Consider the following 61,782-nt stretch of genomic DNA (forward strand, 5'->3'; position numbering starts at 1 on the left):
ATTTGAGAAAGATTTTGTGTTGCCGAAAACAATATAACACATTTTACAAGCAAAAACAGCAGCACTGTGTTCTAACAGGCTACGTCATTAGCGTATGTTTACGTCATTATCATATCTTTTTTTGTTTCAACAGGCTACGTCATCTATCGTATCCGTGTGCGCCGTGATGGTCGTGAACGCCCCGTACTAAAGGGAGCCACCTACGGCAAGCACGTTCACCACGGAGTCAAGTTCAGTCAACCAGATCATGTTCGCCCTGCAGCCTGCAGTCCACCGCTGAGGTGAGTCTGACCCTAACCTGGGATAGTGTACAGTAGTAGTGTGGACTAGGGCTGACCCAAAAAAATCGATTAATCAACGTTCAATCGATATTGTCCGCTGTATACGTTTTTGGTCCGCGAGACGGCCCCATTTGGTCCGCGAGCCATGCTTGCGCCTCGCAGCACCTCGCAACGCCTCCTCTTTCCCCGTGTTAACAACAAGGAAGTCAACTGAACAAGTGCAGCTGCAGTCCCAGGAGCCAGGAAAAATAAATCGAAAGTGTGGTTGCATTTTAAATAATTTGATTAAAGGTTGTAGGCTACACGAGTGAAAATGACCGCTGGGAAAATCCCTAATTGAGAGTGTAGGCAAGCGCACCACAGCTCAGTGGACATTAAATATAGGCTACCATGTTTGATAAGTCATATAAAAACATTACTTACACCCAAATGAAAATATAAACTCACAGATTATAGATCACTTGGAATTATAACAATCTGTTGAGTATTGCCTGAATAATGCCACTATAAAATCCCAACTTTTATCGATGCGCCATTGCGCTGAGAACCTTGTGGAGCCTGGCGGTGTACATTATACTTGTGCGCGCACCGGAAATTCAAAGATCTGCAATCTCATGCGCTGCGTTGTGCATATTGGCTGAGAGTATAATGGCACGAATGAAACTAGGCCTATATTTTTATTTTGGCGATGCGGAGAATTGATTTTGCCGTTGCCAGCGATATCTTTTTTTTTTCTTGTCTGAAGACTGACCTGTTCCATCACTGTGAACTCCCATGCAGCAGAGCAGCTCCTACAGACCCAGACCAAAACACCTTTTCTCTTTGGCATTTAATTGCACCTGATCGTATTATTGTAATTATGTAGCCTATACTATTTGCCTGTGTTTTTTTTTTTTATTATGTGTGCGCCGATGGTGATGCTCCACTTGTTTCAGCCTGTAGGCCTACAGCACTTTGGTCAGCTTTTATTGTTTTAAATGTGCTATATAAATAAAGTTCGATTTAGGCCTATATTGGAGCAGGTGCTGGCAAATAACTAATTACTGTAATGCCATGCAGTGAAGTTGCGCAAATGTCAACTCAATTAGCAAGCGGAGCTGCTCTCATGCAGCACAATGACTGCAGATCTCTTCTTAAAGTTTACTTATTATGGTTTACTTTCAACCATAAACCATAATATGATTGACAAACCTTGGATTATAATTCTTCATCGACCAACAGCTCATGCAGCATGACTATGAGGTAATTTAACTATGTGGGATTTCTCCATCGGCATCGCATGTCGATAAAAAATGGGATTTCACCAGTGGCATTATTCAGGCAATACTCAACAGATTGTTATAATTCCAAGTGATCTATAATCTGTGAAGTTTATATATTTTTCCCATACACACACTCACAGTCACGTTAACTTTATGATCAATCAAATCAACCGTGGTTGATTTTATTTCTGACAAGTGTCTTGAAGAGTTCATTCATGTTACCGTTCGTTTACAATTGACAGAGGAGTTTGGATTATATATATTTTTATTTGATGGAGAGGTAATGCCTGGTTCAGGCGCTGTTTAATTGTTAAATAAAAGACCAATCCAATATGCGCTCCTCTATCTTCTGCAGCTATATCGCCGTTTTATTTTAAGCCAAATTCATTGTGCGTCAGCGTCACTGCTCGTCTCGCGCCCCCACCCAGTTTATAAGATGCCCCACAACTTTTGTAAAAAGCCTCTTTATATTGAATCTTTCACTGATAGACATCTCAGGGGCAGGTACTGTAGACACAGTAATGATCATCATCTCAGATCCCAGTCCTTAAGTAACATGACATATTAAAGCTAATACAAAAGATTCTATTTTTGAGGGGCGCTGGCCCCTCCTATGTTTAATTTAATTAAGTTTGTCTTGTCTAGACAAACATTCAAAACGCCATTGACAATGGACAGAGTTTAATGTTTGTCTTGTCCATTGACAATGGACAGAGTTTAATGTTTGTTTTGTCACTAACACAAACATTTAATGCCATTAACACCCGAGCGGCAAGGACGGAGTTCTCCGTCCTATCAATTAGTAACACTCGTCGCCCAGGACTGAGATCAATAAAAGGACGGTGATGTATTGATATCAAAACCCATCGCATCGCTCCACAGGCTGGCGTGAATCTAAATCTAAATAATTCCGTCCAATTCTAAGCAAAGATTATGTGTTAGACGGCCCACCGCTAGTCGCGTTAGAATTAATCATACCTCCTGTTGTTGTCGATCTATAGTATGTCAGTGGTGCTCAACTTTCTTCATGTCAAGGACCTCCAGAATTATCTGTATTTGGCCGCGGGACCCCTATCTGTTCCAGAGACCCCCCAGAAGCAAAGATTGAAGTTAAAAACGTCCACAGGGAAAGAATATATATTCAAAGATTCACGCCACATTTTCACAATTTTTCTACAAGCTCGTAGCGCGGCACTTAGTGCCGCACTATGAGCTTGTAAATCTGCTATTTTTCAATAGCTAAAGCATAACATAATCCCAAAAGGGGTTCCCGTCCTTGAATGGGTTAATGTAATAAATACCCCCGGGCGTTTAACTTAACAATGAACAGTGTCTGTTTTGTCTGTCACTGAGCAAATCGACATATATATGTTATGTTATGATATCGTCATGATGTGAGATGATAAGGGTTGGTAAAAAGCCCCTCACTTCACACAGGAGTGATTTTCTTCAAACAATGCGATGCTGCCTCATCAGAGTTTGTGTATATATTGTCAGTTACTTGCATTAGAGGAGCTAACTTTCTGTTTCTATATCTCAGACACGAGGAGCTGCCATGTGGATGAAACAGCAGACGCAGGACATCGACTCTGCTTCGGACACAGAGAGCAAAGACCTGCAGCCGCCGTCTGCGTCTGTGAGCCATCACCAACACCACTGAGGGGAGGAGATTGTGTTTTCAGCCAGGTTGGCATTTAATGCTCCTCCCACCTCCGGTGAACTCTCACATTTCTGACATTGAGGCACAGGAACACTTTGGTCACTTTTTTTATTTTTTATATGAAGTATATTTAATGGTTTTTCACTTGGGTGACTTTGTGAGTGTGTGTTGGTGTTTCTCGCTTATCAAATCCAGAATTGATTGATTGATTGAAATATTTATTAACAGTTTGCATTACACTTGTTTACAACAGGGTCCACCATGTTCAATTCATCAAAACATTTAGAGACGTACAAATAGACACTTCTATATAGTTAAAGAACAGAACAGGAATTAATCATAAAGGAAGCAAAAATGGAAAAGAAACGTATACAGTGAGGGGAAAAATGGGGGAAGCAAATATGAGTTAAAAATGTTCCCTCTGAAAGAATATATATTCAAAGATTTGTGCCACATTTTCACGATTTTTCAAAAATATCAGACCTACAAGCTTGTAGTGTGGCACTCGGTGCTGCGCTATGAGCTTTAGATCTGCTATTTTTCAACAGCTAAAGCATGACAATGCTTAAAACACCAAAATGGGTTCCCGCCCAAAATGGGTTAAATATTGGCTGTGATGCGTGGTCCGGGTTGCACAGCTCACGGGACATACAATTTAATTTCAGCTATGAACATTTGTTATTTTAAATAATAAATGTTTTATGTATTTAAATTAAATACATATTTTATTGTTTGAATTAAAGAATATAACATTATTTGATACAACTATAATACATTTCAACATTTTATTGTTGAACTAAATGATAGAACATTATTTATATAAATAATGAGCATTTTTAAGCACAAGATAAATTGGGCTACAGTACCGTTCAGTGACGAGCACTTTGTTATTTTAGTTTGCTTTAAGCACAAGATAAATTGGGCTACAGTACCGTTCAGTGACGAGCACTTTGTTATTTTAGTTTGCTTTAAGCACAAGATAAATTGGGCTACAGTACCGTTCAGTGACGAGCACTTTGTTATTTTATTTTGCTTTCCATTCAGTCTTGTGTCGAAGCACTTCAATCTATATTTGCTTCATATTTAATATTGTAAGGCAGTGATTCGCCACCAGTGGTCCGGTTCCAGGTGGTCCCCATACAGCTAAATGATATCAGTTGGTAACCAAATGGACCCTTATTAGATCTTCAAGTCTTGAGAGTGTAAAATGAAGGCAATCGGCATCAAATGAAGCACAGCTTGACACTGACAAAAATGAACCGATCTACAAGCTCACAGCGTGCTGCAGAGTAAGGGCCGATTCATACTCCTATTTTTACCGCTGTTTCGGCGCTGTAGTGCCGAAATGATTTCGGCTCGTCAGAAATTTTCAGTAGCACCGAAGAGCCGACTTTAGGACGGTACCCGCCCCACCCCCCCCCCGAACCTCAAATGACGTCAAATTGTAGGCTCTACAGAGCCGAACCGACTTTTATTCGGCTCTAAAATAGGAGTATGAATCGGCCCTTATCCTATGTCCTAGGAGAGGTGGTGTAGAAAAACATTAGGCAACATTTGGAATAGAATGATCCGATCATACCGTTCTATAGTCTATGCTTTATTGTTGCTACACTGCCTGTCTTTGGGCATTGTTGCACATAGGAGTAAGAGACTCATCATTGCACTGAATTGTTATATTCCTGGAAATTGGGTTCTGTAAATTCATTGGTAAAAATGTGTGGGAATCCTGTGAAGCGATCATAGTGCCCTTAAATTATTTGATCTGTGTTTATTACTGCAGTCGAGTGCTGATGTTTTATCCAGTGTTTTATTGTCCACTAATTGTCTACCACATCAGTAGATTAGTGTAATGTTTTTTTTAACTTGTAGTCAGCTCAATGAATGAACTGGTTGGTGGTGACGTGTGATAAGTCTGTCAGGGACACCTATGGGTGTAGTGGTGAAATATTAAAGTTCCTCTCCACCTGTAAACAAGTCCAAATACACTATTTCCACAGCTATTGTTTGGTGAAAGCGCTCCTTGGCGTTGCTGAAATGGTGAATATTTTCAGCTCCATCCATAGTTTTAAAGAATTAAATGTTTCTTCTGTATTCTCTTTTTTTCATAGCTTGTTGTGCAGAGTCTGGTGTTCATAAGAAAATAATAACAACATGCTTCTTTCTCTGTTGGTGTCAACAAACACAAGAAACAAGCAGCCTAAATTGCAATGGGTTCAATATGAACTAACCTTCAGTAATTAAATATTGTAACTATAACTCATGGGTTAATTATTATCCATTTTAAGTTATTTCAAAGTACATTGTGTGGTCTGTTATATATTTATGTTATAGATATTTTTTTAACCCTATTTTCAAATATAACTTTACTCAACTCAACCCTACAAAAGGTAATTCATTTAAGGCAGCAGAGGAAACATACTGTGGTTCTAGGCCTGTTACTGATTTTGTCCACTTGAGGGCGACAGAGACCGTAGAATAAAAACGGATTCAGCTCTGTTGAGGCTGAGCTGCGGTGGGATCCATAATAACGCACGTGCATGTATTTAAGTCATCAGGTCGTGCGTGCCACCTCTTGCACACCACCACCACACACAGTCACTGACACGCCCAAACAAGCACGCTGCTAGTGTTTGTTACAAGACGTTTGTTTTAATATTAAACACCTCGGAATGTAACTTTCATTGACATGAACAGTGTTTTTTACCAGCTGGCGGAAAACTAAAACAAAGAAGCACTATATAGTCTTAGTCTTAGTCAAATACATTTTAGGTTTGAACATGCAATACAGACATATATTTAGTTTTAATATGAAAAATGTCTAATTTTATTTTTAGTAACAAAACAATGTACATCATGACCATGATCGTATCATGGTCTGCCCTACTCTCCCTGAAAAGTGCATGACTAACAGTGCATACTGCAGATATGACATTCATTCAATTACAATGTTCATGGAAACTAAAGGGATGGAGACTAGAGGAATGGAGTTAATCAATGATAATATTTTATTTGTGGATATAAATTATATATTTCCCCTCAAATATCTTAGTTTTACCAACATTGTTAATGTGAAATAGTTTCTATATGCTTATTTATTTAGATTGTGTAAATTGCTATAGCTATTGGAGCTCTGGTGGTCCCAGACAGACAGGGGACGTAAAGAGGAAATTATGCCCGGGTAGAAGGCTTCATGACTGGGGGAGACTGGGAGGAGTGACTGGTGTTGACATCGCGGATCGTCTGACTCTGCCAAAATGGAACAGTTGCCATTAAAAAAAACACATCCATTCAGTTTCATTGTAACAAAGATTTTCGATCATAATTCATATTTTTGGTGGTGTTACAGCGTGACAGACAGACAGACACACAGACAGACAGACATGTTCTGCTAGGTCTCATAGTTAGTGCTCACTGCGTTCGCAAAAAGAAAGACAAAGTGTAGTGTGCCTGCACACAACACCATGCGTTGATGCCATGTGTGCATATGTGCAGGCACCCAACACCACGTCCATGGCACCACTCAGTTCACACGGGTGTGATTTTTTTTTTTTTATAATTAATGAAAATATGTACATCTTTCATGCACAGGAAATACTCTCCTGTCAAACCAGCAACTTATCAATATTTATTTTGTCATAAGGTTTGCATTTTATAGCTTAATTTAGGCTACAGCTAATAATATTATCCATGTCATGTTGTGTTTGACCTCCTCCAGGAGGCGCTATGCCATTATATAATATTATCCATGTCATGTTGTGTTCCTCCTCCAGGAGGCGCTATGCCATTATGAGACAGAGTCTGATCCAGTTCCGTTCAACGGTCAACATGTATGTCAACCGCAAAAGATACTGCAAGGTACAGTACAGTACAGTACAGTACGCTATTTTGATCCTTTTATTAACTGGATATTTCACTTTCAAACATGCTCGGGGTCATTTGATCATATTAGGCCTACTCAGGCTTTTGAGAGCACGGCCACACCGTTTATACATTTCTTGTTTCAATTAGATATTTGATATTCCTTTTATCAGACTTTATCCCTTTCCTATTAAAGAAAAGCTTTATTAAAAATACATGAAAAAAGTAATTGAAAAAAACACTCATTAGAAGGCCTGTTTTCAATGAATCTAACATGGTTAAAATGGAGTTTGAAGTTACAATGGGTTTATAGAGGAATTTAATATCAAATGAATACTGAATGAAACAACTTAAAAACTGTCTTGGGTGCTCACAATGCCCAAATAGACTTTAAAATGTCCACAACACCAACGAGGTTTTTATTGATTGATTGAAATATGTATTAACAGTTTGTAGAATTACAGTACATTTCAAGCACAAACTCAATACAGAGACTGTTAACTGTGAGTGGACGACCCAATTAAGCATTACACTTGTTTACAACAGGGTCAACATTGTTCAATTCATCAAAACATATACAGACATACAAATAGACACTTCTATGTAGTTAAAGAACAGAACAGGAATTCATCATATATAAGCAAAAAAGGGAAAAGATCCCTTTTGAAGGAGATTTTAAAATGTTGCATATACAGTACCTCAACCCTCTTCCACCAATTCTCCCTTTTGACCATAAGAAACAACAGTAAACACGATGATTCAATGCCGGTTTTCAAAGCAACATACAGCCTAGCTTTCCTTACTTGTGCTTATCCAAGGGCCATTTTTTGGGGTTCACGATAGTTCTTCTACAGTGATGTTACAGTTATTTTAAATTGTTGTTTGCTGTTTACAGGTGCGTTGGGATGACCGCAGGCGAAGAGACAGGGTAAGGATCAAACCTTTGTGTCATCTGTGCATACTGTAAATACTGTACATACATACACAGACCAACAGATGGAAGCTAAACCCTAATACTTGTGTCATCTGTGCATACATACACAGACCAACACATGGAAGCTAAACTAAACCAAAAGACAAGATACATGTCGTCACTGCCGTACCTAACCCTATAGCCTGCCCTGTATGGAATCACGGCACTCCATCTTTAAATAGCTCTACCGTACCACCTAATCCCTACAGCCCATCATCACTGCTACTGGGGATGCATTTGAAATTGTTCTGTAATGCATTTGTGTATTCTATGTACAGTAATGATGTTTTTATTGTTCTATACTGACTGACAGTGTGCCAAAGCAGGTCATGATGGACACAGTGTTCTCAGGATTTTGCTGGAAATGGAAAATAACCTCCCTTTTTCTTACAAAAACAGGGACTCACACACTTTCAGGCACGCACACACACACACACACACACACACACACACACACACACACACACACACACACACACACACACACACACACACACACACACACACACACATTGATGTTCTCTCTCTCTCTCTTCCAGGAGCTGATGAAGAGAGAGGTGGTGAATGTCACACACCTGGTGATTCCTGCCGAGCTGGGAGCCTTACTGCAGACCGCACTAAGTCAGTGGCCGCGGTTACATCATGAGGGCTTTTCATTCAGAATAAAACCTTCAGATTAAAATAATTCGGAAGTAATGTCTCTCTCTCTCCCCCCCACTCTCTCTCTCTCTCTCTCCCTCTCTCTCTCTCTCTCTCTCTCTCTCTCTCTCTCCCTCTCCCTCCCTCCCTCTCTCTCTCTCTCTCTCCCTCTCTCTCTCTCCCCCCCACTCTCTCTCTCCCTCTCTCTCTCCCCCCTCCCTCTCTCTCTCCAGGTGGTAAGGTGTTGCATTCTGACTGCCTGGCCATGCTCCAGGCTCCTCACATCAGGGAGGAGGCTCAGCACACTCTGCCTCTGGACATCAACAACTACCCCTTCTACCGCTACGCACAGGCCTACTTTCAGGGTCCGTTACACCTTATTATAGAACACCCTTCTACCGCTACGCACAGGCCTACTTCAGGGTCCGTTACACCTTATTATAGAACACCCTTCTACCGCTACGCACAGGCCTACTTCAGGGTCCGTTACACCTTATTATAGAACACCCTTCTACCGCTACGCACAGGCCTACTTCAGGGTCCGTTACACCTTATTATAGTACACCCTTCTACCGCTACGCACAGGCCTACTTCAGGGTCCGTTACACCTTATTATAGTACACTAACATATCCTTCTACCGCTACGCACAGGCCTACTTCAGGGTCCGTTACACCTTATTATAGAACACCCTTCTACCGCTACGCACAGGCCTACTTCAGGGTCCGTTACACCTTATTATAGAACACCCTTCTACCGCTACGCACAGGCCTACTTCAGGGTCCGTTACACCTTATTATAGTACACTAACATATCCTTCTACCGCTATGCACAGGCCTACTTCAGGGTCCGTTACACCTTATTATAGAACACCCTTCTACCGCTACGCACAGCCCTACTTCAGGGTCCGTTACACCTTATTATAGAACACCCTTCTACCGCTACGCACAGGCCTACTTCAGGGTCCGTTACACCTTATTATAGTGCACTAACATATCCTTCTACCGCTACGCACAGGCCTACTTCAGGGTCCGTTACACCTTATTATAGAACACCCTTCTACCGCTACGCACAGGCCTACTTCAGGGTCCGTTACACCATATTATAGTACACTAACATATCCTTCTAGTGCCTTCTATGTTGGTTTTCTCTTGCATTTGGTGGTGAGTGTGGGAAAGAAGGGCCAGGTCAAATGGCATCCAGTGGACACCTTGGACACAGTTAGATGACCTTGATTTTGCTGACGCTCTATTTGGGTGTACGGTTAATAAGATGTACCTCCTCTTGTACCTCTCCCTATCCATGTAGGAACCAAAGTTTGGAATGCTGATGGTTCCTATTGAGGCGCCACTGACCCGGATAGACGAGGACCTCCGAGAAGAAGCCCTGGGACTTTTCATCATGGTGGGACCTCATCTGTGCTCTCACTTCCTCCTCTTGTGAACTAGTGTTCCAAAAGGCCTTTGTTTCGTCTGTGAACCTGTCCCTTGACCCCGTTATGTTTGTCATCTTCTAAAAGAGTTACAGATACAAAGCCTGATTTGTTGACTCTGTTTAGATTCATTGAGGTTAGAGTCTAACATCAGCTGTGGATGAGCTGTGCAAACGTTTGAAATAAGCCTGGCATTCATCATGAAGCTATATAGAGGGTATGCACATCATGCATATATATTTTTTTAAACATATGTTTATTCAATTTCTTTACAGTACAAATAAGTATATTCAAAACAATTGACATATATTTTTTACCCCCCCCCACATCCCCATGGCAGCACAAATACAAACAAAATCTCATCACAAAATGTTTTGACAATAAATACAGAACAAAAATAAATAAATAATGACAAAACGAAAAATAAAACGAAAATAAAACACATTACATACAGTTAAACAAACAAAATACACAATGTCCGTCACAGTTCCCTACCCCCACCCCACTCAGTTCATCATGCATAGTTTGAGTGTCAAATCGAGTGGCAGGGTGAGTTGCAAAGTGAGTTTAACCTTGTTTAATGCAATTCAATTCAAAGGGCTTTATTGGCATGAGAAAACATACGTTTACATTGCCAAAGCAGAAAGAACAATACAACAATACAGCAATACAATCAAAACAAAAATTATGTACTTTGAAGGTCAGAATCATCAATAGATCAACTTCTGTGTACCAAGATCACTCAATGCAGGTATAGTGCAGGAATATACACAATGATTAGTCTTTAGGGTGGTTGTGTTCCATTTGATATCCTTCTCCTATCACAGCAACTCACAAATCTTGCTGCTGTGTTTGCACATTGTTGTACTTCAGCCCAGCAGATATGGGAGTATTTTGTCATTGGTCATGTTTTCAAAATCTCCGTGTGTGGTTGTAATCTGTGGGAAGTATGTGTCTCTGATGTCTTGGTACAATGGACAGATGGTTAGGAAGTGTAGCTCGGTTTCCACTTAATGCAACCACACAGGACTTTTCTGTTTGGATGTATGTAGGATGATGATGTCACACGCATACCCTCTATATTGGCCAGTCTTACACCAAGATAAGACCTTTATGGCTTCCGCTGTTGAAAATCAGGCGCCAAAGACAGTACAGTAATTAAACGAGCCTCATCTCACCCAAGCACGGTGAAATAACAAGGACTGGCAAAACTCCCCCACAACATTATCTACGATAGTACCTTTCCTTTCCTTAGTCCAGTTACCCTGGGTAAACATAGTACATTTCCTTTTCTTAGTCCAGTTACCCTGGGTAAACATAGTACATTTCCTTTCCTTAGTCTGGTTACCCTGGGTAAACATAGTACCTTTCCTTTCCTTAGTCCAGTTACCCTGGGTAAACATAGTACCTTTCCTTTCCTTAGTCCAGTTACCCTGGGTAAACATAGTACCTTTCCTTTCTTTAGTCCAGTTACCCTGGGTAAACATAGTACCTTTCCTTTCCTTAGTCCAGTTACCCTGGGTAAACATAGTACCTTTCCTTTCCTTAGTCCAGTTACCCTGGGTAAACATAGTACCTTTCCTTTCCTTAGTCCGGTTACCCTGGGTAAACATAGTACCTTTCCTTTCCTTAGTCCAGTTACCCTGGGTAAACATAGTACCTTTCCTTTCCTTAGTCCAGTTACCCTGGGTAAACATAGTATCTTTCCTTTCCTTAGTCCAGTTACCCTGGGTAAACATAGTACCTTTCCTTTCCTTAGTCCAGTTACCCTGGGTAAACATAGTACCTTTCTTTTCCTTTCCCTGTAGGTGTTGAGGTTCATGGGCGACCCCCACCTGAACGGCGCTCCCGAGAACCTGTTCGGGAACTACATCATCCAGCGCGGCCTCTCCTCGCCGGGCTTGAGGGACGAGATCATGTCCCAGGTGGCCAATCAGGTGTGGCGGAACTTCAACCCCCACAACGCCGACCGGGGCTGGCTGCTGCTGCTGGCCTGCGCCTGCGCCTTCGCACCGTCGCCCAAGCTGGAGAAACACCTGCTGAAGTGAGTGTTACGGCGCGCATGCATGCGTGCCGCGGGCACACAGACTGAATAACTCTTCCTATTAGGGCTGGGACTAATTGCGATTAATTTAGATTAATTAACTACAGAAAAAATTATTGCGATTAACTACAGATAAATTAATCGCACCTTTTTTTTCACCTGAAAACTGGAAATAATAAAAAGTCACCCCATTTTGTGTTGCCTAGAACTGGAGGTCTGACAAAAAACAGTAACAATATGAAGTAAGTACAGCTTTGTGATGTCACTGAGATGTACTTGTTACTGTTACTATTTTTTTTTCAGACCTCCAGTTCTAGGCAACACAGAATGGGGTGACTTTTTATTATTATTTCCACAACAGGTATATTAATGACAGTAAAATGTTGAAAATGAGTGGTATCCTGTAGTCACTAATTCATTGATTCACTGGGATATCAAAAAACATTAAAAAAGGTTTCTCGCTGTTCTCAGGTTGAATTTTGATATGCGATTAAAATGCGATTAATCTAGATTAATTAACTACAAAGCCTCTGATTAATTAGATTTTTTTTTTTAATCGAGTCCCATCTCTACTTCCTACTAATGACACTCGTCTCACGTTACCAGGCGGTTGCCTCTCGCAAATTTCCAAATGCTTCCGTCATACAGTCTGGAGCAACGGAAGAGCTATTCATGAGTAAGCGATAAAGCGGAAGTGGAGCCTCCTCCCCACTTCCGTTTCGTCTTTACAGTCGCGCACATTTATTTTAATCATCTAAGCATAATATAGCTTGTTGCTTAGCATCTTATAAGGATATTTTTTTTAATATATTTTCGTGAATGGAAATGGCAGCTTCCTTACTCGGCTTATGGGGGCTATTTTTTCGGCTTAGGTCTTGAGGTTGTGTCTTTGTTTTGTTATTATATTATACTTGTTGTGTTCTATTGTATTGTGTGTGTGTGTGTGTGTGTGTGTGTGTGTTTGTCGTCTGTTGTGGTGTGTGTGTGTGTGTGTGTGTGTGTGTGTGTCTGTTGTAGTGTGTGTGTGTCTTGTAACACTGTATGCGGTAAGTAACAAATATGGCATGCAATGAGTGAGGACATTCAAAGGCATCATAATGATCTACTTGACCTTACTTAACTACTGAATAAATCTAATGCTTCCCTTGACCCTTGACCTGTGTCTCTACAGGTTTGTGTCTGACCATGCCCCCGTTGGTTGCCAGGCGCTGCTGCAACACAGACTCATCCAGGCCAATCAGAAGTCCCAGTTGAGTGCAGGCCCCGCCCTCGAGACCGCACGGACCTACCCGCTGTCCCTGCTGGAGTGGACGGCCAATAGGAAGAAGGCTAACATGGTGCTGCAGGTGTATTGCTTAGACGGTGAGCTTCTCTCTCTCTCTAGGAGATTTAGGTCACATTCTCACCTGATACTTCGGTAGACTTGATGCGTATGGGCGGGGAAATTGAACCAAAAGTGTCAAATAATGTTTTATGAGCTGTTTCTCAACAACCAAAAGTGTCAAATAATGTTTTAGGAGCTGTTTCTCAACAACCAAAAGTGTCAAATAATGTTTTAGGAGCTGTTTCTCAACAACCAAAAGTGTCAAAAGTTGACAAAATAATTTGACAAAATAATTTGACAAAATAATTTGACAAAATAATTTGACAAAATAATTTGACAAAATAATTTGACAAAATAATTTGACAAAATAATTTGACAAAATAATTTGACAAAATAATTTGACAAAATAATTTGACAAAATAATTTGACAAAATAATTTGACAAAATAATTTGACAAAATAATTTGACAAAATAATTTGACAAAATAATTTGACAAAATAATTTGACAAAATAATTTGACAAAATAATTTGACAAAATAATTTGACAAAATAATTTGACAAAATAATTTGACAAAATAATTTGACAAAATAATTTGACAAAATAATTTGACAAAATAATTTGACAAAATAATTTGACAAAATAATTTGACAAAATAATTTGACAAAATAATTTGACAAAATAATTTGACAAAATAATTTGACAAAATAATTTGACAAAATAATTTGACAAAATAATTTGACAAAATAATTTGACAAAATAATTTGACAAAATAATTTGACAAAATAATTTGACAAAATAATTTGACAAAATAATTTGACAAAATAATTTGACAAAATAATTTGACAAAATACAAAATAATTTGACAAAATACAAAATAATTTGACAAAATACAAAATAATTTGACAAAATACAAAATAATTTGACAAAATACAAAATAATTTGACAAAATACAAAATAATTTGACAAAATACAAAATAATTTGACAAAATACAAAATAATTTGACAAAATACAAAATAATTTGACAAAATAATTTGACAAAATAATTTGACAAAATAATTTGACAAAATAATTTGACAAAAAGTATTTGACAAAAAGTATTTGACAAAAAGTATTTGACAAAAAGTATTTGACAAAAAGTATTTGACAAAAAGTATTTTGTAAAAAGTATTTTGTAAAAAGTATTTTGTAAAAAGTATTTTGTAAAAAGTATTTTGTAAAAAGTATTTTGTCAAATTTGACAAAAAATTTGACAAAATAATTTGCCTGCAAAATAATTTGCCTGCAAAATAATTTGCCTGCAAAATAATTTGCCAAAACCCTAATTTGCCAAAACCCTAATTTGCCAAAACCCTAATTTGCCTGCAAAATAATTTGCCTGCAAAATAATTTGCCTGCAAAATAATTTGCCTGCAAAATAATTTGACAAAATAATTTGACAAAATAATTTGACAAAATAATTTGACAAAATAATTTGACAAAGTATTTTGTAAAAAGTATTTTGTAAAAAGTATTTTGTAAAAAGTATTTTGTAAAAAGTATTTTGTAAAAAGTATTTTGTAAAAAGTATTTTGTAAAAAGTATTTTGTAAAAAGTATTATATTATAATATAAATAATTTGACAAAATAATTTGACAAAATAATTTGACAAAATAATTTGACAAAATAATTTGACAAAATAATTTGACAAAATGACTTTTTGTCAAAAAGTATTTGACAAAAAGTATTTGACAAAAAGTATTTGACAAAAAGTATTTTGTAAAAAGTATTTTGTAAAAAGTATTTTGTAAAAAGTATTTTGTAAAAAGTATTTTGTAAAAAGTATTTTGTAAAAAGTATTTTGTAAAAAGTATTTTGTAAAAAGTATTTTTTAAAAAGTATTTTGTAAAAAGTATTTTGTAAAAAGTATTTTGTAAAAAGTATTTTGTAAAAAGTATTTTGTAAAAAGTATTATATTATAATATAAATAATTTGACAAAATAATTTGACAAAATAATTTGACAAAATAATTTGACAAAATAATTTGACAAAATAATTTGACAAAATAATTTGACAAAATAATTTGACAAAATAATTTGACAAAATAATTTGACAAAATAATTTGACAAAATAATTTGACAAAATAATTTGACAAAATAATTTGACAAAACCCTAATTTGACAAAACCCTAATTTGACAAAACCCTAATTTGACAAAACCCTAATTTGACAAAACCCTAATTTGACAAAACCCTAATTTGACAAAACCCTAATTTGACAAAACCCTAATTTGACAAAACCCTAATTTGACAAAACCCTAATTTGACAAAACCCTAATTTGACAAAACCCTAATTTGACAAAACCCTAATTTGACAAAACCCTAATTTGCCTGCAAAATAATTTTCCTGCAAAATAATTTGCCTGCAAAATAATTTGCCTGCAAAATAATTTGCCTGCTAAATAATTTGCCTGCAAAATAATTTGTTCCCACTTTGTTCCCACTTTTTACAAAATACTTTTTACAAAATACTTTTAACAAAATACTTTTAACAAAATACTTTTTACAAAATACTTTTTACAAAATAATTTGACAAAATAATTTGACAAAATAATTTGACAAAAAGTATTTTGTAAAAAGTATTTTGTAAAAAGTATTTTGTAAAAAGTATTTTGTAAAAAGTATTTTGTAAAAAGTATTTTGTAAAAAGTATTTTGTAAAAAGTATTTTGTAAAAAGTATTTTGTAAAAAGTATTTTGTAAAAAGTATTTTGTAAAAAGTATTTTGTAAAAAGTATTTTGTAAAATTTGACAAAATAATTTGACAAAATAATTTGCCTGCAAAATAATTTGCCTGCAAAATAATTTGCCTGCAAAATAATTTGTTCCCACTTTGTTCCCACTTTTTACAAAATACTTTTTACAAAATACTTTTTACAAAATACTTTTTACAAAATACTTTTTACAAAATACTTTTTACAAAATACTTTTTACAAAATAATTTGACAAAATAATTTGACAAAAAGTATTTTGCGAAAAGTATTTTGTAAAGTATTTTGTAAAGTATTTTGTAAAGTATTTTGTAAAGTATTTTGTAAAAAGTATTTTGTAAAAAGTATTTTGTAAAAAGTATTTTGTAAAAAGTATTTTGTAAAAAGTATTTTGTAAAAAGTATTTTGTAAAAAGTATTTTGTAAAAAGTATTTTGTAAAAAGTATTTTGTAAAAAGTATTTTGTAAAAAGTATTTTGTAAAAAGTATTTTGTAAAATTTGACAAAATAATTTGACAAAACAATTTGACAAAACCCTAATAATTTGCCTGCAAAATAATTTGCCTGCAAAATAATTTGCCAAAACCCTAATTTGCCAAAACCCTAATTTGCCAAAACCCTAATTTGCCTGCAAAATAATTTGCCTTCAAAATAATTTGCCTGCTAAATAATTTGCCTGCAAAATAATTTGCCTGCTAAATAATTTGCCTGCAAAATAATTTGCCTGCTAAATAATTTGCCTGCAAAATGATTTGCCTGCTAAATAATTTGCCAAAACCCTAATTTGCCAAAACCCTAATTTGCCAAAACCCTAATTTGCCTGCAAAATAATTTGCCTGCAAAATAATTTGCCTGCAAAATAATTTGCCTGCAAAATAATTTGCCCCCCAAAATAATTTGACAAAATAATTTGACAAAATAATTTGACAAAATAATTTGACAAAATAATTTGACAAAATAATTTGACAAAATAATTTGACAAAATAATTTGACAAAATAATTTGACAAAAAGTATTTGACAAAAAGTATTTTGTAAAAAGTATTTTGTAAAATATTTTGTAAAAAGTATTTTGTAAAAAGTATTTTGTAAAAAGTATTTTGTAAAAAGTATTTTGTAAAAAGTATTTTGTAAAAAGTATTTTGTAAAAAGTATTTTGTCAAATTTGACAAAAAAATTGACAAAATAATTTGCCTGCAAAATAATTTGCCTGCTAAATAATTTGCCAAAACCCTAATTTGCCAAAACCCTAATTTGCCTGCAAAATAATTTGCCTGCAAAATAATTTGCCTGCTAAATAATTTGCCAAAACCCTAATTTGCCAAAACCCTAATTTGCCAAAACCCTAATTTGCCTGCAAAATAATTTGCCTGCAAAATAATTTGCCTGCAAAATAATTTGCCTGCAAAATAATTTGCCTGCTAAATAATTTGCCTGCAAAATAATTTGCCTGCTAAATAATTTGCCTGCAAAATGATTTGCCTGCTAAATAATTTGCCAAAACCCTAATTTGCCAAAACCCTAATTTGCCAAAACCCTAATTTGCCTGCAAAATAAATTGCCTGCAAAATAATTTGCCTGCAAAATGATTTGCCTGCTAAATAATTTGCCAAAACCCTAATTTGCCAAAACCCTAATTTGCCAAAACCCTAATTTTCCTGCAAAATAATTTGCCTGCAAAATAATTTGCCTGCAAAATAATTTGCCTGCTAAATAATTTGCCTGCAAAACAATTTGCCTGCAAAACAATTTGCCTGCAAAATAATTTGCCTGCAAAATAATTTGCCTGCAAAATAATTTGCCTGCAAAATAATTTGCCAAAACCCTAATTTGCCTGCAAAATAATTTGCCTGCAAAATAATTTGCCTGCAAAATAATTTGCCTGCTAAATAATTTGCCTGCAAAATAATTTGCCTGCTAAATAATTTGCCTGCAAAATGATTTGCCTGCTAAATAATTTGCCTGCTAAATAATTTGCCTGCAAAATAATTTGCCAAAACCCTAATTTGCCTGCAAAATAATTTGCCAAAACCCTAATTTGCCTGCAAAATAATTTGCCTGCAAAATAATTTGCCTGCTAAATAATTTGCCTGCAAAATAATTTGTTCCCACTTTGTTCCCACTTTTTACAAAATACTTTTTACAAAATACTTTTTACAAAATACTTTTTACAAAATACTTTTTACAAAATACTTTTTACAAAATACTTTTTACAAAATACTTTTTACAAAATACTTTTTACAAAATACTTTTTACAAAATACTTTTTACAAAATACTTTTTACAAAATACTTTTTACAAAATAATTTGACAAAAAGTATTTTGTAAAAAAGTATTTTGTAAAAAGTATTTTGTGAAAAGTATTTTGTGAAAAGTATTTTGTAAAAAGTATTTTGTTAAAAGTATTTTGTTAAAAGTATTTTGTAAAAAGTATTTTGTAAAATTTGACAAAATAATTTGACAAAATAATTTGACAAAATAATTTGACAAAACAATTTGACAAAACCCTAATAATTTGCCTGCAAAATAATTTGCCTGCAAAATAATTTGCCAAAACCCTAATTTGCCAAAACCCTAATTTGCCAAAACCCTAATTTGCCTGCAAAATAATTTGCCTGCAAAATAATTTGCCTGCAAAATAATTTGCCTGCTAAATAATTTGCCTGCAAAATAATTTGCCCCCCAAAATAATTTGACAAAATAATTTGACAAAATAATTTGACAAAATAATTTGACAAAATAATTTGACAAAATAATTTGACAAAATAATTTGACAAAATAATTTGACAAAAAGTATTTGACAAAAAGTATTTTGTAAAAAGTATTTTGTAAAAAGTATTTTTTAAAAAGTATTTTGTAAAAAGTATTTTGTAAAAAGTATTTTGTAAAAAGTATTTTGTAAAAAGTATTTTGTAAAAAGTATTTTGTAAAAAGTATTTTGTAAAAAGTATTTTGTCAAATTTGACAAAAAAATTGACAAAAAAATTTGCCTGCAAAATAATTTGCCTGCAAAATAATTTGCCTGCTAAATAATTTGCCTGCTAAATAATTTGCCAAAACCCTAATTTGCCAAAACCCTAATTTGCCTGCAAAATAATTTGCCTGCAAAATAATTTGCCTGCAAAATAATTTGCCTGCTAAATAATTTGCCAAAACCCTAATTTGCCAAAACCCTAATTTGCCAAAACCCTAATTTGCCTGCAAAATAATTTGCCTGCAAAATAATTTGCCTGCTAAATAATTTGCCTGCTAAATAATTTGCCTGCTAAATAATTTGCCTGCTAAATAATTTGCCAAAACCCTAATTTGCCTGCAAAATAATTTGCCTGCAAAATAATTTGCCTGCAAAATAATTTGCCAAAACCCTAATTTGCCTGCAAAATAATTTGCCTGCAAAATAATTTGACAAAATAATTTGACAAAAAGTATTTTGTAAAAAGTATTTTGTAAAAAGTATTTTGTGAAAAGTATTTTGTAAAAAGTATTTTGTAAAAAGTATTTTGTAAAAAGTATTTTGTAAAAAGTATTTTGTAAAAAGTATTTTGTAAAAAGTATTTTGTAAAAAGTATTTTGTAAAAAGTATTTTGTAAAAAGTATTTTGTAAAAAGTATTTTGTAAAAAGTATTTTGTAAAAAGTATTTTGTAAAAAGTATTTTGTAAAATTTGACAAAATAATTTGACAAAACAATTTGACAAAACCCTAATAATTTGCCTGCAAAATAATTTGCCTGCAAAATAATTTGCCAAAACCCTAATTTGCCAAAACCCTAATTTGCCAAAACCCTAATTTGCCTGCAAAATAATTTGCCTGCTAAATAATTTGCCTGCAAAATAATTTGCCTGCAAAATAATTTGCCTGCTAAATATTTTGCCAAAACCCTAATTTGCCAAAACCCTAATTTGCCAAAACCCTAATTTGACAAAATAATTTGACAAAATAATTTGACAAAATAATTTGACAAAATAATTTGACAAAAATAATTTGACAAAAAGTATTTGACAAAAAGTATTTTGTAAAAAGTATTTTGTAAAAAGTATTTTGTAAAAAGTATTTTGTAAAAAGTATTTTGTAAAAAGTATTTTGTCAAATTTGACAAAAGATTTGACAAAATAATTTGCCTGCCAAATAATTTGCCTGCAAAATAATTTGCCTGCAAAATAATTTGCCTGCAAAATAATTTGCCTGCTAAATAATTTGCCTGCAAAATAATTTGCCTGCAAAATAATTTGCCAAAACCCTAATTTGCCTGCAAAATAATTTGCCTGCAAAATAATTTGCCTGCAAAATAATTTGCCTGCTAAATAATTTGCCTGCAAAATAATTTGCCTGCTAAATAATTTGCCTGCAAAATGATTTGCCTGCTAAATAATTTGCCAAAACCCTAATTTGCCTGCAAAATAATTTGCCTGCAAAATAATTTGCCTGCAAAATAATTTGCCTGCTAAATAATTTGCCTGCAAAATAATTTGCCTGCTAAATAATTTGCCTGCAAAATGATTTGCCTGCTAAATAATTTGCCAAAACCCTAATTTGCCAAAACCCTAATTTGCCAAAACCCTAATTTGCCTGCAAAATAATTTGCCTGCAAAATAATTTGCCTGCAAAATAATTTGCCTGCAAAATAATTTGCCTGCAAAATAATTTGCCTGCAAAATAATTTGCCTGCAAAATAATTTGCCAAAACCCTAATTTGCCTGCAAAATAATTTGCCTGCAAAATAATTTGCCTGCAAAATAATTTGCCAAAACCCTAATTTGCCAAAACCCTAATTTGCCAAAACCCTAATTTGCCAAAACCCTAATTTGCCTGCAAAATAATTTGCCTGAAAAATAATTTGCCTGCAAAATAATTTGCCTGCAAAATAATTTGCCTGCAAAATAATTTGCCAAAACCCTAATTTGCCTGCTAAATAATTTGCCTGCAAAACAATTTGCCTGCAAAACAATTTGCCTGCAAAACAATTTGCCTGCAAAACAATTTGCCTGCTAAATAATTTGCCTGCTAAATAATTTGCCTGCAAAATAATTTGCCTGCAAAATAATTTGCCAAAACCCTAATTTGCCAAAACCCTAATTTGCCTGCAAAATAATTTGCCTGCAAAATAATTTGCCTGCTAAATAATTTGCCTGCAAAATAATTTGTTCCCACTTTGTTCCCACTTTTTACAAAATACTTTTTACAAAATACTTTTTACAAAATACTTTTTACAAAATAATTTGACAAAATAATTTGACAAAATAATTTGACAAAAAGTATTTTGTAAAACGTATTTTGTGAAAAGTATTTTGTGAAAAGTATTTTGTAAAAAGTATTTTGTAAAAAGTATTTTGTAAAAAGTATTTTGTAAAAAGTATTTTGTAAAAAGTATTTTGTAAAAAGTATTTTGTAAAAAGTATTTTGTAAAAAGTATTTTGTAAAAAGTATTTTGTAAAATTTGACAAAATAATTTGACAAAACAATTTGACAAAACCCTAAGCCTGCAAAATAATTTGCCAAAACCCTAATTTGCCAAAACCCTAATTTGCCAAAACCCTAATTTGCCTGCAAAATAATTTGCCTGCAAAATAATTTGCCTGCAAAATAATTTGCCTGCTAAATAATTTGCCTGCAAAACAATTTGCCTGCAAAACAATTTGCCTGCAAAATAATTTGCCTGCTAAATAATTTGCCTGCAAAATAATTTGCCAAAACCCTAATTTGCCTGCAAAATAATTTGCCTGCAAAATAATTTGCCTGCAAAATAATTTGCCAAAACCCTAATTTGCCAAAACCCTAATTTGCCTGCAAAATAATTTGACAAAATAATTTGACAAAATAATTTGACAAAAGTATTTTGTAAAATATTTTGTAAAGTATTTTGTAAAAAGTATTTTGTAAAAAGTATTTTGTAAAAAGTATTTTGTAAAAAGTATTTTGTAAAAAGTATTTTGTAAAAAGTATTTTGTAAAAAGTATTTTGTAAAAAGTATTTTGTCAAATTTGACAAAAAATTTGACAAAATAATTTGCCTGCAAAATAATTTGCCTGCAAAATTTGCCTGCAAAATAATTTGCCAAAACCCTAATTTGCCAAAACCCTAATTTGCCTGCAAAATAATTTGCCTGCTAAATAATTTGCCAAAACCCTAATTTGCCAAAACCCTAATTTGCCTGCAAAATAATTTGCCTGCAAAATAATTTGCCTGCAAAATAATTTGCCTGCTAAATAATTTGCCTTCAAAATAATTTGCCTGCAAAATAATTTGCCTGCAAAATAATTTGCCTGCAAAATAATTTGCCTGCAAAATAATTTGCCCCCCAAAATAATTTGACAAAATAATTTGACAAAATAATTTGACAAAATAATTTGACAAAATAATTTGACAAAATAATTTGACAAAATAATTTGACAAAATAATTTGACAAAATAATTTGACAAAATAATTTGACAAAATAATTTGACAAAATAATTTGACAAAATTATTTGACAAAAAGTATTTGACAAAAAGTATTTTGTAAAAAGTATTTTGTAAAATATTTTGTAAAAAGTATTTTGTAAAAAGTATTTTGTAAAAAAGTATTTTGTAAAAAGTATTTTGTAAAAAGTATTTTGTAAAAAGTATTTTGTAAAAAGTATTTTGTAAAAAGTATTTTGTAAAAAGTATTTTGTAAAAAGTATTTTGTAAAAAGTATTTTGTCAAATTTGACAAAAAAATTGACAAAATAATTTGCCTGCAAAATAATTTGCCTGCAAAATAATTTGCCTGCAAAATAATTTGCCTGCAAAATAATTTGCCTGCTAAATAATTTGCCTGCTAAATAATTTGCCAAAACCCTAATTTGCCAAAACCCTAATTTGCCTGCAAAATAATTTGCCTGCAAAATAATTTGCCTGCTAAATAATTTGCCAAAACCCTAATTTGCCAAAACCCTAATTTGCCTGCAAAATAATTTGACAAAATAATTTGACAAAAGTATTTTGACAAAAGTATTTTGTAAAATATTTTGTAAAAAGTATTTTGTAAAAAGTATTTTGTAAAAAGTATTTTGTAAAAAGTATTTTGTAAAAAGTATTTTGTAAAAAGTATTTTGTAAAAAGTATTTTGTCAAATTTGACAAAAAATTTGACAAAATAATTTGCCTGCTAAATAATTTGCCTGCAAAATTTGCCTGCAAAATAATTTGCCAAAACCCTAATTTGCCAAAACCCTAATTTGCCTGCAAAATAATTTGCCTGCTAAATAATTTGCCAAAACCCTAATTTGCCAAAACCCTAATTTGCCTGCAAAATAATTTGCCTGCAAAATAATTTGCCTGCAAAATAATTTGCCTGCTAAATAATTTGCCTTCAAAATAATTTGCCTGCAAAATAATTTGCCTGCAAAATAATTTGCCTGCAAAATAATTTGCCTGCAAAATAATTTGCCTGCAAAATAATTTGACAAAATAATTTGACCTGCAAAATAATTTGCCTGCAAAATAATTTGCCTGCAAAATAATTTGCCCCCCAAAATAATTTGACAAAATAATTTGACAAAATAATTTGACAAAATAATTTGACAAAATAATTTGACAAAATAATTTGACAAAATAATTTGACAAAATAATTTGACAAAATAATTTGACAAAATAATTTGACAAAATAATTTGACAAAATAATTTGACAAAATAATTTGACAAAAAGTATTTGACAAAAAGTATTTTGTAAAAAGTATTTTGTAAAATATTTTGTAAAAAGTATTTTGTAAAAAGTATTTTGTAAAAAGTATTTTGTAAAAAGTATTTTGTAAAAAGTATTTTGTCAAATTTGACAAAAAAATTGACAAAATAATTTGCCTGCAAAATAATTTGCCTGCAAAATAATTTGCCTGCAAAATAATTTGCCTGCTAAATAATTTGCCTGCTAAATAATTTGCCAAAACCCTAATTTGCCAAAACCCTAATTTGCCTGCAAAATAATTTGCCTGCAAAATAATTTGCCTGCTAAATAATTTGCCAAAACCCTAATTTGCCAAAACCCTAATTTGCCAAAACCCTAATTTGCCTGCAAAATAATTTGCCTGCTAAATAATTTGCCTGCTAAATAATTTGCCTGCTAAATAATTTGCCTGCAAAATAATTTGCCAAAACCCTAATTTGCCAAAACCCTAATTTGCCTGCAAAATAATTTGTTCCCACTTTGTTCCCACTTTTTACAAAATACTTTTTACAAAATACTTTTTACAAAATAATTTGACAAAATAATTTGACAAAATAATTTGACAAAAAGTATTTTGTAAAAAGTATTTTGTGAAAAGTATTTTGTGAAAAGTATTTTGTAAAAAGTATTTTGTAAAAAGTATTTTGTAAAAAGTATTTTGTAAAAAGTATTTTGTAAAAACACTTATTTTGCCAAAACCCTAATTTGCCAAAACCCTAATTTGCCAAAACCCTAATTTGCCTGCAAAATAATTTGCCTGCTAAATAATTTGCCTGCTAAATAATTTGCCTGCTAAATAATTTGCCTGCTAAATAATTTGCCAAAACCCTAATTTGCCAAAACCCTAATTTGCCTGCAAAATAATTTGTTCCCACTTTGTTCCCACTTTTTACAAAATACTTTTTACAAAATACTTTTTACAAAATACTTTTTACAAAATACTTTTTACAAAATACTTTTTACAAAATACTTTTTACAAAATAAGTATTTTGTAAAAAGTATTTTGTAAAATTTGACAAAATAATTTGACAAAACAATTTGACAAAACCCTAATTTGCCAAAACCCTAATTTGCCAAAACCCTAATTTGCCTGCAAAATAATTTGCCTGCAAAATAATTTGCCTGCAAAATAATTTGCCTGCTAAATAATTTGCCTGCTAAATAATTTGCCTGCAAAATAATTTGCCAAAACCCTAATTTGCCTGCAAAATAATTTGCCTGCAAAATAATTTGCCTGCAAAATAATTTGCCAAAACCCTAATTTGCCTGCAAAATAATTTGCCTGCTAAATAATTTGCCTGCTAAATAATTTGCCTGCAAAATAATTTGTTCCCACTTTGTTCCCACTTTTTACAAAATACTTTTTACAAAATACTTTTTACAAAATACTTTTTACAAAATACTTTTTACAAAATACTTTTTACAAAATACTTTTTACAAAATACTTTTTACAAAATACTTTTTACAAAATACTTTTTACAAAATACTTTTTACAAAATAATTTGACAAAATAATTTGACAAAACCCTAATTTGCCTGCAAAATAATTTGCCTGCAAAATAATTTGCCTGCAAAATAATTTGCCTGCTAAATAATTTGCCTGCTAAATAATTTGCCTGCAAAATGATTTGCCTGCTAAATAATTTGCCAAAACCCTAATTTGCCAAAACCCTAATTTGCCAAAACCCTAATTTGCCAAAACCCTAATTTGCCTGCAAAATAATTTGCCTGCAAAATAATTTGCCCCCCAAAATAATTTGACAAAATAATTTGACAAAATAATTTGACAAAATAATTTGACAAAATAATTTGACAAAATAATTTGACAAAAAGTATTTGACAAAAAGTATTTTGTAAAAAGTATTTTGTAAAATATTTTGTAAAAAGTATTTTGTAAAAAGTATTTTGTAAAAAGTATTTTGTAAAAAGTATTTTGTAAAAAGTATTTTGTAAAAAGTATTTTGTAAAAAGTATTTTGTAAAAAGTATTTTGTCAAATTTGACAAAAAAATTGACAAAATAATTTGCCTGCAAAATAATTTGCCTGCAAAATAATTTGCCTGCTAAATAATTTGCCTGCTAAATAATTTGCCAAAACCCTAATTTGCCAAAACCCTAATTTGCCTGCAAAATAATTTGCCTGCTAAATAATTTGCCTGCTAAATAATTTGCCAAAACCCTAATTTGCCAAAACCCTAATTTGCCTGCAAAATAATTTGCCTGCAAAATAATTTGCCTGCAAAATAATTTGCCTGCAAAATAATTTGCCTGCTAAATAATTTGCCTGCAAAATAATTTGCCTGCTAAATAATTTGCCTGCAAAATGATTTGCCTGCTAAATAATTTGCCAAAACCCTAATTTGCCAAAACCCTAATTTGCCTGCAAAATAATTTTCCTGCAAAATAATTTTCCTGCAAAATAATTTTCCTGCAAAATAATTTGCCTGCAAAATAATTTGCCTGCTAAATAATTTGCCTGCAAAACAATTTGCCTGCAAAATAATTTGCCTGCAAAATAATTTGCCTGCAAAATAATTTGCCAAAACCCTAATTTGCCTGCAAAATAATTTGCCTGCAAAATAATTTGCCTGCAAAATAATTTGCCTGCAAAATGATTTGCCTGCTAAATAATTTGCCAAAACCCTAATTTGCCAAAACCCTAATTTGCCTGCAAAATAATTTTCCTGCAAAATAATTTTCCTGCAAAATAATTTTCCTGCTAAATAATTTGCCTGCTAAATAATTTGCCTGCAAAACAATTTGCCTGCAAAACAATTTGCCTGCAAAACAATTTGCCTGCAAAATAATTTGCCTGCAAAATAATTTGCCAAAACCCTAATTTGCCTGCAAAATTATTTGCCGGCAAAATAATTTGCCTGCAAAATAATTTGCCAAAACCCTAATTTGCCAAAACCCTAATTTGCCAAAACCCTAATTTGCCTGCAAAATAATTTGCCCCCCAAAATAATTTGACAAAATAATTTGACAAAATAATTTGACAAAATAATTTGACAAAATAATTTGACAAATACAAAATATTTTACAAAATACTTTTTACAAAATACTTTTTGTCAAATACTTTTTGTCAAATTATTTTGTCAAATTATTTTGTCAAATTACAAAATAATTTGACAAAATAATTTGACAAAAAGTATTTGACAAAAAGTATTTGACAAAAAGTATTTTGTAAAAAGTATTTTGTAAAAAGTATTTTGTAAAATATTTTGTAAAAAGTATTTTGTAAAAAGTATTTTGTAAAAAGTATTTTGTAAAAAGTATTCTGTCAAATTTGACAAAATAATTTGCCTGCAGAATAATTTGCCTGCAAAATAATTTGCCTGCAAAATAATTTGCCTGCAAAATAATTTGCCTGCAAAATAATTTGCCAAAACCCTAATTTGCCAAAACCCTAATTTGCCTGCAAAATAATTTGCCTGCAAAATAATTTGCCTGCTAAATAATTCGCCTGCAAAATAATTTGCCCCCCAAAATAATTTGACAAAATAATTTGACAAAAAGTATTTGACAAAAAGTATTTTGTAAAAAGTATTTTGTAAAAAGTATTTTGTAAAAAGTATTTTGTAAAAAGTATTTTGTAAAAAGTATTTTGTAAAAAGTATTTTGTAAAAAGTATTTTGTCAAATTTGACAAAATAATTTGACAAAACAATTTGACAAAACCCTAATAATTTGCCTGCAAAATAATTTGCCTGCAAAATAATTTGCCTGCAAAATAATTTGCCAAAACCCTAATTTGCCAAAACCCTAATTTGCCTGCAAAATAATTTGCCTGCAAAATAATTTGCCTGCAAAATAATTTGCCTGCTAAATAATTCGCCTGCAAAATAATTTGCCCCCCAAAATAATTTGACAAAATAATTTGACAAAATAATTTGACAAAAAGTATTTGACAAAAAGTATTTTGTAAAAAGTATTTTGTAAAAAGTATTTTGTAAAAAGTATTTTGTAAAAAGTATTTTGTAAAAAGTATTTTGTAAAAAGTATTTTGTAAAAAGTATTTTGTAAAAAGTTGTAAAAAGTATTTTGTAAAAAGTATTTTGTCAAATTTGACAAAAAAATTGACAAAATAATTTGCCTGCAAAATAATTTGCCTGCTAAATAATTTGCCTGCTAAATAATTTGCCTGCTAAATAATTTGCCTGCTAAATAATTTGCCAAAACCCTAATTTGCCAAAACCCTAATTTGCCTGCAAAATAATTTGCCTGCAAAATAATTTGCCTGCAAAATAATTTGCCTGCTAAATAATTTGCCAAAACCCTAATTTGCCAAAACCCTAATTTGCCTGCAAAATAATTTGCCTGCAAAATAATTTGCCTGCTAAATAATTTGCCTGCTAAATAATTTGCCTGCTAAATAATTTGCCTGCAAAATAATTTGCCAAAACCCTAATTTGCCTGCAAAATAATTTGCCTGCAAAATAATTTGCCTGCAAAATAATTTGCCAAAACCCTAATTTGCCTGCAAAATAATTTGCCTGCAAAATAATTTGCCTGCAAAATAATTTGACAAAATAATTTGACAAAAAGTATTTTGTAAAAAGTATTTTGTAAAAAGTGTTTTGTAAAAAGTATTTTGTAAAAAGTATTTTGTAAAAAGTATTTTGTAAAAAGTATTTTGTAAAAAGTATTTTGTAAAATTTGACAAAATAATTTGACAAAACAATTTGACAAAACAATTTGACAAAACCCTAATAATTTGCCTGCAAAATAATTTGCCTGCAAAATAATTTGCCAAAACCCTAATTTGCCAAAACCCTAATTTGCCAAAACCCTAATTTGCCTGCAAAATAATTTGCCTGCAAAATATTTGCCTGCAAAATAATTTGCCTGCTAAATAATTTGCCTGCAAAATAATTTGCCTGCAAAATAATTTGCCTGCTAAATAATTTGCCTGCAAAATAATTTGCCTGCAAAATAATTTGCCTGCTAAATAATTTGCCTGCTAAATAATTTGCCAAAACCCTAATTTGCCAAAACCCTAATTTGCCTGCAAAATAATTTGCCTGCAAAATAATTTGCCTGCAAAATAATTTGCCAAAACCCTAATTTGCCAAAACCCTAATTTGCCAAAACCCTAATTTGCCTGCAAAATAATTTGCCTGCAAAATAATTTGCCTGCAAAATAATTTGCCTGCTAAATAATTTGCCTGCTAAATAATTTGCCTGCTAAATAATTTGCCTGCTAAATAATTTGCCTGCAAAATAATTTGCCAAAACCCTAATTTGCCTGCAAAATAATTTGCCTGCAAAATAATTTGCCAAAACCCTAATTTGCCTGCAAAATAATTTGCCTGCTAAATAATTTGCCTGCTAAATAATTTGCCTGCAAAATAATTTGTTCCCACTTTGTTCCCACTTTTTACAAAATACTTTTTACAAAATACTTTTTACAAAATACTTTTTACAAAATACTTTTTACAAAATACTTTTTACAAAATACTTTTTACAAAATACTTTTTACAAAATAATTTGACAAAATAATTTGACAAAACCCTAATTTGCCAAAACCCTAATTTGCCTGCAAAATAATTTGCCTGCAAAATAATTTGCCTGCTAAATAATTTGCCTGCAAAATAATTTGCCTGCTAAATAATTTGCCTGCAAAATAATTTGCCTGCTAAATAATTTGCCTGCAAAATGATTTGCCTGCTAAATAATTTGCCAAAACCCTAATTTGCCAAAACCCTAATTTGCCAAAACCCTAATTTGCCAAAACCCTAATTTGCCTGCAAAATAATTTTCCTGCAAAATAATTTTCCTGCAAAATAATTTGCCTGCAAAATAATTTGCCTGCTAAATAATTTGCCTGCAAAACAATTTGCCTGCAAAACAATTTGCCTGCAAAATAATTTGCCTGCAAAATAATTTGCCTGCAAAATAATTTGCCAAAACCCTAATTTGCCTGCAAAATAATTTGCCTGCAAAATAATTTGCCTGCAAAATAATTTGCCAAAACCCTAATTTGCCAAAACCCTAATTTGCCAAAACCCTAATTTGCCTGCAAAATAATTTGCCTGCAAAATAATTTGCCCCCCAAAATAATTTGACAAAATAATTTGACAAAATAATTTGACAAAATAATTTGACAAAATAATTTGACAAAATAATTTGACAAAATAATTTGACAAAAATTTGACAAAATAATTTGACAAAAAGTATTTGACAAAAAGTATTTTGTAAAGTATTTTGTAAAATATTTTGTAAAAAGTATTTTGTAAAAAGTATTTTGTAAAAAGTATTTTGTAAAAAGTATTTTGTAAAAAGTATTTTGTAAAAAGTATTTTGTAAAAAGTATTTTGTAAAAAGTATTTTGTCAAATTTGACAAAAAATTTGACAAAATAATTTGCCTGCCAAATAATTTGCCTGCTAAATAATTTGCCTGCAAAATAATTTGCCAAAACCCTAATTTGCCAAAACCCTAATTTGCCAAAACCCTAATTTGCCTGCAAAATAATTTGCCTGCAAAATAATTTGCCTGCTAAATAATTTGCCTGCTAAATAATTTGCCAAAACCCTAATTTGCCAAAACCCTAATTTGCCAAAACTCTAATTTGCCTGCAAAATAATTTGCCTGCAAAATAATTTGCCTGCAAAATAATTTGCCTGCAAAATAATTTGCCTGCAAAATAATTTGCCTGCAAAATAATTTGCCTGCAAAATAATTTGCCTGCAAAATAATTTGCCTGCTAAATAATTTGCCTGCAAAATAATTTGCCAAAACCCTAATTTGCCTGCAAAATAATTTGCCTGCAAAATAATTTGCCTGCAAAATAATTTGACAAAATAATTTGACAAAAAGTATTTTGTAAAAAGTATTTTGTAAAAAGTGTTTTGTAAAAAGTATTTTGTAAAAAGTATTTTGTAAAAAGTATTTTGTAAAAAGTATTTTGTAAAAAGTATTTTGTAAAAAGTATTTTGTAAAAAGTATTTTGTAAAAAGTATTTTGTAAAAAGTATTTTGTAAAAAGTATTTTGTAAAATTTGACAAAATAATTTGACAAAACAATTTGACAAAACCCTAATAATTTGCCTGCAAAATAATTTGCCAAAACCCTAATTTGCCAAAACCCTAATTTGCCAAAACCCTAATTTGCCAAAACCCTAATTTGCCTGCAAAATAATTTGCCTGCAAAATAATTTGCCTGCTAAATAATTTGCCTGCTAAATAATTTGCCTGCAAAATAATTTGCCTGCAAAATAATTTGCCTGCTAAATAATTTGCCTGCAAAATAATTTGCCTGCAAAATAATTTGCCTGCTAAATAATTTGCCTGCTAAATAATTTAACAAAACCCTAATTTGCCAAAACCCTAATTTGCCTGCAAAATAATTTGCCTGCAAAATAATTTGCCTGCAAAATAATTTGCCAAAACCCTAATTTGCCAAAACCCTAATTTGCCAAAACCCTAATTTGCCTGCAAAATAATTTGCCTGCAAAATAATTTGCCTGCAAAATAATTTGCCTGCTAAATAATTTGCCTGCTAAATAATTTGCCTGCTAAATAATTTGCCTGCAAAATAATTTGCCAAAACCCTAATTTGCCTGCAAAATAATTTGCCTGCAAAATAATTTGCCAAAACCCTAATTTGCCTGCAAAATAATTTGCCTGCTAAATAATTTGCCTGCTAAATAATTTGCCTGCAAAATAATTTGTTCCCACTTTGTTCCCACTTTTTACAAAATACTTTTTACAAAATACTTTTTACAAAATACTTTTTACAAAATACTTTCTACAAAATACTTTTTACAAAATACTTTTTACAAAATACTTTTTACAAAATACTTTTTACAAAATACTTTTTACAAAATACTTTTTACAAAATACTTTTTACAAAATAATTTGACAAAATAATTTGACAAAACCCTAATTTGCCAAAACCCTAATTTGCCTGCAAAATAATTTGCCTGCAAAATAATTTGCCTGCAAAATAATTTGCCTGCAAAATAATTTGCCTGCTAAATAATTTGCCTGCAAAATAATTTGCCTGCTAAATAATTTGCCTGCAAAATGATTTGCCTGCTAAATAATTTGCCAAAACCCTAATTTGCCAAAACCCTAATTTGCCAAAACCCTAATTTGCCTGCAAAATAATTTTCCTGCAAAATAATTTTCCTGCAAAATAATTTGCCTGCAAAATAATTTGCCTGCTAAATAATTTGCCTGCAAAACAATTTGCCTGCAAAACAATTTGCCTGCAAAATAATTTGCCAAATAATTTGCCTGCTAAATAATTTGCCTGCAAAATAATTTGCCAAAACCCTAATTTGCCAAAACCCTAATTTGCCTGCAAAATAAAAAATAATTTGCCTGCAAAATAATTTGCCTGCTAAATAATTTGCCTGCTAAATAATTTGCCAAAACCCTAATTTGCCAAAACCCTAATTTGCCAAAACTCTAATTTGCCTGCAAAATAATTTGCCTGCAAAATAATTTGCCTGCAAAATAATTTGCCTGCTAAATAATTTGCCTGCAAAATAATTTGCCTGCAAAATAATTTGCCAAAACCCTAATTTGCCAAAACCCTAATTTGCCTGCAAAATAATTTGCCTGCAAAATAATTTGCCTGCTAAATAATTTGCCTGCAAAATAATTTGTTCCCACTTTGTTCCCACTTTTTACAAAATACTTTTTACAAAATACTTTTTACAAAATACTTTTTACAAAATAATTTGACAAAATAATTTGACAAAAAGTATTTTGTAAAAAGTATTTTGTAAAAAGTATTTTGTAAAAAGTATTTTGTAAAAAGTATTTTGTAAAAAGTATTTTGTAAAAAGTATTTTGTAAAATTTGACAAAATAATTTGACAAAACAATTTGACAAAACCCTAATAATTTGCCTGCAAAATAATTTGCCTGCAAAATAATTTGCCAAAACCCTAATTTGCCAAAACCCTAATTTGCCAAAACCCTAATTTGCCTGCAAAATAATTTGCCTGCAAAATAATTTGCCTGCTAAATAATTTGCCTGCAAAATGATTTGCCTGCTAAATAATTTGCCTGCAAAATGATTTGCCTGCTAAATAATTTGCCAAAACCCTAATTTGCCTGCAAAATAATTTTCCTGCAAAAATTTTTTCCTGCAAATAATTTGCCTGCAAAATAATTTGCCTGCTAAATAATTTGCCTGCAAAACAATTTGCCTGCAAAACAATTTGCCTGCAAAATAATTTGCCTGCAAAATAATTTGCCTGCAAAATAATTTGCCTGCAAAATAATTTGCCAAAACCCTAATTTGCCTGCAAAATAATTTGCCTGCAAAATAATTTGCCTGCAAAATAATTTGCCAAAACCCTAATTTGCCAAAACCCTAATTTGCCAAAACCCTAATTTGCCTGCAAAATAATTTGCCTGCAAAATAATTTGCCTGCAAAATAATTTGCCAAAACCCTAATTTGCCTGCTAAATAATTTGCCTGCAAAACAATTTGCCTGCAAAACAATTTGCCTGCAAAACAATTTGCCTGCTAAATAATTTGCCAAAACCCTAATTTGCCAAAACCCTAATTTGCCTGCAAAATAATTTGCCTGCAAAATAATTTGCCTGCTAAATAATTTGCCTGCAAAATAATTTGTTCCCACTTTGTTCCCAAATTCTTTTTTCATTTTTTTCATTTTTTTCAAATCCTCAAAAATGATGAAAAACGGCGTGCCATAGTATGCCGTACGATATGGGCTATAGCCCACGGTCCAAAATGATGAGAAACGAGGCTAACTTTTTTTTTCAAAATTTCAAAAAACATGGGCTATAACCCACCGTTTTTTTCATTTTTCATTTTTTTCAAATCCTTAAAAATGATGAAAAACGGCGTGCCATAGTATGCCGTACGATATGGGCTATAGCCCACGGTCCAAAATGATGAGAAACGAGGCTAACTTTTTTTTCCAAAATTTCAAAAAACATGGGCTATAACCCACCGTTTTTTTAATTTTTAATTTTTTTCAAATCCTCAAAAATGATGAAAAACGGCGTGCCATAGTATGCCGTACGATATGGGCTATAGCCCACGGTCCAAAATGATGAGAAACGAGGCTAACTTTTTTTTCCAAAATCTCAAAAAACATGGGCTATAACCCACCGTTTTTTTAATTTTTAATTTTTTTCAAATCCTCAAAAATGATGAAAAACGGCGTGCCATAGTATGCCGTACGATATGGGCTATAGCCCACGGTCCAAAATGATGAGAAACGAGGCTAACTTTTTTTTTCAAAATTTCAAAAAACATGGGCTATAACCCACCGTTTTTTTCATTTTTCATTTTTTTCAAATCCTCAAAAATGATGAAAAACGGCGTGCCATAGTATGCCGTACGATATGGGCTATAGCCCACGGTCCAAAATGATGAGAAACGAGGCTAACTTTTTTTTTCAAAATTTAAAAAAACATGGGCTATAACCCACCGTTCTTTTCATTTTTAATTTTTTTCAAATCCTCAAAAATGATGAAAAACGGCGTGCCATAGTATGCCGTACGATATGGGCTATAGCCCACGGTCCAAAATGATGAGAAACGAGGCTAACTTTTTTTTTCAAAATTTCAAAAGACATGGGCTATAACCCAACGTTTTTTTCATTTTTAATTTTTTTCAAATCCTCAAAAATGATGAAAAACGGCGTGCCATAGTATGCCGTACGATATGGGCTATAGCCCACGGTCCAAAATGATGAGAAACGAGGCTAACTTTTTTTTTCAAAATTTCAAAAAACATGGGCTATAACCCACCGTTTTTTTCATTTTTCATTTTTTTCAAATCCTCAAAAATGATGAAAAACGGCGTGCCATAGTATGCCGTACGATATGGGCTATAGCCCACGGTCCAAAATGATGAGAAACGAGGCTAACTTTTTTTTCCAAAATTTCAAAAAACATGGGCTATAACCCACCGTTTTTTTAATTTTTAATTTTTTTCAAATCCTCAAAAATGATGAAAAACGGCGTGCCATAGTATGCCGTACGATATGGGCTATAGCCCACGGTCCAAAATGATGAGAAACGAGGCTAACTTTTTTTTTCAAAATTAAAAAAAACATGGGCTATATTCCACCGTTTTTTTCATTTTTCATTTTTTTCAAATCCTCAAAAATGATGAAAAACGGCGTGCCATAGTATGCCGTACGATATGGGCTATAGCCCACGGTCCAAAATGATGAGAAACGAGGCTAACTTTTTTTTCCAAAATTTCAAAAAACATGGGCTATAACCCACCGTTTTTTTAATTTTTAATTTTTTTCAAATCCTCAAAAATGATGAAAAACGGCGTGCCATAGTATGCCGTACGATATGGGCTATAGCCCACGGTCCAAAATGATGAGAAACGAGGCTAACTTTTTTTTTCAAAATTTCAAAAAACATGGGCTATAACCCACCGTTTTTTTCATTTTTCATTTTTTTTCAAATCCTCAAAAATGATGAAAAACGGCGTGCCATAGTATGCCGTACGATATGGGCTATAGCCCACGGTCCAAAATGATGAGAAACGAGGCTAACTTTTTTTTTCAAAATTTAAAAAAACATGGGCTATAACCCACCGTTTTTTTCATTTTTCATTTTTTTCAAATCCTCAAAAATGATGAAAAACGGCGTGCCATAGTATGCCGTACGATATGGGCTATAGCCCACGGTCCAAAATGATGAGAAACGAGGCTAACTTTTTTTTTCAAAATTTCAAAAAACATGGGCTATAACCCACCGTTTTTTTCATTTTTCATTTTTTTCAAATCCTCAAAAATGATGAAAAACGGCGTGCCATAGTATGCCGTACGATATGGGCTATAGCCCACGGTCCAAAATGATGAGAAACGAGGCTAACTTTTTTTTTCAAAATTTCAAAAGACATGGGCTATAACCCACCGTTTTTTTCATTTTTAATTTTTTTCAAATCCTCAAAAATGATGAAAAACGGCGTGCCATAGTATGCCGTACGATATGGGCTATAGCCCACGGTCCAAAATGATGAGAAACGAGGCTAACTTTTTTTTTCAAAATTTCAAAAAACATGGGCTATAACCCACCGTTTTTTTCATTTTTCATTTTTTTCAAATCCTCAAAAATGATGAAAAACGACGTGCCATAGTATGCCGTACGATATGGGCTATAGCCCACGGTCCAAAATGATGAGAAACGAGGCTAACTGTTTTTTTCCAAAATTTCAAAAAACATGGGCTATAACCCACCGTTTTTTTCATTTTTAATTTCTTTCAAATCCTCAAAAATGATGAAAAACGGCGTGCCATAGTATGCCGTACGATATGGGCTATAGCCCACGGTCCAAAATGATGAGAAACGAGGCTAACTTTTTTTTTCAAAATTAAAAAAAACATGGGCTATAACCCACCGTTTTTTTCATTTTTCATTTTTTTCAAATCCTCAAAAATGATGAAAAACGGCGTGCCATAGTATGCCGTACGATATGGGCTATAGCCCACGGTCCAAAATGATGAGAAACGAGGCTAACTTTTTTTTTCAAAATTTCAAAAAACATGGGCTATAACCCACCGTTTTTTTCATTTTTCATTTTTTTCAAATCCTCAAAAATGATGAAAAACGGCGTGCCATAGTATGCCGTACGATATGGGCTATAGCCCACGGTCCAAAATGATGAGAAACGAGGCTAACTTTTTTTTCCAAAATTTCAAAAAACATGGGCTATAACCCACCGTTTTTTTCATTTTTAATTTTTTTCAAATCCTCAAAAATGATGAAAAACGGCGTGCCATAGTATGCCGTACGATATGGGCTATAGCCCACGGTCCAAAATGATGAGAAACGAGGCTAACTTTTTTTTCCAAAATTTCAAAAAACATGGGCTATAACCCACCGTTTTTTTCATTTTTAATTTTTTTCAAATCCTCAAAAATGATGAAAAACGGCGTGCCATAGTATGCCGTACGATATGGGCTATAGCCCACGGTCCAAAATGATGAGAAACGAGGCTAACCTTTTTTTTTCAAAATAAAAAAAAACATGGGCTATAACCCACCGTTTTTTTCATTTTTCATTTTTTTCAAATCCTCAAAAATGATGAAAAACGGCGTGCCATAGTATGCCGTACGATATGGGCTATAGCCCACGGTCCAAAATGATGAGAAACGAGGCTAACTTTTTTTTCCAAAATTTCAAAAAACATGGGCTATAACCCACCGTTCTTTTCATTTTTAATTTTTTTCAAATCCTCAAAAATGATGAAAAACGGCGTGCCATAGTATGCCGTACGATATGGGCTATAGCCCACGGTCCAAAATGATGAGAAACGAGGCTAACTTTTTTTTTCAAAATTTCAAAAAACATGGGCTATAACCCACCGTTTTTTTTATTTTTCATTTTTTTCAAATCCTCAAAAATGATGAAAAACGGCGTGCCATAGTATGCCGTACGATATGGGCTATAGCCCACGGTCCAAAATGATGAGAAACGAGGCTAACTTTTTTTTTCAAAATTTCAAAAAACATGGGCTATAACCCACCGTTTTTTTCATTTTTCATTTTTTTCAAATCCTCAAAAATGATGAAAAACGGCGTGCCATAGTATGCCGTACGATATGGGCTATAGCCCACGGTCCAAAATGATGAGAAACGAGGCTAACTTTTTTTTTCAAAATTTCAAAAAACATGGGCTATAACCCACCGTTTTTTTAATTTTTAATTTTTTTCAAATCCTCAAAAATGATGAAAAACGGCGTGCCATAGTATGCCGTACGATATGGGCTATAGCCCACGGTCCAAAATGATGAGAAACGAGGCTAACATTTTTTTCCAAAATTTCAAAAAACATGGGCTATAACCCACCGTTTTTTTCATTTTTAATTTTTTTCAAATCCTCAAAAATGATGAAAAACGGCGTGCCATAGTATGCCGTACGATATGGGCTATAGCCCACGGTCCAAAATGATGAGAAACGAGGCTAACTTTTTTTTTCAAAATTTCAAAAAACATGGGCTATAACCCACCGTTTTTTTCATTTTTCATTTTTTTCAAATCCTCAAAAATGATGAAAAACGGCGTGCCATAGTATGCCGTACGATATGGGCTATAGCCCACGGTCCAAAATGATGAGAAACGAGGCTAACTTTTTTTTTCAAAATTACAAAAAACATGGGCTATAACCCACCGTTTTTTTCATTTTTCATTTTTTTCAAATCCTCAAAAATGATGAAAAACGGCGTGCCATAGTATGCCGTACGATATGGGCTATAGCCCACGGTCCAAAATGATGAGAAACGAGGCTAACTTTTTTTTTCAAAATTTCAAAAAACATGGGCTATAACCCACCGTTTTTTTAATTTTTTTCAAATCCTCAAAAATGATGAAAAACGGCGTGCCATATTATGCCGTACGATATGGGCTATAGCCCACGGTCCAAAATGATGAGAAACGAGGCTAACTTTTTTTTTCAAAATTTCAAAAAACATGGGCTATAACCCACCGTTTTTTTCATTTTTCATTTTTTTCAAATCCTCAAAAATGATGAAAAACGGCGTGCCATAGTATGCCGTACGATATGGGCTATAGCCCACGGTCCAAAATGATGAGAAACGAGGCTAACTTTTTTTTCCAAAATTTCAAAAAACATGGGCTATAACCCACCGTTTTTTTCATTTTTCATTTTTTTCAAATCCTCAAAAATGATGAAAAACGGCGTGCCATAGTATGCCGTACGATATGGGCTATAGACCACGGTCCAAAATGATGAGAAACGAGGCTAACTTTTTTTTTCAAAATTTCAAAAAACATGGGCTATAACCCACCGTTTTTTTCATTTTTCATTTTTTTCAAATCCTCAAAAATGATGAAAAACGGCGTGCCATAGTATGCCGTACGATATGGGCTATAGCCCACGGTCCAAAATGATGAGAAACGAGGCTAACTTTTTTTTTCAAAATTTCAAAAAACATGGGCTATAACCCACCGTTTTTTTAATTTTAATTTTTTTTCAAATCCTCAAAAATGATGAAAAACGGCGTGCCATAGTATGCCGTACGATATGGGCTATAGCCCACGGTCCAAAATGATGAGAAACGAGGCTAATGTTGTATATTAAAATACAATACCATACAGGAGAGTAAATGTGCACGGCAGACAGACAACGAGATGATGTTCCTTGAGGTTTATTTCAGAGTACACAGCACAGCAAACAGCAGTAGGTCCGACGGCCTCATGCCGTCGGGGAGCATGCCCAGTTACATGGTAGAGAGTTGGGGAACAACCGGCCCAGATATTTCTTTGTCTGGCATTATATCTATCGTGTGTTCATGTGTTCATATGGCTCTCGGCCTATCAGGATCGTCCACGGTCTGACCACTGCCTTGGGTCTCAACCCCTAACAATGACCCCAGTTATTTATTACCCATGGGCCTTTGTCTTGGCTTGCCTTTCTGTTCTGTGCCCAACCCTGATCATGTTTCACTATTACCAGGTCTTAGCCAGGTGTCCATGTGCATGAGTGTATGTGCACATGACATTTAGTGATGTCCAGGCATCATTAGCTGGTCTGTGTCTTACAAATTCACCACATTCCCCCCTTTCAACAGACTCCGTCTGTTGAATACAAAATGTATAGTCCATATTCATAACTGTTGCTCATACCCCCCTTGACCCTCAGCTGGACACTACAGATTCAAGACACCACAAATAACAGCATTACAGTATAAGAAGTTCCCCAACATGGTTTTCAAACAGACATTCAAGATTACTTGCCATAAATGATTTTCATTACAGTGGGTAGATATACAATTTCGGATCAGTGGAGAATTCTCTTCATGTTACTTCAAACTCTTATGGCTAAAATCGCAGTTTAAGCCCTAGAGAACCACAAAGAGTAAAACCAAACTCTCTTTAAACACTGTAAACTTTCGGCTGCCAATTGCCTTGTAATTTAATCACTATTCTGACAAATAAGTAATCTCAAACAATGAATAATGGAAATGATTAGTACAGTTAACTGACATTTAAACAAGACATGCCGCTTGCAGCTCCATTGTTACAAGAGCACTTTTTGATATGCAATAACCTACATGTTTTACCACTAAACTCTGCTATTCCAATGCCAGTACATAGTAAATAGACACAATATCAGAATACCCTGAGTCACTTCCTCGGACTCATCCTGACCACCCGCGGTGATTCCATTAACCACCCGTGGTGATTCCATAAAAGATAAAAAGAAATAACATTGAACGCCAGAGTTTAACTATAATAACACATATCTCTTGATATCTTTAGGAAAATACCTCATTGACTCATAATTAGGCTACTTAGGACTCAATTTATCTAATTATACGGCAAACATACCAACATGAGGCCTATTAATTCATGTTGAAAACAAACGCGACGCACAATTTGTAATCAGAGTGAAGGAATTGTCCCTCTTCGCCTCTGATATGACAAAGGAAACTTCTTCTGTATGCCGCTCTTTCTAGTTGCTTTGAAATGTCCGTTCAGCTGGACAGGACAAGTTGAGAAAAAGTTCACTGCTGTCTGCCGCTGTCGTCGTCATCATCTCTCCTCTCCCCCCTCCCAACTCTGAAACAACAGAGCTGGGAACACTCGTGAAGAGAAAAGAAAAGGTTGGAACGTCTTCAACACAGACCCCTTGATCAGGTCCACGAAGGCACTCAGCTTAGGTCGGTCAATCGGCCATGGATGATGGAAAGCCCCGCCGCGCCGTGCCGCATCTCACTGCTCGCCGCCCGCGACCGCTGTCCGCACGCCGGCGTGATGGTGGCTGTTGCTCGCAGGCCACTCCACCGTCCACCCATCTGGCGGCCGGCCTCGGTCCCCGTTGCGCAACACTCCTCATCACGGTGGGCGTCGTCATCATCCCCGCTGCGCAGACAAGCTCACGGTCGGGTCCGCTGGAAATTCTTCGTCGCCGTCCACAAAAACTCCCCGTTCACGAATTAGACTAAATAATTAGACTGAATAAAAAACCGCTGGTTCTGCTCCTAACTGGCACAAAAAGACACCATGAAGGTCGGGTTTCGGCACCATCTGTTGTATATTAAAATACAATACCATACAGGAGAGTAAATGTGCACGGCAGACAGACAACGAGATGATGTTCCTTGAGGTTTATTTCAGAGTACACAGCACAGCAAACAGCAGTAGGTCCGACGGCCTCATGCCGTCGGGGAGCATGCCCAGTTACATGGTAGAGAGTTGGGGAACAACCGGCCCAGATATTTCTTTGTCTGGCATTATATCTATCGTGTGTTCATGTGTTCATATGGCTCTCGGCCTATCAGGATCGTCCACGGTCTGACCACTGCCTTGGGTCTCAACCCCTAACAATGACCCCAGTTATTTATTACCCATGGGCCTTTGTCTTGGCTTGCCTTTCTGTTCTGTGCCCAACCCTGATCATGTTTCACTATTACCAGGTCTTAGCCAGGTGTCCATGTGCATGAGTGTATGTGCACATGACATTTAGTGATGTCCAGGCATCATTAGCTGGTCTGTGTCTTACAAATTCACCACACTAACTTTTTTTTTCAAAATTTCAAAAAACATGGGCTATAACCCACCGTTTTTTTCATTTTTTTCAAATCCTCAAAAATGATGAAAAACGGCGTGCCATAGTATGCCGTACGATATGGGCTATAGCCCACGGTCCAAAATGATGAGAAACGAGGCTAACTTTTTTTTCCAAAATTTCAAAAAACATGGGCTATAACCCACCGTTTTTTTCATTTTTAATTTTTTTCAAATCCTCAAAAATGATGAAAAACGGCGTGCCATAGTATGCCGTACGATATGGGCTATAGCCCACGGTCCAAAATGATGAGAAACGAGGCTAACTTTTTTTTTCAAAATTTCAAAAGACATGGGCTATAACCCACCGTTTTTTTCATTTTTATTTTTTTTCAAATCCTCAAAAATGATGAAAAACGGCGTGCCATAGTATGCCGTACGATATGGGCTATAGCCCACGGTCCAAAATGATGAGAAACGAGGCTAACTTTTTTTTTCAAAATTTCAAAAAACATGGGCTATAACCCACCGTTTTTTTCATTTTTCATTTTTTTCAAATCCTCAAAAATGATGAAAAACGGCGTGCCATAGTATGCCGTACGATATGGGCTATAGCCCACGGTCCAAAATGATGAGAAACGAGGCTAACTTTTTTTTCCAAAATTTCAAAAAACATGGGCTATAACCCACCGTTTTTTTCATTTTTAATTTTTTTCAAATCCTCAAAAATGATGAAAAACGGCGTGCCATAGTATGCCGTACGATATGGGCTATAGCCCACGGTCCAAAATGATGAGAAACGAGGCTAACTTTTTTTTTCAAAATTAAAAAAAACATGGGCTATAACCCACCGTTTTTTTCATTTTTCATTTTTTTCAAATCCTCAAAAATGATGAAAAACGGCGTGCCATAGTATGCCGTACGATATGGGCTATAGCCCACGGTCCAAAATGATGAGAAACGAGGCTAACTTTTTTTTCCAAAATTTCAAAAAACATGGGCTATAACCCACCGTTTTTTTTATTTTTAATTTTTTTCAAATCCTCAAAAATGATGAAAAACGGCGTGCCATAGTATGCCGTACGATATGGGCTATAGCCCACGGTCCAAAATGATGAGAAACGAGGCTAACTTTTTTTTCCAAAATTTCAAAAAACATGGGCTATAACCCACCGTTTTTTTCATTTTTCATTTTTTTCAAATCCTCAAAAATGATGAAAAACGGCGTGCCATAGTATGCCGTACGATATGGGCTATAGCCCACGGTCCAAAATGATGAGAAACGAGGCTAACTTTTTTTTTCAAAATTTCAAAAAACATGGGCTATAACCCACCGTTTTTTTCATTTTTCATTTTTTTCAAATCCTCAAAAATGATGAAAAACGGCGTGCCATAGTATGCCGTACGATATGGGCTATAGCCCACGGTCCAAAATGATGAGAAACGAGGCTAACTTTTTTTTTCAAAATTAAAAAAAACATGGGCTATAACCCACCGTTTTTTTCATTTTTCATTTTTTTCAAATCCTCAAAAATGATGAAAAACGGCGTGCCATAGTATGCCGTACGATATGGGCTATAGCCCACGGTCCAAAATGATGAGAAACGAGGCTAACTTTTTTTTTCAAAATTTCAAAAAACATGGGCTATAACCCACCGTTTTTTTCATTTTTCATTTTTTTCAAATCCTCAAAAATGATGAAAAACGGCGTGCCATAGTATGCCGTACGATATGGGCTATAGCCCACGGTCCAAAATGATGAGAAACGAGGCTAACTTTTTTTTTCAAAATTTCAAAAGACATGGGCTATAACCCACCGTTTTTTTCATTTTTAATTTTTTTCAAATCCTCAAAAATGATGAAAAACGGCGTGCCATAGTATGCCGTACGATATGGGCTATAGCCCACGGTCCAAAATTATGAGAAACGAGGCTAACTTTTTTTTTCAAAATTTCAAAAAACATGGGCTATAACCCACCGTTTTTTTCATTTTTCATTTTTTTCAAATCCTCAAAAATGATGAAAAACGGCGTGCCATAGTATGCCGTACGATATGGGCTATAGCCCACGGTCCAAAATGATGAGAAACGAGGCTAACTTTTTTTTTCAAAATTAAAAAAAACATGGGCTATAACCCACCGTTTTTTTCATTTTTCATTTTTTTCAAATCCTCAAAAATGATGAAAAACGGCGTGCCATAGTATGCCGTACGATATGGGCTATAGCCCACGGTCCAAAATGATGAGAAACGAGGCTAACTTTTTTTTTCAAAATTTCAAAAAACATGGGCTATAACCCACCGTTTTTTTCATTTTTCATTTTTTTCAAATCCTCAAAAATGATGAAAAACGGCGTGCCATAGTATGCCGTACGATATGGGCTATAGCCCACGGTCCAAAATGATGAGAAACGAGGCTAACTTTTTTTTCCAAAATTTCAAAAAACATGGGCTATAACCCACCGTTTTTTTAATTTTTAATTTTTTTCAAATCCTCAAAAATGATGAAAAACGGCGTGCCATAGTATGCCGTACGATATGGGCTATAGCCCACGGTCCAAAATGATGAGAAACGAGGCTAACTTTTTTTTCCAAAATTTCAAAAAACATGGGCTATAACCCACCGTTTTTTTCATTTTTAATTTTTTTCAAATCCTCAAAAATGATGAAAAACGGCGTGCCATAGTATGCCGTACGATATGGGCTATAGCCCACGGTCCAAAATGATGAGAAACGAGGCTAACCTTTTTTTTTCAAAATAAAAAAAAACATGGGCTATAACCCACCGTTTTTTTCATTTTTCATTTTTTTCAAATCCTCAAAAATGATGAAAAACGGCGTGCCATAGTATGCCGTACGATATGGGCTATAGCCCACGGTCCAAAATGATGAGAAACGAGGCTAACTTTTTTTTCCAAAATTTCAAAAAACATGGGCTATAACCCACCGTTTTTTTCATTTTTAATTTTTTTCAAATCCTCAAAAATGATGAAAAACGGCGTGCCATAGTATGCCGTACGATATGGGCTATAGCCCACGGTCCAAAATGATGAGAAACGAGGCTAACTTTTTTTTTCAAAATTTCAAAAAACATGGGCTATAACCCACCGTTTTTTTCATTTTTCATTTTTTTCAAATCCTCAAAAATGATGAAAAACGGCGTGCCATAGTATGCCGTACGATATGGGCTATAGCCCACGGTCCAAAATGATGAGAAACGAGGCTAACTTTTTTTTTCAAAATTTCAAAAAACATGGGCTATAACCCACCGTTTTTTTCATTTTTCATTTTTTTCAAATCCTCAAAAATGATGAAAAACGGCTTGCCATAGTATGCCGTACGATATGGGCTATAGCCCACGGTCCAAAATGATGAGAAACGAGGCTAACTTTTTTTTTCAAAATTTCAAAAAACATGGGCTATAACCCACCGTTTTTTTAATTTTTATTTTTTTTCAAATCCTCAAAAATGATGAAAAACGGCGTGCCATAGTATGCCGTACGATATGGGCTATAGCCCACGGTCCAAAATGATGAGAAACGAGGCTAACTTTTTTTTCCAAAATTTCAAAAAACATGGGCTATAACCCACCGTTTTTTTCATTTTTAATTTTTTTCAAATCCTCAAAAATGATGAAAAACGGCGTGCCATAGTATGCCGTACGATATGGGCTATAGCCCACGGTCCAAAATGATGAGAAACGAGGCTAACTTTTTTTTTCAAAATTTCAAAAACATGGGCTATAACCCACCGTTTTTTTCATTTTTCATTTTTTTCAAATCCTCAAAAATGATGAAAAACGGCGTGCCATAGTATGCCGTACGATATGGGCTATAGCCCACGGTCCAAAATGATGAGAAACGAGGCTAACTTTTTTTTTCAAAATTTCAAAAAACATGGGCTATAACCCACCGTTTTTTTCATTTTTCATTTTTTTCAAATCCTCAAAAATGATGAAAAACGGCGTGCCATAGTATGCCGTACGATATGGGCTATAGCCCACGGTCCAAAATGATGAGAAACGAGGCTAACTTTTTTTTTCAAAATTTCAAAAAACATGGGCTATAACCCACCGTTTTTTTAATTTTTAATTTTTTTCAAATCCTCAAAAATGATGAAAAACGGCGTGCCATATTATGCCGTACGATATGGGCTATAGCCCACGGTCCAAAATGATGAGAAACGAGGCTAACTTTTTTTTTCAAAATTTCAAAAGACATGGGCTATAACCCACCGTTTTTTTCATTTTTATTTTTTTTCAAATCCTCAAAAATGATGAAAAACGGCGTGCCATAGTATGCCGTACGATATGGGCTATAGCCCACGGTCCAAAATGATGAGAAACGAGGCTAACTTTTTTTTTCAAAATTTCAAAAAACATGGGCTATAACCCACCGTTTTTTTCATTTTTCATTTTTTTCAAATCCTCAAAAATGATGAAAAACGGCGTGCCATAGTATGCCGTACGATATGGGCTATAGCCCACGGTCCAAAATGATGAGAAACGAGGCTAACTTTTTTTTCCAAAATTTCAAAAAACATGGGCTATAACCCACCGTTTTTTTCATTTTTAATTTTTTTCAAATCCTCAAAAATGATGAAAAACGGCGTGCCATAGTATGCCGTACGATATGGGCTATAGCCCACGGTCCAAAATGATGAGAAACGAGGCTAACTTTTTTTTTCAAAATTAAAAAAAACATGGGCTATAACCCACCGTTTTTTTCATTTTTCATTTTTTTCAAATCCTCAAAAATGATGAAAAACGGCGTGCCATAGTATGCCGTACGATATGGGCTATAGCCCACGGTCCAAAATGATGAGAAACGAGGCTAACTTTTTTTTCCAAAATTTCAAAAAACATGGGCTATAACCCACCGTTTTTTTAATTTTTAATTTTTTTCAAATCCTCAAAAATGATGAAAAACGGCGTGCCATAGTATGCCGTACGATATGGGCTATAGCCCACGGTCCAAAATGATGAGAAACGAGGCTAACTTTTTTTTCCAAAATTTCAAAAAACATGGGCTATAACCCACCGTTTTTTTCATTTTTCATTTTTTTCAAATCCTCAAAAATGATGAAAAACGGCGTGCCATAGTATGCCCTACGATATGGGCTATAGCCCACGGTCCAAAATGATGAGAAACGAGGCTAACTTTTTTTTTCAAAATTTCAAAAAACATGGGCTATAACCCACCGTTTTTTTCATTTTTCATTTTTTTCAAATCCTCAAAAATGATGAAAAACGGCGTGCCATAGTATGCCGTACGATATGGGCTATAGCCCACGGTCCAAAATGATGAGAAACGAGGCTAACTTTTTTTTTCAAAATTTAAAAAAACATGGGCTATAACCCACCGTTTTTTTCATTTTTCATTTTTTTCAAATCCTCAAAAATGATGAAAAACGGCGTGCCATAGTATGCCGTACGATATGGGCTATAGCCCACGGTCCAAAATGATGAGAAACGAGGCTAACTTTTTTTTTCAAAATTTCAAAAAACATGGGCTATAACCCACCGTTTTTTTCATTTTTCATTTTTTTCAAATCCTCAAAAATGATGAAAAACGGCGTGCCATAGTATGCCGTACGATATGGGCTATAGCCCACGGTCCAAAATGATGAGAAACGAGGCTAACTTTTTTTTTCAAAATTTCAAAAGACATGGGCTATAACCCACCGTTTTTTTCATTTTTAATTTTTTTCAAATCCTCAAAAATGATGAAAAACGGCGTGCCATAGTATGCCGTACGATATGGGCTATAGCCCACGGTCCAAAATGATGAGAAACGAGGCTAACTTTTTTTTTCAAAATTTCAAAAAACATGGGCTATAACCCACCGTTTTTTTCATTTTTCATTTTTTTCAAATCCTCAAAAATGATGAAAAACGGCGTGCCATAGTATGCCGTACGATATGGGCTATAGCCCACGGTCCAAAATGATGAGAAACGAGGCTAACTGTTTTTTTCCAAAATTTCAAAAAACATGGGCTATAACCCACCGTTTTTTTCATTTTTAATTTCTTTCAAATCCTCAAAAATGATGAAAAACGGCGTGCCATAGTATGCCGTACGATATGGGCTATAGCCCACGGTCCAAAATGATGAGAAACGAGGCTAACTTTTTTTTTCAAAATTAAAAAAAACATGGGCTATAACCCACCGTTTTTTTCATTTTTCATTTTTTTCAAATCCTCAAAAATGATGAAAAACGGCGTGCCATAGTATGCCGTACGATATGGGCTATAGCCCACGGTCCAAAATGATGAGAAACGAGGCTAACTTTTTTTTCCAAAATTTCAAAAAACATGGGCTATAACCCACCGTTTTTTTTCATTTTTAATTTTTTTCAAATCCTCAAAAATGATGAAAAACGGCGTGCCATAGTATGCCGTACGATATGGGCTATAGCCCACGGTCCAAAATGATGAGAAACGAGGCTAACTTTTTTTTTCAAAATTTCAAAAAACATGGGCTATAACCCACCGTTTTTTTCATTTTTCATTTTTTTCAAATCCTCAAAAATGATGAAAAACGGCGTGCCATAGTATGCCGTACGATATGGGCTATAGCCCACGGTCCAAAATGATGAGAAACGAGGCTAACTTTTTTTTCCAAAATTTCAAAAAACATGGGCTATAACCCACCGTTTTTTTCATTTTTAATTTTTTTCAAATCCTCAAAAATGATGAAAAACGGCGTGCCATAGTATGCCGTACGATATGGGCTATAGCCCACGGTCCAAAATGATGAGAAACGAGGCTAACTTTTTTTTTCCAAAATTTCAAAAAACATGGGCTATAACCCACCGTTTTTTTCATTTTTAATTTTTTTCAAATCCTCAAAAATGATGAAAAACGGCGTGCCATAGTATGCCGTACGATATGGGCTATAGCCCACGGTCCAAAATGATGAGAAACGAGGCTAACCTTTTTTTTTCAAAATAAAAAAAAACATGGGCTATAACCCACCGTTTTTTTCATTTTTCATTTTTTTCAAATCCTCAAAAATGATGAAAAACGGCGTGCCATAGTATGCCGTACGATATGGGCTATAGCCCACGGTCCAAAATGATGAGAAACGAGGCTAACTTTTTTTTCCAAAATTTCAAAAAACATGGGCTATAACCCACCGTTTTTTTCATTTTTAATTTTTTTCAAATCCTCAAAAATGATGAAAAACGGCGTGCCATAGTATGCCGTACGATATGGGCTATAGCCCACGGTCCAAAATGATGAGAAACGAGGCTAACTTTTTTTTTCAAAATTTCAAAAAACATGGGCTATAACCCACCGTTTTTTTCATTTTTCATTTTTTTCAAATCCTCAAAAATGATGAAAAACGGCGTGCCATAGTATGCCGTACGATATGGGCTATAGCCCACGGTCCAAAATGATGAGAAACGAGGCTAACTTTTTTTTTCAAAATTTCAAAAAACATGGGCTATAACCCACCGTTTTTTTCATTTTTCATTTTTTTCAAATCCTCAAAAATGATGAAAAACGGCGTGCCATAGTATGCCGTACGATATGGGCTATAGCCCACGGTCCAAAATGATGAGAAACGAGGCTAACTTTTTTTTTCAAAATTTCAAAAAACATGGGCTATAACCCACCGTTTTTTTAATTTTTAATTTTTTTCAAATCCTCAAAAATGATGAAAAACGGCGTGCCATAGTATGCCGTACGATATGGGCTATAGCCCACGGTCCAAAATGATGAGAAACGAGGCTAACTTTTTTTTCCAAAATTTCAAAAAACATGGGCTATAACCCACCGTTTTTTTCATTTTTAATTTTTTTCAAATCCTCAAAAATGATGAAAAACGGCGTGCCATAGTATGCCGTACGATATGGGCTATAGCCCACGGTCCAAAATGATGAGAAACGAGGCTAACTTTTTTTTCAAAATTTCAAAAAACATGGGCTATAACCCACCGTTTTTTTTTCATTTTTCATTTTTTTCAAATCCTCAAAAATGATGAAAAACGGCGTGCCATAGTATGCCGTACGATATGGGCTATAGCCCACGGTCCAAAATGATGAGAAACGAGGCTAACTTTTTTTTCCAAAATTTCAAAAAACATGGGCTATAACCCACCGTTTTTTTCATTTTTCATTTTTTTCAAATCCTCAAAAATGATGAAAAACGGCGTGCCATAGTATGCCGTACGATATGGGCTATAGCCCACGGTCCAAAATGATGAGAAACGAGGCTAACTTTTTTTTTCAAAATTTCAAAAAACATGGGCTATAACCCACCGTTTTTTTAATTTTTAATTTTTTTCAAATCCTCAAAAATGATGAAAAACGGCGTGCCATATTATGCCGTACGATATGGGCTATAGCCCACGGTCCAAAATTATGAGAAACGAGGCTAACTTTTTTTTTCAAAATTTCAAAAAACATGGGCTATAACCCACCGTTTTTTTCATTTTTCATTTTTTTCAAATCCTCAAAAATGATGAAAAACGGCGTGCCATAGTATGCCGTACGATATCGGCTATAGCCCACGGTCCAAAATGATGAGAAACGAGGCTAACGTTTTTTTCCAAAATTTCAAAAAACATGGGCTATAACCCACCGTTTTTTTCATTTTTCATTTTTTTCAAATCCTCAAAAATGATGAAAAACGGCGTGCCATAGTATGCCGTACGATATGGGCTATAGACCACGGTCCAAAATGATGAGAAACGAGGCTAACTTTTTTTTTCAAAATTTCAAAAAACATGGGCTATAACCCACCGTTTTTTTCATTTTTCATTTTTTTCAAATCCTCAAAAATGATGAAAAACGGCGTGCCATAGTATGCCGTACGATATGGGCTATAGCCCACGGTCCAAAATGATGAGAAACGAGGCTAACTTTTTTTTTCCAAAATTTCAAAAAACATGGGCTATAACCCACCGTTTTTTTCATTTTTAATTTTTTTCAAATCCTCAAAAATGATGAAAAACGGCGTGCCATAGTATGCCGTACGATATGGGCTATAGCCCACGGTCCAAAATGATGAGAAACGAGGCTAACCTTTTTTTTTCAAAATAAAAAAAAACATGGGCTATAACCCACCGTTTTTTTCATTTTTCATTTTTTTCAAATCCTCAAAAATGATGACAAACGGCGTGCCATAGTATGCCGTACGATATGGGCTATAGCCCACGGTCCAAAATGATGAGAAACGAGGCTAACTTTTTTTTCCAAAATTTCAAAAAACATGGGCTATAACCCACCGTTTTTTTCATTTTTAATTTTTTTCAAATCCTCAAAAATGATGAAAAACGGCGTGCCATAGTATGCCGTACGATATGGGCTATAGCCCACGGTCCAAAATGATGAGAAACGAGGCTAACTTTTTTTTCAAAATTTCAAAAAACATGGGCTATAACCCACCGTTTTTTTCATTTTTCATTTTTTTCAAATCCTCAAAAATGATGAAAAACGGCGTGCCATAGTATGCCGTACGATATGGGCTATAGCCCACGGTCCAAAATGATGAGAAACGAGGCTAACTTTTTTTTTCAAAATTTCAAAAAACATGGGCTATAACCCACCGTTTTTTTCATTTTTCATTTTTTTCAAATCCTCAAAAATGATGAAAAACGGCGTGCCATAGTATGCCGTACGATATGGGCTATAGCCCACGGTCCAAAATGATGAGAAACGAGGCTAACTTTTTTTTTCAAAATTTCAAAAAACATGGGCTATAACCCACCGTTTTTTTAATTTTTAATTTTTTTCAAATCCTCAAAAATGATGAAAAACGGCGTGCCATAGTATGCCGTACGATATGGGCTATAGCCCACGGTCCAAAATGATGAGAAACGAGGCTAACTTTTTTTTCCAAAATTTCAAAAAACATGGGCTATAACCCACCGTTTTTTTCATTTTTAATTTTTTTCAAATCCTCAAAAATGATGAAAAACGGCGTGCCATAGTATGCCGTACGATATGGGCTATAGCCCACGGTCCAAAATGATGAGAAACGAGGCTAACTTTTTTTTTCAAAATTTCAAAAAACATGGGCTATAACCCACCGTTTTTTTTCATTTTTCATTTTTTTCAAATCCTCAAAAATGATGAGAAACGGCGTGCCATAGTATGCCGTACGATATGGGCTATAGCCCACGGTCCAAAATGATGAGAAACGAGGCTAACTTTTTTTTCCAAAATTTCAAAAAACATGGGCTATAACCCACCGTTTTTTTCATTTTTCATTTTTTTCAAATCCTCAAAAATGATGAAAAACGGCGTGCCATAGTATGCCGTACGATATGGGCTATAGCCCACGGTCCAAAATGATGAGAAACGAGGCTAACTTTTTTTTTCAAAATTTCAAAAAACATGGGCTATAACCCACCGTTTTTTTAATTTTTATTTTTTTTCAAATCCTCAAAAATGATGAAAAACGGCGTGCCATATTATGCCGTACGATATGGGCTATAGCCCACGGTCCAAAATTATGAGAAACGAGGCTAACTTTTTTTTTCAAAATTTCAAAAAACATGGGCTATAACCCACCGTTTTTTTCATTTTTCATTTTTTTCAAATCCTCAAAAATGATGAAAAACGGCGTGCCATAGTATGCCGTACGATATGGGCTATAGCCCACGGTCCAAAATGATGAGAAACGAGGCTAACGTTTTTTTCCAAAATTTCAAAAAACATGGGCTATAACCCACCGTTTTTTTCATTTTTCATTTTTTTCAAATCCTCAAAAATGATGAAAAACGGCGTGCCATAGTATGCCGTACGATATGGGCTATAGACCACGGTCCAAAATGATGAGAAACGAGGCTAACTTTTTTTTTCAAAATTTCAAAAAACATGGGCTATAACCCACCGTTTTTTTCATTTTTCATTTTTTTCAAATCCTCAAAAATGATGAAAAACGGCGTGCCATAGTATGCCGTACGATATGGGCTATAGCCCACGGTCCAAAATGATGAGAAACGAGGCTAACTTTTTTTTTCAAAATTTCAAAAAACATGGGCTATAACCCACCGTTTTTTAATTTTTAATTTTTTTCAAATCCTCAAAAATGATGAAAAACGGCGTGCCATAGTATGCCGTACGATATGGGCTATAGCCCACGGTCCAAAATGATGAGAAACGAGGCTAACTTTTTTTTTCAAAATTTCAAAAGACATGGGCTATAACCCACCGTTTTTTTAATTTTTAATTTTTTTCAAATCCTCAAAAATGATGAAAAACGGCGTGCCATAGTATGCCGTACGATATGGGCTATAGCCCACGGTCCAAAATGATGAGAAACGAGGCTAACTTTTTTTTTCAAAATTTCAAAAAACATGGGCTATAACCCACCGTTTTTTTCATTTTTCATTTTTTTCAAATCCTCAAAAATGATGAAAAACGGCGTGCCATAGTATGCCGTACGATATGGGCTATAGCCCACGGTCCAAAATGATGAGAAACGAGGCTAACTTTTTTTTCCAAAATTTCAAAAAACATGGGCTATAACCCACCGTTTTTTTCATTTTTAATTTTTTTCAAATCCTCAAAAATGATGAAAAACGGCGTGCCATAGTATGCCGTACGATATGGGCTATAGCCCACGGTCCAAAATGATGAGAAACGAGGCTAACTTTTTTTTCAAAATTAAAAAAAACATGGGCTATAACCCACCGTTTTTTTCATTTTTCATTTTTTCAAATCCTCAAAAATGATGAAAAACGGCGTGCCATAGTATGCCGTACGATATGGGCTATAGCCCACGGTCCAAAATGATGAGAAACGAGGCTAACTTTTTTTTCCAAAATTTCAAAAAACATGGGCTATAACCCACCGTTTTTTTCATTTTTAATTTTTTTCAAATCCTCAAAAATGATGAAAAACGGCGTGCCATAGTATGCCGTACGATATGGGCTATAGCCCACGGTCCAAAATGATGAGAAACGAGGCTAACTTTTTTTTTCAAAATTTCAAAAAACATGGGCTATAACCCACCGTTTTTTTCATTTTTCATTTTTTTCAAATCCTCAAAAATGATGAAAAACGGCGTGCCATAGTATGCCGTACGATATGGGCTATAGCCCACGGTCCAAAATGATGAGAAACGAGGCTAACTTTTTTTTTCAAAATTTCAAAAAACATGGGCTATAACCCACCGTTTTTTTCATTTTTCATTTTTTTCAAATCCTCAAAAATGATGAAAAACGGCGTGCCATAGTATGCCGTACGATATGGGCTATAGCCCACGGTCCAAAATGATGAGAAACGAGGCTAACTTTTTTTTCAAAATTTCAAAAAACATGGGCTATAACCCACCGTTTTTTTCATTTTTCATTTTTTTCAAATCCTCAAAATGATGAAAAACGGCGTGCCATAGTATGCCGTACGATATGGGCTATAGCCCACGGTCCAAAATGATGAGAAACGAGGCTAACTTTTTTTTTCAAAATTTCAAAAGACATGGGCTATAACCCACCGTTTTTTTCATTTTTAATTTTTTTCAAATCCTCAAAAATGATGAAAAACGGCGTGCCATAGTATGCCGTACGATATGGGCTATAGCCCACGGTCCAAAATGATGAGAAACGAGGCTAACTTTTTTTTTCAAAATTTCAAAAAACATGGGCTATAACCCACCGTTTTTTTCATTTTTCATTTTTTTCAAATCCTCAAAAATGATGAAAAACGGCGTGCCATAGTATGCCGTACGATATGGGCTATAGCCCACGGTCCAAAATGATGAGAAACGAGGCTAACTTTTTTTTTCAAAATTTCAAAAAACATGGGCTATAACCCACCGTTTTTTTCATTTTTCATTTTTTTCAAATCCTCAAAAATGATGAAAAACGGCGTGCCATAGTATGCCGTACGATATGGGCTATAGCCCACGGTCCAAAATGATGAGAAACGAGGCTAACTTTTTTTTTCAAAATTTCAAAAGACATGGGCTATAACCCACCGTTTTTTTCATTTTTAATTTTTTTCAAATCCTCAAAAATGATGAAAAACGGCGTGCCATAGTATGCCGTACGATATGGGCTATAGCCCACGGTCCAAAATGATGAGAAACGAGGCTAACTTTTTTTTCAAAATTTCAAAAAACATGGGCTATAACCCACCTTTTTTTTCATTTTTCATTTTTTTCAAATCCTCAAAAATGATGAAAAACGGCGTGCCATAGTATGCCGTACGATATGGGCTATAGCCCACGGTCCAAAATGATGAGAAACGAGGCTAACTGTTTTTTTCAAAATTTCAAAAAACATGGGCTATAACCCACCGTTTTTTTCATTTTTAATTTCTTTCAAATCCTCAAAAATGATGAAAAACGGCGTGCCATAGTATGCCGTACGATATGGGCTATAGCCCACGGTCCAAAATGATGAGAAACGAGGCTAACTTTTTTTTTCAAAATTAAAAAAACATGGGCTATAACCCACCGTTTTTTTCATTTTTCATTTTTTTCAAATCCTCAAAAATGATGAAAAACGGCGTGCCATAGTATGCCGTACGATATGGGCTATAGCCCACGGTCCAAAATGATGAGAAACGAGGCTAACTTTTTTTTCCAAAATTTCAAAAAACATGGGCTATAACCCACCGTTTTTTTCATTTTTAATTTTTTTCAAATCCTCAAAAATGATGAAAAACGGCGTGCCATAGTATGCCGTACGATATGGGCTATAGCCCACGGTCCAAAATGATGAGAAACGAGGCTAACTTTTTTTTCAAAATTTCAAAAAACATGGGCTATAACCCACCGTTTTTTTCATTTTTCATTTTTTTCAAATCCTCAAAAATGATGAAAAACGGCGTGCCATAGTATGCCGTACGATATGGGCTATAGCCCACGGTCCAAAATGATGAGAAACGAGGCTAACTTTTTTTTTCCAAAATTTCAAAAAACATGGGCTATAACCCACCGTTTTTTTCATTTTTAATTTTTTTCAAATCCTCAAAAATGATGAAAAACGGCGTGCCATAGTATGCCGTACGATATGGGCTATAGCCCACGGTCCAAAATGATGAGAAACGAGGCTAACTTTTTTTTCCAAAATTTCAAAAACATGGGCTATAACCCACCGTTTTTTTCATTTTTAATTTTTTTCAAATCCTCAAAAATGATGAAAAACGGCGTGCCATAGTATGCCGTACGATATGGGCTATAGCCCACGGTCCAAAATGATGAGAAACGAGGCTAACCTTTTTTTTTCAAAATAAAAAAAACATGGGCTATAACCCACCGTTTTTTTCATTTTTCATTTTTTTCAAATCCTCAAAAATGATGAAAAACGGCGTGCCATAGTATGCCGTACGATATGGGCTATAGCCCACGGTCCAAAATGATGAGAAACGAGGCTAACTTTTTTTTTCAAAATTTCAAAAAACATGGGCTATAACCCACCGTTTTTTTCATTTTTCATTTTTTTCAAATCCTCAAAAATGATGAAAAACGGCGTGCCATAGTATGCCGTACGATATGGGCTATAGCCCACGGTCCAAAATGATGAGAAACGAGGCTAACTTTTTTTTCAAAATTTCAAAAACATGGGCTATAACCCACCGTTTTTTTCATTTTTCATTTTTTTCAAATCCTCAAAAATGATGAAAAACGGCGTGCCATAGTATGCCGTACGATATGGGCTATAGCCCACGGTCCAAAATGATGAGAAACGAGGCTAACTTTTTTTTTCAAAATTTCAAAAAACATGGGCTATAACCCACCGTTTTTTTCATTTTTCATTTTTTTCAAATCCTCAAAAATGATGAAAAACGGCGTGCCATAGTATGCCGTACGATATGGGCTATAGCCCACGGTCCAAAATGATGAGAAACGAGGCTAACTTTTTTTTTCAAAATTTCAAAAGACATGGGCTATAACCCACCGTTTTTTTCATTTTTAATTTTTTTCAAATCCTCAAAAATGATGAAAAACGGCGTGCCATAGTATGCCGTACGATATGGGCTATAGCCCACGGTCCAAAATGATGAGAAACGAGGCTAACTTTTTTTTCAAAATTTCAAAAAACATGGGCTATAACCCACCGTTTTTTCATTTTTCATTTTTTTCAAATCCTCAAAAATGATGAAAAACGGCGTGCCATAGTATGCCGTACGATATGGGCTATAGCCCACGGTCCAAAATGATGAGAAACGAGGCTAACTTTTTTTTTCAAAATTTCAAAAAACATGGGCTATAACCCACCGTTTTTTTCATTTTTCATTTTTTTCAAATCCTCAAAAATGATGAAAAACGGCGTGCCATAGTATGCCGTACGATATGGGCTATAGCCCACGGTCCAAAATGATGAGAAACGAGGCTAACTTTTTTTTTCAAAATTTCAAAAGACATGGGCTATAACCCACCGTTTTTTTCATTTTTAATTTTTTTCAAATCCTCAAAAATGATGAAAAACGGCGTGCCATAGTATGCCGTACGATATGGGCTATAGCCCACGGTCCAAAATGATGAGAAACGAGGCTAACTTTTTTTTCAAAATTTCAAAAAACATGGGCTATAACCCACCTTTTTTTTCATTTTTCATTTTTTTCAAATCCTCAAAAATGATGAAAAACGGCGTGCCATAGTATGCCGTACGATATGGGCTATAGCCCACGGTCCAAAATGATGAGAAACGAGGCTAACTGTTTTTTTCAAAATTTCAAAAAACATGGGCTATAACCCACCGTTTTTTTCATTTTTAATTTCTTTCAAATCCTCAAAAATGATGAAAAACGGCGTGCCATAGTATGCCGTACGATATGGGCTATAGCCCACGGTCCAAAATGATGAGAAACGAGGCTAACTTTTTTTTTCAAAATTAAAAAAAACATGGGCTATAACCCACCGTTTTTTTCATTTTTCATTTTTTTCAAATCCTCAAAAATGATGAAAAACGGCGTGCCATAGTATGCCGTACGATATGGGCTATAGCCCACGGTCCAAAATGATGAGAAACGAGGCTAACTTTTTTTTCCAAAATTTCAAAAAACATGGGCTATAACCCACCGTTTTTTTCATTTTTAATTTTTTTCAAATCCTCAAAAATGATGAAAAACGGCGTGCCATAGTATGCCGTACGATATGGGCTATAGCCCACGGTCCAAAATGATGAGAAACGAGGCTAACTTTTTTTTCAAAATTTCAAAAACATGGGCTATAACCCACCGTTTTTTTCATTTTTCATTTTTTTCAAATCCTCAAAAATGATGAAAAACGGCGTGCCATAGTATGCCGTACGATATGGGCTATAGCCCACGGTCCAAAATGATGAGAAACGAGGCTAACTTTTTTTTCCAAAATTTCAAAAAACATGGGCTATAACCCACCGTTTTTTTCATTTTTAATTTTTTCAAATCCTCAAAAATGATGAAAAACGGCGTGCCATAGTATGCCGTACGATATGGGCTATAGCCCACGGTCCAAAATGATGAGAAACGAGGCTAACTTTTTTTTCCAAAATTTCAAAAAACATGGGCTATAACCCACCGTTTTTTTCATTTTTAATTTTTTTCAAATCCTCAAAAATGATGAAAAACGGCGTGCCATAGTATGCCGTACGATATGGGCTATAGCCCACGGTCCAAAATGATGAGAAACGAGGCTAACCTTTTTTTTTCAAAATTAAAAAAAACATGGGCTATAACCCACCGTTTTTTCATTTTTCATTTTTTTCAAATCCTCAAAAATGATGAAAAACGGCGTGCCATAGTATGCCGTACGATATGGGCTATAGCCCACGGTCCAAAATGATGAGAAACGAGGCTAACTTTTTTTTTCAAAATTTCAAAAAACATGGGCTATAACCCACCGTTTTTTTCATTTTTCATTTTTTTCAAATCCTCAAAAATGATGAAAAACGGCGTGCCATAGTATGCCGTACGATATGGGCTATAGCCCACGGTCCAAAATGATGAGAAACGAGGCTAACTTTTTTTTTCAAAATTTCAAAAGACATGGGCTATAACCCACCGTTTTTTTAATTTTTAATTTTTTTCAAATCCTCAAAAATGATGAAAAACGGCGTGCCATAGTATGCCGTACGATATGGGCTATAGCCCACGGTCCAAAATGATGAGAAACGAGGCTAACTTTTTTTTCAAAATTTCAAAAAACATGGGCTATAACCCACCGTTTTTTTCATTTTTCATTTTTTTCAAATCCTCAAAAATGATGAAAAACGGCGTGCCATAGTATGCCGTACGATATGGGCTATAGCCCACGGTCCAAAATGATGAGAAACGAGGCTAACTTTTTTTTCCAAAATTTCAAAAAACATGGGCTATAACCCACCGTTTTTTTCATTTTTAATTTTTTTCAAATCCTCAAAAATGATGAAAAACGGCGTGCCATAGTATGCCGTACGATATGGGCTATAGCCCACGGTCCAAAATGATGAGAAACGAGGCTAACTTTTTTTTTCAAATTAAAAAAAACATGGGCTATAACCCACCGTTTTTTTCATTTTTCATTTTTTTCAAATCCTCAAAAATGATGAAAAACGGCGTGCCATAGTATGCCGTACGATATGGGCTATAGCCCACGGTCCAAAATGATGAGAAACGAGGCTAACTTTTTTTTCCAAAATTTCAAAAAACATGGGCTATAACCCACCGTTTTTTTAATTTTTAATTTTTTTCAAATCCTCAAAAATGATGAAAAACGGCGTGCCATAGTATGCCGTACGATATGGGCTATAGCCCACGGTCCAAAATGATGAGAAACGAGGCTAACTTTTTTTTTCAAAATTTCAAAAACATGGGCTATAACCCACCGTTTTTTTCATTTTTCATTTTTTTCAAATCCTCAAAAATGATGAAAAACGGCGTGCCATAGTATGCCGTACGATATGGGCTATAGCCCACGGTCCAAAATGATGAGAAACGAGGCTAACTTTTTTTTCAAAATTTAAAAAACATGGGCTATAACCCACCGTTTTTTTCATTTTTCATTTTTTTCAAATCCTCAAAAATGATGAAAAACGGCGTGCCATAGTATGCCGTACGATATGGGCTATAGCCCACGGTCCAAAATGATGAGAAACGAGGCTAACTTTTTTTTTCAAAATTTCAAAAAACATGGGCTATAACCCACCGTTTTTTTCATTTTTCATTTCTTTCAAATCCTCAAAAATGATGAAAAACGGCGTGCCATAGTATGCCGTACGATATGGGCTATAGCCCACGGTCCAAAATGATGAGAAACGAGGCTAACTGTTTTTTTCCAAAATTTCAAAAAACATGGGCTATAACCCACCGTTTTTTTCATTTTTAATTTCTTTCAAATCCTCAAAAATGATGAAAAACGGCGTGCCATAGTATGCCGTACGATATGGGCTATAGCCCACGGTCCAAAATGATGAGAAACGAGGCTAACTTTTTTTTTCAAAATTTCAAAAAACATGGGCTATAACCCACCGTTTTTTTCATTTTTAATTTTTTCAAATCCTCAAAAATGATGAAAAACGGCGTGCCATAGTATGCCGTACGATATGGGCTATAGCCCACGGTCCAAAATGATGAGAAACGAGGCTAACTTTTTTTTTCAAAATTTCAAAAAACATGGGCTATAACCCACCGTTTTTTTCATTTTTCATTTTTTTCAAATCCTCAAAAATGATGAAAAACGGCGTGCCATAGTATGCCGTACGATATGGGCTATAGCCCACGGTCCAAAATGATGAGAAACGAGGCTAACTTTTTTTTCAAAATTTCAAAAAACATGGGCTATAACCCACCGTTTTTTTCATTTTTAATTTTTTTCAAATCCTCAAAAATGATGAAAAACGGCGTGCCATAGTATGCCGTACGATATGGGCTATAGCCCACGGTCCAAAAGGATGAGAAACGAGGCTAACTTTTTTTTCCAAAATTTCAAAAAACATGGGCTATAACCCACGGTTTTTTTCATTTTTAATTTTTTTCAAATCCTCAAAAATGATGAAAAACGGCGTGCCATAGTATGCCGTACGATATGGGCTATAGCCCACGGTCCAAAATGATGAGAAACGAGGCTAACCTTTTTTTTTCAAAATAAAAAAAACATGGGCTATAACCCACCGTTTTTTTCATTTTTCATTTTTTTCAAATCCTCAAAAATGATGAAAAACGGCGTGCCATAGTATGCCGTACGATATGGGCTATAGCCCACGGTCCAAAATGATGAGAAACGAGGCTAACTTTTTTTTCCAAAATTTCAAAAAACATGGGCTATAACCCACCGTTTTTTTCATTTTTAATTTTTTTCAAATCCTCAAAAATGATGAAAAACGGCGTGCCATAGTATGCCGTACGATATGGGCTATAGCCCACGGTCCAAAATGATGAGAAATGAGGCTAACTTTTTTTTCAAAATTTCAAAAAACATGGGCTATAACCCACCGTTTTTTTCATTTTTCATTTTTTTCAAATCCTCAAAAATGATGAAAAACGGCGTGCCATAGTATGCCGTACGATATGGGCTATAGCCCACGGTCCAAAATGATGAGAAACGAGGCTAACTTTTTTTTTCAAAATTTCAAAAAACATGGGCTATAACCCACCGTTTTTTTCATTTTTCATTTTTTTCAAATCCTCAAAATGATGAAAAACGGCGTGCCATAGTATGCCGTACGATATGGGCTATAGCCCACGGTCCAAAATGATGAGAAACGAGGCTAACTTTTTTTTTCAAAATTTCAAAAAACATGGGCTATAACCCACCGTTTTTTTCATTTTTAATTTTTTTCAAATCCTCAAAAATGATGAAAAACGGCGTGCCATAGTATGCCGTACGATATGGGCTATAGCCCACGGTCCAAAATGATGAGAAACGAGGCTAACTTTTTTTTCAAAATTTCAAAAAACATGGGCTATAACCCACCGTTTTTTTCATTTTTAATTTTTTTCAAATCCTCAAAAATGATGAAAAACGGCGTGCCATAGTATGCCGTACGATATGGGCTATAGCCCACGGTCCAAAATGATGAGAAACGAGGCTAACTTTTTTTTCAAAATTTCAAAAAACATGGGCTATAACCCACCGTTTTTTTCATTTTTCATTTTTTTCAAATCCTCAAAAATGATGAAAAACGGCGTGCCATAGTATGCCGTACGATATGGGCTATAGCCCACGGTCCAAAATGATGAGAAACGAGGCTAACTTTTTTTTTCAAAATTTCAAAAAACATGGGCTATAACCCACCGTTTTTTTCATTTTTCATTTTTTTCAAATCCTCAAAAATGATGAAAAACGGCGTGCCATAGTATGCCGTACGATATGGGCTATAGCCCACGGTCCAAAATGATGAGAAACGAGGCTAACTTTTTTTTTCAAAATTTCAAAAAACATGGGCTATAACCCACCGTTTTTTTCATTTTTAATTTTTTTCAAATCCTCAAAAATGATGAAAAACGGCGTGCCATAGTATGCCGTACGATATGGGCTATAGCCCACGGTCC

General features: G+C 34.3%; 1 protein-coding gene and 1 long non-coding RNA gene across 2 annotated transcripts; both read left to right on the forward strand.

Annotated features, from left to right (window-relative positions):
* The first annotated feature begins 235 nt into the window (after positions 1 to 235).
* LOC308312104 lies at positions 236 to 5,294 on the forward strand. The gene is made up of 2 exons (XR_013963727.1): positions 236 to 281; positions 3,084 to 5,294. It is a non-coding gene; the product is annotated as an uncharacterized lncRNA (long non-coding RNA).
* A 753-nt stretch (positions 5,295 to 6,047) lies between these two features.
* On the forward strand, positions 6,048 to 39,538 carry LOC308312103 (unconventional myosin-XV-like; the record flags this gene model as incomplete). Its single annotated transcript, XM_080794501.1, has 10 exons — positions 6,048 to 6,076; positions 6,974 to 7,058; positions 7,957 to 7,989; positions 8,574 to 8,655; positions 8,907 to 9,154; positions 9,980 to 10,075; positions 11,912 to 12,147; positions 13,319 to 13,509; positions 39,320 to 39,348; positions 39,506 to 39,538. 10 exons carry the CDS (start codon positions 6,048 to 6,050, stop codon positions 39,536 to 39,538), a joined length of 1,062 nt encoding a protein of 353 aa, XP_080650627.1.
* Between the last annotated feature and the right edge of the window lie 22,244 nt (positions 39,539 to 61,782).

The sequence above is a fragment of the Protomyctophum bolini genome (genome assembly GCF_963924005.1).
Source record: "Protomyctophum bolini genome assembly, contig: SCAFFOLD_390, whole genome shotgun sequence".
In the NCBI taxonomy this organism is placed as follows: Eukaryota; Metazoa; Chordata; class Actinopteri; order Myctophiformes; family Myctophidae; genus Protomyctophum; species Protomyctophum bolini.